We start from the raw sequence: 72,089 nt of genomic DNA on the forward strand, positions 1-72,089 counted from the left end.
TTACTCAACTTTTTCTTCACTTTACCACCCTTCCATTTACTCAAAATGAACGGCACTGAGGGCAACAACTTCTACATCCCCATGTCCAACAAGACTGGGCTTGTAAGGAGTCCTTTTCTATACCCTCAGTACTACTTGGCAGATCCATGGCAATTCTATCTGCTTGCTGTCTACATGTTCTTCCTGATCTGCTTTGGATTCCCCATCAATGGTCTGACCCTGTACGTCACAGCCACAAACAAGAAGCTCCAGCAACCTCTGAACTTCATTCTGGTCAACTTGGCTCTGGCTGGATTGATCATGGTCCTCTTTGGATTCACCATCACCATTACATCTGCTGTCAATGGCTACTTCATCTGGGGACCATTGGGCTGTGCTATTGAGGGATTCATGGCTACACTTGGAGGTGAGAAATCTTTTGTGCAGGTTGTTGACTTTGGCTAGCATGGGTGCCAGTCTGTTTCTTATTGAATTGGCATTACAATGACAGCAATGAAGTTGGCGAGAGCATAAACACATCTGGAACCAGGCTAGAATTATCATTTGTCTGGAAAAGTCATTTATTAAAGCTCAAACTCAATTAAATTCAACTTGGAGACACAGGAGAGGAACGCTTATTAGGTTTATAGTTAATCCATTAGGTGCTCTTTGATGATGGGATAAAAAACATTAGAACAAAAAGTTGATGCTGGATAGTAAACAATGCCAGTCAAGCCTTTGTGCAAACAAACTTCCAGAAGTAATTAAGGCCTTCTCATGTACTCTACTACTATCCAGTATCAACTTATTTTTGTTCTATAAATTCAATTTGGGACTAAATGTTTACAAGTTTTGAATTAGCACCACATGGGCACATTTGGCCTTTCGTAAGCTTTGTTGCCAGAAAACTGGAATAAATATTTATAGAATGTAAAGGTTCACTCTCCTGCTGTCCATTCTTCTCCCCATATGGTACATTATTTAATTAGTGTTCACAGCATGTTTAACATTTTAAGAAGTAGTTTCAGTAAAGTTCACGGATTGGGTATGCAATCAGATTTTTGTAAAATATACTTGGATAGTGTAACGATCGTCTGAAAGAGGGGACCAAGATGCAGCGTGGTAAGTGCTCATATTAACTTTAATGAATCACTTTAAATAACACAAGACACCGAAAGCCAATAGTTCTGCCAGGTGAACCCCGCTCCACCACTGGCTCAACCCACTTTGGTGGCGCCTCTAGAGCGGGGTCCCTCGCCGCGGGCCCCGGACTGGAGGGCGACTCTGGCAGCGCCGGACAGGCGGGCGACTCTGGCAGCGCCGGACAGGCGGGCGACTCTGGCAGCGCCGGACAGGCGGGCCTTGCAGTAGGCCTGGCTCTGGGTGCAGGCACAGGATTCACCAGGCTGGGGAGACATGCAGGAGGCCTGGCTCTGGGAGCAGGCACAGGACGCACCAGGCTGGCGAGCATTGCAGGAGGCCTAGCTCTGGGAGCAGGCATAGGACTCACCAGGCTGGGGAGACTTGCAGGAGGCCTGGCTCTGGGTACAGGCACAGGATCCACCAGGCTGAAGAGACATGCAGGAGGCCTGGCTCTGGGAGCAGACACAGGACGCACCAGGCTGGGGAGCATTGCAGGAGGCCTAGCTCTGGGAGCAGGCATAGGACTCACCAGGCTGGGGAGACATGCAGGAGGCCTGGCTCTGGGAGCAGGCACAGGACTCAACAGGCTGGGGAGACCTACTGGAGGTCTGGTCCGTGGAGGAGGCACAGGATAGACCGGGCTGTGGGGGAGCACTGGAGGCTCCAGGCTGAGGAGCGTCGCTGGAGGCTCTGGACTGTAGGCCGCCTCGGGACTGTAGGCCGCCTCTGCAGGCTCCGGACTGTAGGCCGCCTCTGCAGGCTCCGGACTGTAAAACGTCGCCGGAAGCTCTGGACGGGGAACTGTCGCCGGAAGCTCTGGACGGGGAACTGTCACCGGAAGGTCTGGACGGGGAACTGTCGCCGGAAGCTCTGGACGGGGAACTGTCGCCGGAAGCTCTGGACGGGGAACTGTCGCCGGAGGCTCTGGACGGGGAACTGTCGCCGGATGCTCTGGACGGGGAACTGTCGCCGGAGGCACTGGACTGGGAGTGCGCACTACAAGGCTAGTGCGAGGAGCAGGAACAGGACGTACTGGGCTGGGCAGGCACACTGGAGAGAGAGTGCGAGAGGCAGGCACATGCTTACCACAAAAAGCACGGGTAGTTGACTCAGGCCTCACCCCTGGTCCAGCCAAACTACCCGTGTGCCCCCCAAAACATTTTTTTGGGGCTGCCTCTCGTTCTTCCCGGGTAGGCTCCGATATCTGTCGATCACCTGGCCCCAAGTCCAGTCTCTCCTCCCAATCCACTCCTGATGAGACCAGGTGTCCATCTCCTCCCAAGCACGCTTCTTGATCCAGTTGTAGTGGGTAGTTCTGTAACGATCGTCTGAAAGAGGGGACCAAGATGCAGCGCGGTAAGTGCTCATATTAACTTTGATGAATCACTTTAAATAACACAAGACACCGAAAGCCAACAGTTCTGCCAGGTGAACACACAAGACAGAAAACTACCCACAAAACCCCAAAGGAAAACAGGCTGCCTAAGTATGGCTCCCAATCAGCGACAACAATGTACATCTGTCCCTGATTGAGAGCCATACCAGGCCAAAACAAAGAAATACAAAAACATATTAAAAAGGACATAGAATGCCCACCCAAATCACACCCTGACCAAACCTAAAAGGAGACATAAAAAGGCTCTCTCAGGTCAGGGCGTGACAGATAGTCTCAATCAAGATTAAAGAATTTAGATTTAATTAAATAATAGTCTGGTCATTTAGAAATAACGTTGTATCGTAAAATCCATTAAGTTACGGTCCATATCATGCAGCAGTTAGATCCCCTTCTCTGTTGTTTGCATCGCCATGCTCCAACCTCTTTTACATAACAAATGCAGGACAAGCAAAAACAAATCTCTTTCCTTTCCTATACTCAATTCAAGGTCAGGTGGCTCTGTGGTCTCTGGTGGTGCTGGCAATTGAGAGATACATTGTGGTCTGCAAGCCCATGGGCAGCTTCAAGTTCAGTGTTGCCCATGCTGGTGCTGGTGTTGGATTCACCTGGGTGATGGCTGCCACCTGCGCTGTTCCCCCACTGGTTGGCTGGTCCAGGTACAGTGCATGTCATATGATATAAAAGTAAAACACAAAGATACTACATTTCTCTGACACAGATTAAGCTTAGTCCTGGACTAAAAAGCTATTTCAATAGAGACTCTTTATTGACTACGTGTTCTAATCCAGTAGAAGGCTTAAGAGAAACCATCCCCTTATGTTGCAAGTTGCAATTCATATAATTGTGATATTTTAATCACATCAATTACACACTCATTATAAATTCAGGTGTAATGTCTATGAGATGAGATCAAACAATGATGTAGACAATAATAGGTTAGGTTTAATACAATGCATCACACATATAATGCATTTGGTCAATCATGATATTCTCTAGCAAAAAGTGTTGACTTTTTTGTGTTGTTGCATTTTAGTGACATTAGCTAGGTTTCCATCCAATTGGCGACAGATTTCCATGCGAATTTTCTAAAATCTGCATTAAAACAATACACACATTTTCCCACCAGTGATGTGTTTCTATCAAATTGACTTGTTGCAGATAAAAGGTTCTGCGGGATGACGAAGTTTACATAAAATAACTTTTGCGGTTAAATTCCATGTTTCCCGAATAAAAAATGTCAAGTTAAATGGGTTTTCATCGCATTTTCAACTCTACTGATGGTTTTCTCATAAAAATGTTTTGTGTCATATAATGAGTGGTATTGGCACGCAGTTGGCTAGAGCACACATATAGCCTAAATGATGAGATTATTATTATTTGTCAAACGGCAGCCTTAGCATCAATTATCATGTCACCAGAATAAGACCGTTGCTATTTATTGGAAAGAAGCATCATGCTCATGACTTTTCACTTTCACCACCCTCTGAAGTTCATCATAATTTATTGAATCTGTAACCTAATAAAGTGTATGCTTTAGCGATGAGTCATGGTGGAGGGGACCACACAACATGTAATTGCGTGACTCCAAGTTTACTTTGATCGTTATTATATAAATATTTGCTTGTAAAAGCTTTTCCACTGACATTTCTTCGTGTAATTAATTTTTCAGACACAAAAAGATCCCACCTTGTCTCGTGTATTTTGTTTTGTCGACATACCGAAACCTTTTCTGTGGAGATTTTGGTTGTTAGTCAAGGTTAACACTGATGATCTTCTTATAATGTATAATCTAAAACTGTCTCATCAACTGACTTTCCCTCATAGATACATCCCTGAGGGCATGCAGTGTTCATGTGGACCTGACTACTATACTCTGAGTCCAGGCTACAACAATGACTCATATGTCATATACATGTTTGTCTGCCACTTCATGGTTCCAGTCTTCATCATTGCCTTCACTTATGGAAGCCTTGTCCTCACAGTCAAGGCGGTATGTGGTTCTTAGACACAGAAAATGTAACTAGCAGACCCACAAAGTCGTAGCATTTGGATTCTTGTGCTAAGGATATGACTTCTAATAAGTCACACAAGCATTTATCTTGCTTCTCTTCATTTTCAGGCGGCAGCTTCCCAGCAGGACTCAGCATCCACCCAGAAAGCTGAGAAGGAAGTGACACGTATGTGCCTCCTGATGGTTATGGGTTTTCTGATTGCCTGGACCCCCTATGCCTCTGTTGCTGCTTGGATCTTCTTCAACAAAGGAGCTGCTTTCACTGCCCAGTTCATGGCTGTCCCAGCCTTCTTCTCAAAGAGCTCAGCCATCTTCAACCCAGTCATCTATGTGCTGATGAACAAACAGGTTGGTAACATGGGATTTTGGTCTTTCCTTTTTAGTGTTCAACAAATAGGTTGGTGACAGGCCACCAACAACATAAGCCTACTTATATCATAAAAGTAAATTCTACTGTCTGTGCTAGTACTCTAGCATCTTGACTCTTCCATCTCTGACATTGTGGTCTTGCTCTCTCTCTACAGTTCCGTAACTGCATGCTGGCTGCTGTAGGCATAGCAGCCCCTGAGGATGAGACTTCTGTGTCAACAAGCAAGACAGAAGTGTCTTCTGTGGGCCCTGCATAGAGACTTCCCTCATGCTGCACTTCCTGCCCTATGATTTCTACCCTTGTCTGATGCTCTACAAAGACTGCTTTTGAAGACACACTTCTTTCACCAAATGGACATTAAACTGTATTGACCTGTAATGATAGGGCTCTGTTGTTCTCTCTATGCTCACAGACTGTGCCACTTAATGTAGTTGAGATTAGACTTGACATACATTTTATACTCCTCCAAAAGAAACAGCTGATTTGCCTCTTATAGGTGTTAACAAATGGATGAGCCTCAGACTTGCAGAACAGCTCTAATGTTTGTCTTGATGGATCATGAAATTGTATTTTTATCTTATGGTGAGGTCAGCAATTATTTTGTTGTCATAATTTCCTGTATATACAGTATTTTATAAAGAAATCTAGTACTAGATAAATACATGCATGCATGAAACTACAACTTTTTGTTTATATTTGTTTCTTGATTTCTAGTCCAGATCATTAGCACTAATGTTGCAAATTCTACACATTCCTAATATAGGCTAGCCAATTTTGACTTTGTGGCTGTGTTAACTAGTTCACACGCTGGAAAATGGCGCCGGAAGGAATGGCAGCAGTTTTACGGGCGCCCAACCAATTGTGTTATTATGTGGGGGTTTTTCGCGATATTTGAAAATGATTTTGTACATAACGTTTCTGCAACCATATCTTACGGCAGAAAAGAGCTTCGGGATATCAGGACAGCGATCACTCACCTTTTTTTCAACAACAAGCAGGACTCACACGATATGCTCCAAACACCCAGCAGGGCTGACATCCCAGTTATTCGCAAGAAGAAGCGACGCAGGTACAGAGGACGAAGAGCCGGATGCCTCGTCCGGACCCGCAGAAGGCGAGTAGGAAAGCTGCCGTTATGTCAATATTACTCGCCAACGTGCAATCATTGAAAAATAAATTAGACGAGGTACGATCACGAATATCCTACCAACGGGACATCAAAAACTGTAATATCCTATGTTTCACGGAATCGAGGCTGAATGACGACATGGATATTCAGCTAGCGGGATATACGCTGCACCGGCAGGATAGAACAGCACGCTCCAGTAAGACGAGGGGGGGGGGTCTGTGCATATTTGTAAACAACAGCTGGTGCACGAAATCTAAGGAAGTCTCTAGATTTTGCTCGCCTGAAGTAGAGTATATTGTGATAAATTGCAGGTCACACTACTTGCCTAGAGAGTTCTCAGCTATACTTTTCGTGGCTGTTTATTTACCACCACAAACAGATGCTGGCACTAAGACCGCACTCAGTCAGCTGTATAAGGAAATAAGCAAACAGGAAACCGCTCACCCAGAGGCGGCGCTCCTACTGGCCGGAGACTTTAATGCAGGGAAACTTAAATCAGTTCTACCAAATCTCTATCAACATGTTAAATGTGCAACCAGAGGGAAAACAATTCTAGATCCCCTTTACTCCACACACAGAGACGCGTACAAAGCTCTCCCTCGCCCTCCATTTGGTAAATCTGACCACAACTCTATCCTCCTGATTCCTGCTTACAAGCAAAAATTAAAAGCAGGACTCGGTCTTTAAAAAAGTGGTCAGATGAAGCAGATGCTAAACTACAGGACTGTTTTGCTATCACAGACTGGAACATGTTCCGGGATTCTTCCGATGACATTGAGGAATACACCACATCAGTCACTGGCTTTGTCAATAAGTGCATTGAGGACGTCGTCCCCACAGTGACTGTATGTACATACCCCAACCAGAAGCCATAGATTACAGGCAACATTCGCACTGAGCTAAAGGGTAGAGCTGCCACTTTCAAGGTGTGGGACTATAACCCGGAAGCTTACAAGAAATCCCGCTATGCCCTGCGACGGACCATCAAACTGGCAAAGCGTCAATACAGGGCTAAGATTAAATCATACTACACCGGCTCCGACGCTCGTCGGATGTGACAGGGCTTGCAAACTATTACAGACTACAAAGGGAATCACAGCTGCGAGGTGCCCAATGACACGAGCCTACCACATGAGCTAAATCACTTCTATGCTCGCTTCGCGGCAAGCAACACTGAGGCATGCATGAGAGCATCAGCTGTTCCGGACGACTGTGTGATCACGCTCTCCGTAGCCGACGTGAGTAAGACCTTTAAACAGGTCAACATACACAAGGCTGCGGGGCCAGATGGATTACCAGGACGTGTGCTCCGGGCATGTGCTGACCAACTGGCAGGTGTCTTCACTGACATTTTCAACATGTCCCTGATTGAGCAGACCACCATAGTATCTGTGCCCAAGAACACAAAGGCAACCTGCCTAAATGACTACAGACCCGTAGCACTCACGTCCGTAGCCATGAAGTGCTTTGAAAGGTTGGTCATGGCTCACATCAACACCATTATCCCAGAAACCCAAGACCCACTCCAATTTGCATACCGCCAAAACAGATCCACAGATGATGCAATCTCTATTGCACTCCACACTGCCCTTTCCCACCTGGACAAAAAGAACACCTATGTGAGAATGCTATTCATTGACTACAGCTCTGCATTCAACACCATAGTACCCTCAAAGCTCATCACTAAGCTAAGGAACCTGGGACTTAACACCTCCCTCTGCAACTAGATCCTGGACTTCCTGATGGGCCGCCCCCAGGTGGTGAGGGTAGGTAGCAACACATCTGCCACGCTGATCCTCAACACTGGAGCTCCCCAGGGGTGCGTGCTCAGTCCCCTCCTGTACTCCCTGTTCACCCATGACTGCATGGCCAGGCATGACTCCAACACCATCATTAAGTTTGCAGACGACACAACAGTGGTAGGCCTGATCACTGACAACGACGAGACAGCCTATAGGGAGGAGGTCAGAGACCTGGCCGGGTGGTGCCAGAATAACAACCTATCCCTCAACGTAACCAAGACTAAGGAGATGATTGTGGACTACAGGAAAAAGAGCACCGAGCACGCCCCCATTCTCATTGACGGGGCTGTAGTGGAGCAGGTTTAGAGCTTCAAGTTCCTTGGTGTCCATATCACCAACAAACTAACATGGTCCAAACACACCAAGACAGTCGTGAAGAGGGCACGACAAAACCTATTCCCCCTCAGGAAACTAAAAAGATTTGGCATGGGTCCTGAGATCCTCAAAAGGTTCTACAGCTGCAACATCGAGAGCATCCTGACCGGTTGCATCACTGCCTGGTACGGCAATTGCTCAGCCTCCGAACGCAAGGCACTTCAGAGGGTAGTGCGTACGGCCCAGTACATCACTGGGGCAAAGCTGCCTGCCATCCAGGACGTCTATACCAGGCGGTGTCAGAGGAAGGCCCTAAAAATTGTCAAAGACCCCAGCCACCCCAGTCATAGACTGTTCTCTCTATTACCGCATGGCAAGCGGTACCGGAGTGCCAAGTCTAGGACAAAAGTCTTCTCAACAGTTTTTATCCCCAAGCCATAAGACTCCTGGACTATTTTCATTGTGTGCCCCCCCCCCCCAACCCCTCTTTTACGCTGCTGCTACTCTCTGTTAATCTTATATGCATAGTCACTTTAACTATACATTCATGTACATAGTACCTCAATTGGCCCGACCAACCAGTGCTCCCGCACATTGGCTAACCAGGCTATCTGCATTGTGTCCGACCACCCGCCAACCCCTCTTTTTACGCTACTGCTACTCTCTGTTCATCATATATGCATAGTCACTTTAACCATACCTACATGTACCATACCTACATGTACATGTATTTTCAAATGTCTTTTTACTGTTGTTTTATTTCTTTACTTACCCACACACACACACACATGCATGCACGCACGCACGCAAGCATACACACACACACCTTTTTTTCGCACTATTGGTTAGAGCCTGTAAGTAAGCATTTCACTGTAAGGTCTACTACACCTGTTATATTCGGCGCACGTGACAAATAAACTTTGATTTGATATCTGCTTTCTCATTGTTTAGAATGATCCCACCTGATCTTGCCTCCCAACTGCCTTCCTTTTTAAAATACATGTATTTTCATTGTTAGAGCATCCCTTAGAGTATCAAGTCAATATACACTTAGTGTACCAAACATTAGGAACCTTCCTAATATTCTCAGTCTGTTATGGAAAGAGCAGGTGTTCTTTTTACTCAGTGTACATTTCCAGCAAACACTTTTATCCAGAGCATCTCACAGTAGTGAGTGCATACATTTTCATACTGTTCCCCCATGGGGGATCATAACCACAACCCTGGCATGGCAAGCACCATGCTGTACTAAGAGAGCCACATGGGACTAATCAACTCACGCTTCATGATTTGAATTCCACCCACTGTCGCTGATGTCTTTCCTTCAGAGATCCATGCTGACCCACTGTTGATCCAGTCTGAACTCATTTTGAACTTGCTAATGTTGCTTAAGCAATAATTAAAAATATTTTCAAATACATTCCAATACTAAACTATTTGTATGTTCAAAGAAACTTTGTCAAATACTTGTTTCGAAATGTATTTGATATTAAAATACAGTAAATAGCATTTGAACCCAGGTCTGATGGATTTGAGGTTAAAACGCAGTGAATTGCCCCTTTAACTACATTCCCACTACCTTGGTTATAGAGATCTACACATTTATCACACTATAACTCATAGAGCTGAACTATCACTTTAAATACCATTCTATTACTACCTTGCCATAGTTCTAGTGTGCCACTCCATAATAAAGGCCTTTAGTGGCATAGTATTATCCCTATCCTTTTCCACTATTTATGCAAGATTAGTGTAATCTAGACACATTGGCTTGCAGAGCAGATGTAAAAATATCCCATGTGATTACACAAGGCAAGCTTAACCTCATCAATTGAGTTCACAATGTTTATTTCTGCATGGACAACCTTTTGTTAGAAATAACTTAAAAGTCATGTAAGAAATCACAGCATATACACTCATTAGCCTCTGAGATTTTCAGACATATTTTCAGACACATTTCAAATAATGAAATAAAGGCCTACACCTTGAAGTATATGGTGACTTGTAAACAGCTTAAGGAGATAGTTCAACTAGATTGACCTTAAAGTGACCAAAACAAAAACATACTCCATTGCTAATATTTTTATTGTCACAAGCAGACTTTGTGAACAAATGGTGTAAAGTACAACAATCAAATATTGGTCTCATGTAAATGTCCTAATGTTTTTGTTAAACCAGATTTTCTGTTAAAACAGTTTTCTGACTAGAGAGTAGCTAGTAATGTAGCAGTGGTGTTTTATGAGTAATGGAAGGGCTTATGTAGCAAAACAAATAAGAGAGACAATGAACTTAGTGTTCATTGTGTCAGCCTTAAACACATATGTTTAGCTTTAAAAGTGTAACAGCTTTTTAGAACAGAAAAAGAGGGTGTATAAGAATAACATGCCTAATAATGAGTATGCAATAGAACATCAGGAGAGTTCCATTCTTATCAGATAAAAGGTATAAAATGACTTTTCTTGGATGTGAATATCTTCATGGTTCCTTCATGGTCTGCAAAACCTTTGTGGATCCAACTTTGTCCATCTATCCACCTGAAATAGTCAAAACAAAACATAAGGATAACAAATAGTCAATTTAAAGTCACAATATGGAGTTTCAGCAAAATGGCAGCTGGAGTAATGCTATCTTAAAGTCATTGCTATGGATGTAAAGAATGACAGACAGTTCATGAGTTTGAGATGATCGCTTTAATGCCGCAATCCTGAATTAGTTCAGTACTTTTTTCAGCCAAAATTATGTCCTGCACCAATTTGCTATACACATGAGGGATGAGGCTGGAGAAATGTTGGGTTACGAGTGTGAGCACTCACAGTCCATGAGATCATCATAATAATTTTAACCACATTTTGTAGTTATACGTTTGTTTACGAATACATTTTTTCACAGTTGTATTAAGATCATTGGTTATTTACAAGCCTATATCCTAGAATCACAGAAGCACTAGATATTGCATACTATAGCCTACCTTTAGCTTTATGCACTTGTGGCACACCGTATGGATGTGTGTTTGGGAAAAAATGCTCATCATTTTCAGATGATCTGCGAGGCCCCAGAGACTATATATATTATTCAGTATCGACCCGGAATAAACTTAACTACTGCTGTGCCGCCAAAATCCAGTGTAGTATCGCGTATCCATGTGCAGTGATATCTTTCTCAACGTTTCCATGACTTGTGTTTCTACAAAGTCAACATGGTCTTCCGACCAGAGTATGTGAGCGGAGCGAGAAGCGTGCCCAATTTGACTGGAGCGCAGAGCGAGTTTCCCAAAGGCTGCAGCGCCGGCATTCTCGCCCTCTCCAATTTCGCTCCAGTAGAGCTCACTTCACTTCAGGAGCTCAGGGCATGCTTGGCCCAGTACGCACTTGTCAATTAGCTCGTAGTCTCGAGTCAGAATTAGACGTTCATCCATTTCTGTCAAACTTCGAAATTGTTACAAATGTCAAATGTCTAAGTATTTAAGGTGAAGTTTAGGCATTAACTTTTTGAGGTCAGGGTTAAATTTATACATTATCTCCAAAATCTTAAGGTTAAGCATTAACTACGAATAGTTAAGGTAAGAGTGCCAAAAAAAGCCCCCGAAACATTATATCGCTGGATTTGAACTTGCAATCTTTGGAAACAGAGGCAGATGTTTAAAAACCTCTAAAGGATCCGCCCCTTTTTTTCAATCTTCGATTAAAATGACAGACCCAAATCAAATTGCCTGTATCAAATCAAATTGTATTGGTCACATACGCATGGTTAGCAGATGTTAATGCGAGTGCAGCGAAATGCTGGTGCTTCTAGTTCTGACAATGCAGCAATATCTAACAAGTAATCTAACAAATTCACACAAATGTAAAGGATGAATAAGAATATGTACATATAAATATATGGATGTGCGATGGCTGTGCAGCATAGGCAAGATACAGTAGGTGGTATAGAGCATTATATTGGGGTGGCAGGTAGCCTAGTGGTTGGTGCGTTGGACTTGTAACCGAAAGGTTGCAAGATTGAATCCCCGAGCTGACAAGGTAAAAATCTGTTGTTTTGCTCCTGAACAAGGCAGTTAACCCACTGTTTCTAGGCCGTCATTGAAAATAACAATTTGTTCTTAACTGACTTGCCTAGTTAAATAAAGGTAAAAACAAAAACAACAAAAAAATATATATTTATATACATATGAGATGAGTAATGTAGGATTTGTAAGCATTATTAATGTGCCGTTATTTAAAGTGACTAGTGATACATTTTAAGTCAATTTATTAAAGTGGCGAGAGATTTGAGTCTGTAAGTTGGCAGCAGCCTCTTTATGTTAGTGATGGCTGTTTAACAGTCTGAGGGCCTTGAGATTGAAAAACAGCTTCTGTCTCTCGGTCCCAGCTTTGATGCACCTGTACTGACCTCGCCTTCTGGATGATATCGGGGTGAACAAGCAGTGGCTCGGTTGGTTGTTGTCCTTGATGATCTTATTGGCCTTCCTGTGACAGCGGGTGCTGTAGGTGTCCTGGAGGGAAGGTAGTTTGCCCTTGGTGATGCGTTGTGCAGACTGCACTACCCTCTGGAGAGCCTTGCGGTTGAGGGCGGTGCAGTTGCCGTGATACAGCCCGACAGGATGCTCTCGATTGTGCATCTGTAAAAGTTTGTGAGTGTTTTAGGTGACAAGCCAAATTTCTTCAGCCTCCTGAGGTTGAAGAGGCGCTGTTGCGCCTTCTTCACCACGCTGTCTGTGTCGGTGGACCATTTCAGTTTGTCCGTTATGTGTATGCCAAGGAACTTAAAACTTTCCAACTTCTCCACTACTGTCCCATCGATGTGGATGGGGGGGTGCTCCCTCAAGTCCTCAGTCATCTCCTTTGTTTTGTTGATATTGAGTGAGAGGTGTTTTTCCTGGCACCACACTCCGAGTGCCCTCACCTCCTGTAGCTCAGGCCCTGAAGCAAGGATATGCATATTCTTGGTACCATTTGAAAGGAAACACTTTGAAGTTTGTGGAAATGTGAAAGGAATGTAGGAGAATATAACACAATAGATCTGGTCAAAGATAATACAAAGAAAAAAACCGTTCTTTTGTATTTTCTTTGTACCATCATCTTTGAAATGCAAGAGAAAGGCCATAATGTATTATTCCAGCCCAGGTGGCATTGAGATTTTGGCCACTAGATGGCAGCAGTGTATGTGCAAAGTTTTATACTGATCCAATGACCCATTGTATTTCTGTTCAAAATGTTATATCAAGACTGCCCAAATGTGCCTAATTTGTTTATTAATAACTTTTGATGTTCAAAATTGTGCAATCTCCTCATAAAGTATCATGGTATTCTTTCACTGTAAAAGCTACTGTAAATTGGACAGTGCAGTTAGATTAACAAGAATTTAAGCTTTCTGCCAATATCAGTTATGTCTATGTCCTGGGAAATGTTCTTGTTACTTACAACCTCATGCTAATCGCATTAGCCTACGTTAGCTTAAACGTCCCGTGGAAGGAACACCGATCCCGAAGGAGTTTTAAACACTTCTAATTTTAACATTTGCAACAACTTTGAAACAACTTTCGTAAGCATCTGCCACTGATTCCAAAGTTTGCAACCTTAACCCTAACCTTAACCATTCAGAGTTAATACCTAACCTTAAGGTTAAGTTAAGGCATTAACTCCAAATGTTTAAGGTTTAGCCATTAACTCAAAATCTTAAGGTTAGGCATTAACTTCGAATGGTTAAGGTATGGGTTAAGTTTTGGGATAGGCTTAAAACAAAAATCTCAAAAACAACTTTCTATTGTTGGATTTAAACTTGCAACCTTTGGCAGTTGATTTCTTTTTTTCACTGGATTCAAAATTGCATCCTTTGCAATGTCCACAACTCATTGTGAAATCTGAAAATACATTTATCCCGAAAGCATGATGGTGTACTACATGCACTTGCTAACAGAAAGGAAGGAGGTGGTTAGCTTGCTAAGTGTATCATTGTAGCAAAGTAATTATAAACTAAAAATCAGATCTCTTAAATGTTTTGTTCATTTTCGTTCTATTTTCTATACAATAGGTTATCATTGATTTTGGACCAAAAGGCCTGACAAATTACCTCTTTCAAGGAGTTTTCGGTTTTGATTGGGTTATATTGCCAAATCTTTTAAAAACCACTGACCAGCCTGGCAAGAGTGGCCCAAAGGGTGTTTTGCATCCCCAGTGGCTCTGCAAGTGCAGAAAGGGAATTCTCCGCTGCTTGCCTCATCTCCAGGCACCATCGTATGAGCCTGAAGCCACAGACTCCGTCCAAACTCTTGTTTCTAATAGTGAATTATAAGGCACTGTAGACTGAGCCTAATAAGGCATTTTTTCGTTTCATATTTAAATCTAAGTAAGTCACAGCCTATATGCGCAATTTATAAACTATAATGATTTAATATAACAAAATGTTGTTTAAATGCTGGGTAGTTCATGTTCCTGCCATCCTAGTGTGTTGCACTCACAAATGCTTCACAATTTATTTATTTTTAGGCTATAGCCATTGCCATTCAAATCGTATGGTTTGGTTTCAATACTTCAAAACCAAATGCTGGGTCCAGTTTGACACAAAAATAGATGGGTGTGATTTTGTTGATTTTAATTAATGGATCGAATTCGGAGTGGCAGTTTTATTTCCTGTGAGTGAGGAGTGGTTTTTAATGGAGTGGTTGGAAAAGACCAGGAGCGCTGGAGCTGTGCACAAGCACCGCTCCGTGAGCATTGAGTGGGATTTCCAACAGCTCAACTCCGCTCACATACTCTGCTTCTGACAGTTGCCAGGAGCCATTTCAGCCAGATAATTGCAGACAGTTGTTGTGCTTTCTAACCTAAGACAATAGGGTCGCCAGATGCTCATAAATGTCTCTCTTTCTCTGGAAATGTCACGTCCTGACCAGTAAGGAGTCATTTTGTTATTGTAGTATGGTCAGGACGTGGCAGGGGTGTGTTTGATTTATGTGTCTCGGGTTTTTGGGTAATGTTCTATGTTGTCTATTTCTATGTTTGAATGTCTATTTAGTCTATTTCTATGCTCAGGTTTTGGTTTGGCCTTCAATTGGAAGCAGCTGTTCTTTGTTGCTTCTAATTGGAGGCCATATTTAAGTAGGGGGTTTTTGTCACGGTGTTTGTGGGTAGTTATTTTCTGTATAGTTGGTAAGCCTTATAGAACTGTTCGTCGGCTGTTATTTTTGTTAAGTGTTCACGTTTATCCAAATAAAATACGGAAAATGAGCACGATACCCGCTGCGCCTTGGTCCACTTGTTTATGACGCACCTGACAGGGGAAAAAGGGCCTAGGTGGTGGGTGTGCCAAGGGGCATGGCAATAGGCACTGTAGTAGTAGAAAGATTTGAAAATGTAAGCCACTTTCCTGTAATTTCTGGATGGAGCTGAGAAAATGTTGCCATTTTTAAGCTAATTTCCTGCATTTCTATGCATTTTGTCATGGCTACTACTGTGTTCTTTTGCTCAAACATAACAACAAAATCAATACTGCTAAATTCATTGTTTTGGGAATTTTCATGTCTCTGACTGTCTAGTTTTTATTTTGGTGATTGCTAGTTCTCAAAGATGATATTCTAAAAAAATATTTTTACTACATACTCGATGTCTGGTTTTAGTCATTTAGCCCCAAAAAAGAATTATAATAATATTACATTATATAATATTTTTTACACTTTCGAACATACGCATCCTGAAAAAAACGGTAACTGGGTGCAAGCAGAAGCTATAGACTACCTGTCCATACTTATCTTCATCATCCTACAGAGGTATAGTAATAAAAAACAAACAATAATAAAACCTGTTTTACATTAAAAACAAATGTTTAAACAAGGTCAGTGTGATAATCTTTATTCCCTGATGAGTTAGACAAAATCCACAGTGATTACGTGTTATAATCCCTTCCCTAATATCTGAGGATAAGATCAATTAACGAATTAGTTCGGAACAACCCTGCCTAAGCTAATTCAGCCAATTTTAGCCAATGACATATGGCACCAAAAGGGTATAAAACTCCCTGCCAGGTCACCCTAGCATAGGCAAAAGGTTCACAGCCAGATCAGATCTCATCTTGCCTTTCTCTTGCATTCATTGGACATCCACTGAGTAAAGATGCAGAACGGCACAGAAGGAAGCAACTTCTACATTCCCATGTCCAACCGGACTGGGCTTGTAAGGAGTCCTTTTCTATACCAACAGTACTACTTGGCACCTCCATGGCAATACTATGGTCTTGCTGTCTACATGTTCTTCCTGATCTGCTTTGGATTCCCCATCAACGGGCTGACCTTGTATGTCACAGCCACAAACAAGAAGCTTCGGCAACCCCTTAACTTCATCCTGGTCAACTTGGCTGCAGCTGGAATGATAATGGTCCTCTTTGGATTCACCATCACCATCACATCTGCTGTCAATGGCTACTTCATCTGGGGACCATTGGGCTGTGCTATTGAGGGCTTCATGGCTACACTTGGAGGTAAGAAATCTTAAAAAATACAGAACCTACAGAATCCACTTTAGATTAAACTGATTTAAATGAATGATAAGCTGTATCCAAAGCAATTGTTAATCAATTTGGAACTAAAAGGACTGTACTCAGCGTTATTTAAATCCATTTAGAACTGAAGTAACTGACTTTGGATTGTGGTTTCATTTTCCAGGTGAGGTTGCCCTGTGGTCTCTGGTAGTGCTGGCTGTCGAGAGATACATTGTGGTCTGCAAGCCCATGGGAAGCTTCACGTTCACTTCCACCCATGCTGGTGCTGGTGTTGCATTCACCTGGATAGCTGCTATGGCTTGTGCTGCTCCCCCACTGCTTGGATGGTCCAGGTAAGCTGTAACCAGTGTAGGAAATTTGAAGTAACATCAAATGTTATTCACATGCTTTTCAAGTCATGCTCCATCCACCACCAATCCTACTCACTCACTCACAATGATCATATTGTGCAATTCTATTTCTCTTAGGTACATCCCAGAGGGCATGCAGTGCTCATGTGGACCTGACTACTACACCTTGGCCGAAGGCTTCAACAATGAATCATATGTGATTTACATGTTCAGCTGCCACTTCATCATCCCAGTCTGTTTGATCGCCTTCACTTATGGAAGTCTTGTCCTCACAGTCAAGGCGGTAAGTGACTTCTTACACAAACAACATTTATCATGCAGTTCCACATAGTGTGCATAGTACAAAATGATAGTTCTCCACTCTGATGTCTTGATTATCTTCATTTTCAGGCTGCAGCTTCCCAGCAGGACTCAGCATCTACCCAGAAAGCTGAGAAGGAAGTCACTCGTATGTGCGTCCTGATGGTTTGTGGTTTCATGATCGCCTGGACCCCCTATGCCACCCTCGCTGCCTACATCTTTTTCAACAAAGGAATTGCCTTCAGTGCCCAGTCCATGGCTATACCTGCCTTCTTCTCCAAGAGTTCAGCCTTGTTCAACCCCATTATCTATGTGTTGATGAACAAACAGGTTGTTAAAATTATACCTTTTTTTAACCTTTTTTACTTACTCTTTAAGTTTGACCTAGCAGCAATGTAATATATTGTTTGCTTAATGTGTCATGCTCAATGCTTTTCATTCGTTTCCCTTCCAGTTCCGTGGCTGCATGCTGGCCACTGTAGGGATGAAAGCAGAAGAAGATGAGACTTCTGTGTCAACAAGCAAGACAGAAGTGTCTTCTGTGGGCCCTGCATAGACTTTCCCTCATCCTGCACTTCCCAACCTCTGATTTATACCCTTGTCTGATGCTCTACATGGACTGCTTTTGAAGACACGCTACTTTCACCAAATGGACATTATACTGTTTTGAGCTGTAATGATTGGGCTCTGTCACTCCAGATAACACAGAAGTGACAAAAGCAGGGCAGTGTATTGACATTCATCTGAACCCATCTCTTGTTCTCTATGATCTCACCTGAGTCGACAGACAGTCCGTTGGATAGTTTGGAGGGCTATAATTGGCAATGATGAAATCTTAAGCCGAGCTCAACAATAAGACAAAATCTAGTCAACCCAGTTCACAAGGCAAATCTATACACTCACATACTGTGTCACTCAATGTAGTTGAAAATAGACTTGACATACATTTTATACTCATCCAAAACAAACAGCTGATTTGCCTCTCATAGGTGGTAACAAAAGGATGAAACTCAGACTTGCAGAACAGCTCTAATGTTTGTCTTGTTGGATCATGAGATTGTATTTTTATCTTATGGTGAGGCTAGCAATTATTTTGTCATTTCCTGTATATATTTTATAAATAACAAAAAATTATAGTACTAGATAAATAAATCCATGCATGAAACTACTTTTTTGCTGTTATTATTTTCATTTGACAACTGATTTCCAATCCACATCAAATATAACATCTCATTAGCACAAATTCAAGTATGTAGTATACATCTTATCAGCTACAACTATACACTACCTCCAATCAGTAGATCTTAAAGCTGAAAAAGATCATGAAATATCAGTGCATTGCTACTGGAAAACACTGTCACTGCAGTTTATTTAAAATCAAGCCATTTTACAGCATCAATGCCGTTCGAACAGATGTGAGGGACTTGTCAATGTAACAATACATGTGAGTCAACATCTGAATCTCTCCAACATTTCACTAACGCAAATATTCCAATGCAAATTAAAGAAACACTGTTACAAAAGCCTTTCACTTACACTCCATGACAAAACGCATGTGGACACCTGCTTGTCGAACATCTCATTCCAAAATCATGGGTATTAATATGGAGTTGGTGCCCTCTTTGCTGCTATAACAGTCTCCACTCTTCTGGGAAGGCTTTCTAGATGTTGGAATATTGCTGTGGGGACTTGCTCCCATTCAACCACAAGAGCATTAGTGAGGTCGGGCACTGATGTTAGACGATTAGGCCTGGCTTGCAGTTGGTGTTCCAATTCATCCCAAAGGTGTTTGATGTGGTTGAGGTCAGGGCTCTGTGCAGGCCAGTCAAGTTCTTCAATACCGATCTTGAAAAACCATTCCTCTATGGACGTCACTTTGTGCACGTGGGCATTGTCAAGCTGAAACAGGAAAGGGCCTTCCCCCAAAATGTTGCCACAAAGTTGGAAGCACAGAATCATCTAGAATGACATTGTATGTTGTAACGTTAAGAATTCCCTTCACTGGAACTAAGGGGCCTAGACTGAACTATGAAAAACAGCTCCAGAATATCATTCCTCCTCCACCAAACTTTACAGTTGGCACTATGCATCCAAGCAGGTAGCGTTCTCCTGGTATCTGCCAAACCCAGATTCATCCGTTGGACTGCCAGAGAATGCATTTCCACTGCTCCAAAGTCCAATGGCGGTGAGCTTTACACCACTCCAGCCAACGCTTGGCATTTCACATGGCGATCTTGTTTGCGGCTGCTCGGTCATGCAAACCCATTTCATGAAGCTCCCGACAAACAGTAATTGTGCTGACGTTGCTTCCAGAGGCAGTTTGGAACTCGGTAGTGAGTGTTGCAAACGAGGACAGACAATTTTCACGCGCAACTTACTTCAACACTCGGTGGTCCCGTTCTGCGCGCTTGTGTGGCCTACCACTTCGGCTGAGCCGTTGTTGCTCCTAGATGTTTACACTTCACAATAACAGCTGACCAGGGCAGCTCTAGCAGGACAGAAATTTGACGAACTGACTTGTTGGAAAAGTGGCATCCTCTGACGGTGCCACATTTAAAGTCACTGAGCACTTCAATAAGGCCAATCTATTGCCATTGTTTGTCTATGGAGATTGCATGACTGTACGCTCGATTTTGTACATCTGTCAGCAACAGGTGTGGCTGAAATAGCAGAATCCATTAATTTAAAGGGGTGTCCACATACTTTTGTAAATACTAGTGTATGTCTTCATCCCTATTTCATGGCTGTAGATTCACAGGTGGACTAAGGTATCCATTCAGAGTGGAATTATGCAGGAATATGGCGCCATGCTCTTCCATAACAAAGTCATTCAACACACGCTTCATGATTTTGATACTGGAGTATGCACTGGAGTCTACCACTCACTGTTACCCTTTGGGTACGCACCACCCACTGCTGCCCTTTGTGTATGCGCCTTCCACTGTTGTGATTCCACCCACAGTTGCCCTCTTCTGCTGATGTCTTTCCTTCTGAGATCCATGCTGGCACGCTGTTGATCTGGTCTGAACTCATCTTCACCCTGTATACAGAGCATTCGAAAAGTATTCAGACCCCTTGAGTCTTTTCACATTTTCTTACGTTACAGCCGTATTCTGTACTGTATTAAATATATTTTTTTCTCATCAATCTTCACACAATACTGACAAAGCGAAAACAGGTTTTTATAAATGTTTTTAAACGTTAAAAAAAATGTAAACAGAAATACCTTATTTACATAAGTATTCAGACCCTTTAATATGAGACTCGAAATTAATCACAGGGGCATCCTCTTTCCCTTGATCATGCTTGAGATGTTTTACAACTTGATTCGAGTCCACCTGTGGTAAATTTACCTGTGGTACATTTTGGAAAGGCACACACCTGTCTATATAAGGTCCCACAGTTGACAGTGCATGTCAGAGCAAAAACCAAGCCATGAGGTCGAAGAAATTGTCCATAGAGCTCCGAGACAGGATTGTGTCAAGGCACAGATATGGGGAAGGCTACCAAAGCATTTCTGCAGCATTGAAGGTCCCCAAGAACACAGTGGCCTCCATCATTCTTAAATGGAAGAAGTTTGGAAGCACCAAGACTCTTCAGGGGAGAAGGGCCTTGGTCAGGGAGGTGACCAAGAACCTGATGGTCACTGACAGCTCCAGTGTTCCTCTGTGGAGATAGGAGAACCTTCCAGAAGGACAACCATCTCTGCAGCACTCCACAAATCAGGCCTTTATAGAAGTGTGGCCAGACGGAAGCCATTCCTCAGTAAAAAGCACATGACAGCCAGCTTGTAGTTTGCCAATAGTAACCTACAGGACACAGACCATGAGAAACAAGATTATCTGGTCTGATGAAACCAAGATTGAACTCTTTGGCCTGAATGCCAAGCATCACGTCTGGAGGAAACCTGGCACCATCCTTACAGGGAAGCATGGTTGTGGCAGCATCATGCTGTGGGGATGTTTTTCAGCGGTAGGGACGAGGAGACTAGTCAGGATCGAGGCAAAGATGAACGGAGCAAAGTACAGAGAGAACCTTGATGAAAACCTGCTACAGAGCGCTCAGGACCTCAGACTGGAGCGAAGGTTCACCTCCAACAGGACAACGACTCTAAGCACACAGCCAAGACAATGCAGGAGTGGCTTCAGGACAAGTTTCTGAATGTCCTTGAGGGGCCCAGCCAGAGCTCAGACATGAACCCGACCGAACATCTATGGAGAGACCTGAAAATAGCTGTGCAGCTACGCTCCCCATCCAACCTGACAGAGCTTGAGAGGATCTGCAGAGAAGAATGTGAGAAACTCACCAAATACAGGTGTGCCAAGCTTGTAGCATCATACCCAAGAAGACTCGAGGCTGTAATCTCTGCCAAAGGTGCGCCAACAAATTACTGATTAAAGGGTCTGAATACTTATGTAAATTCGATAAAAACATTTAAAAAATGTATACATTTGCAAAAATTTCTAAAAACCTGTGTTGGTTTTGTCATTCAAATCAAATCAAATCAAATAGTATTGGTCACATACACATGGTTAGCAGATGTTAATGCAAGTGTAGCAAAATGCTTGTGCTTCTAGTTCCGATTATGCAGTAATATCTAACAATTAATCTAGCAAATTCACAACTATCTTATACACACAAATACAAAGGGATGAATAAGAATATGTACATATAAATATATGGATGAGCGATGGCGTACGGCATAGACAAGATGCAGCAGATGGTGTAGAATACAGTATATACATATGAGATGAGTAATGTAGGATATGTAAACATTATTAAAGTGGTATTATTTAAAATGACTAGTGATACCTTTATTAAGTCCATTTATTGTGGCCAGAGATTTGAGTCTGTATGTTGGCAGCAGCCTCTCTATGTTAGTGATGGCTGTTTAAGTCTGATGGCCTTGAGATAGAAGCTCTTTTTCAGTCTCTCTGTCCCAGCTTTGATGCAACTGTACTGGCTTCGCCCTCTGGATGGAAGCAGGGTGAACAGGCAGTGGCTCGGGTGGTTGTTGTCCTTGATGATCTTTTTGGCCTTCCTGTGACATCGGGTGCTGTAGGTGTCCTGGAGGGCAGGTAGTTTGACCCCGGTGATGCGTTGTGCAGACCGCACCACCCTCTGGAGAGCCTTGCGGTTGAGGGCGGTGCAATTGCCATACCAGGCGGTGATACAGCCCGATAGGATGCTCTCGATTGTGCATCTGTAAAAGTTTGTGAGTGTTTTAGATGCCATATTTCTTCAGCCTCCTGAGGTTGAAGAGGCGCTGTTGAGCCTTCTCACCACGTTGTCTGTGTCGGTGGACCATTTCAGTTTGTCCGGGATGTGTACGCCGAGTAACTTAAAACTTTCCACCTTCTCCACTACTGTCTCGTAGATTTGTATGGGGGGGTGCTCCCTCTGCTGTTTCCTGAAGTCCACGATCATCTCCTTTGTTTTGTTGACGTTGAGTGAGAGGTTATTTTCCTGACACCACACTCCGAGGGCCCTCACCTCCTCCCTGTAGGGTGTCTTCTCGTTGTTTTTGGTAATCAGGCCTACCACTTTAGTGTCGTCTGCAAACTTGATGATTGCGTTGGAAGCGTGCATGGCCACGCAGTCATGGGTGAAGAGGGAGTTCAGGAGAGGGCTGAGAACGCATCCTTGTGGTGCCCAAGTGTTGAGGATCCGCGGGGTGGAGATGTTGTCTCCTACCTTCACCACCTGGGGGCGGCCTGTCAGGAAGTCCAGGACCCAGTTGCACAGGGCGGGGTTGAGATCCAGGGTCTCGAGCATAATGATGAGTTTGGAGGGTACTATGGTGTTAAATGCTGATCTGTAGTCAACGAACAGCATTCTTACATAGATATTACTCTTGTCCAGATGGGATAGGGCAGTGTGATGGCGATTGCATTGTCAGTGGACCTATTGGGGCGGTAAGCAAATTGGTGTGGGTCTAGGGTATCAGGTAGGGTGGAGGTGATATGATCCTTGACTAGTCTCTCAAAGCACTTCATGATGACAGAAGTGAGTGCAATGGGGCGATAGTCATTTAGTTCAGTTACCTTAGCTTTCTTGGGAACAGGAACAACGGTGGCCATCTTGAAGCAAGAAAGGACAACAGACTGGGATAGGGATTGGCTGAATATGTCAGCCAGCTGGTCTGCACATGCTCTGAGGACACAACTAGGGATGCTGTCTGGGCTGGCAGCCTTGCGAGGGTAAACACGTTTAACCTCTTATGGCTAGGGGGCAGTATTTTCACGGCTGGATAAAAAACGTACCCGATTTAATCTGGTTACTAATCCTACCCAGTAACTAGAATATGCATATACTTATTATATATGGATAGAAAATACCCTAAAGTTTCTAAAACTGTTTGAATGGTGTCTGTGTATAACAGAACTCAAATGGCAGGTCAAAACCTGAGAGATTCCTTTACAGGAAGTGGCCTGTCTGACCATTTCTGGAACTTCTTTGCCATCTCTATCTTTTACTAAGGATCTCTGCTCTAACGTGACACTTCCTACGTCGTCCATAGGCGCTCAGAGCCCGGGAAAAACCTGAATGTCGTCATCCCTGCCCCAGGCTGAAACACATTATCGCCTTTCTCAAGTGGCCGATCAAGGGACTGTGGGCTTAGGCGCGTGACCTGGCCGCCCCCGTCTTTGTGATTTTTTTCCTCTGTTTGCCGAAAAGGAGATTCCCGGTCGGAATATTATCGCTTTTCTACGAGAAAAATGGCGTAAAAATTGATTTTAAACAGCGGTTGACATGCTTCGAAGTACGGTAATGGAATATTTAGAATTTTTTGGTCACGAATTGCACCATGCGCGCGACCCTTCTTTACCATTTCGGATAGTGTCTGGAACGCACGAACAAAACGGCGCTATTCGGATATAACGATGGATTATTTTGGACCAAACCAACATTTGTTATTGAAGTAGCAGTCCTGGGAGTGCATTCTGACGAAGACAATAAAGGTAATGAAACTTTTGTAATAGTAAATCGGAGTTTGATCAGGGCTAAACTTTGTCGGTGTCTAAATGGCTAGCCGTGATGGCTGGGCTATCTACTGAGAATATTGCAAAATGTGCTTTCACCAAAAAGCTATTTTAAAATCGGACATATCGAGTGCATAGAGGAGTTCTGTATCTATAATTCTTAAAATAATTGTTATGTTTTTTGTGAACGTTTATCGTGAGTAATTTAGTAAATTCACCGGATGTTTGCGGGGGGTATGCTAGTTCTGAACATCACATGCTAATGTAAAAAGCTGGTTTTTGATATAAATATGAACTTGATTGAACAAAACATGCATGCATTGTATAACATAATGTCCTAGGGTTGTCATCTGATGAAGATCATCAAAGGTTAGTGCTGCATTTAGCTGTGGTTTTGTTTTTTGTGACATTATATGCTAGCTTGAAAAATGGGTGTCTGATTATTTCTGGCTTGGTACTCTGCTGACATAATGTAATGTTTTGCTTTCGCTGTAAAGCCTTTTTGAAATCGGACAGTGTGGTTAGATAAAGGAGAGTCTTGTCTTTAAAATGCTGTGAAATAGTCATATGTTTGAAAAATTGAAGTTTTTGTATTTTTGAGGAATTTGTAATTCGCGCCACGCCTATCATTGGATATTGGAGCAGGTGTTCCGCTAGCGGAGCGTCTAGATGTAAGAGTTTAAAGACAAGACTCTCCTTTATCTAACCACACTGTCCGATTTCAAAAAGGCTTTACAGCGAAAGCAAAACATTAGATTATGTCAGCAGAGTACCAAGCCAGAAATAATCAGACACCCATTTTTCAAGCTAGCATATAATGTCACAAAAACCCAGAAGACAGCTAAATGCAGCACTAACCTTTGATGATCTTCATCAGATGACACACCTAGGACATTATGTTATACAATACATGCATGTTTTGTTCAATCAAGTTCATATTTATATCAAAAAACAGCTTTTTACAAACTTCCGGGGAATTTGCTAACAATTTACTAAATTACTCACGATAAACATTCACAAAAAGCATAACAATTATTTTAAGAATTATAGATAGAGAACTCCTCTATGCACTCGATATGTCCGATTTTAAAATAGCTTTTTGGTGAATACACATTTTGCAATATTCTAAGTACATAGCCCAGCCATCACGGGCTAGCTATTTAGACACCCGGCAAGTTTAGCACTCACCAATATCAGATTTACTATTATAAAAGTTTGATTACCTTTTGTTGTCTTCGTCAGAATGCACTCCCAGGACTGCTACTTCAATAACAAATGTTGGTTTGGTCCAAAATAATCCATCGTTATATCCGAATAGCGGCGTTTTGTTCGTGCGTCCCAGACACTATCCGAAATGGTAAATCAGGGTCGCGCGCATGGCGCAATTCGTGACAAAAAAAATCTAAGTATTCCATTACCGTACTTCGAAGCATGTCAACCGCTGTTTAAAATCAATTTTTATGCCATTTTTCTCGTAAAAAAGCGATAATATTCCGACCGGGAATGTCCATTTAGCTAAACAGAGGAAAGAAAACAAAGCTTTCGATCGACGCGGGCACGAGCCTGAGTCTCACAGTACTGTAACCAGCCACTACCCAAACGCGCTACTTTGTTTCAGCCAGAGCCTGCAAAGCCACGATTCAGCTTTTTGCCGCCTTCTGAGAGCCTATGGCAGCCGTAGGAAGTGTCACGGGACAGCTAAGATCCTCACTCTTCAATGAACAGAGACAAGAAGAACGACACCTTGTCAGACAGGCCACTTCCTGCATGAAATCTTCTCAGGTTTTTGCCTGCCATATGAGTTCTGTTATACTCACAGACACCATTCAAACAGTTTTAGAAACTTTAGGGTGTTTTCTATCCAAAGCCAATAATTATATGCATATTCTAGTTACTGGGCAGGAGTAGTAACCAGATTAAATCGGGTACGTTTTTTATCCAGCCGTGAAAATACTGCCCCCTAGCCATAACAGGTTAATCATAAGGCATACATCCCTGCCCTTCTTCTTACCAGAGAGATGTTTGTTTCTGTCGGAGCAATGCGTGAAGAAACCGGGTGGCTGTACCGACTCTGACAACATATCCCGAGTGAGCCATGTTTCCGTGAAACAGAGAATATTACAATCTCTGATGTCTCTCTGGAAGGCAACTCGTGCCCAAATTTCGTCCGCCTTGTTATCTAGAGATTGGACATTTGCGAGTAATATGCTCGAAAGCGGTGGATGGTGTGCTCGCCTTCTGAGTCTGACCAGTAGCCCGCTCCGTCTGCCTCCCCCACGGCGACCCCGTTGTTTTGGGTCGGCCTCTGGGATAAGATTACATGTCCAGGGTGGAGGCTAATAATGTAAGAAGTAATACATAAAAAAACAAATAACTGCATAGTTTTCTGTCGGTGCCATCTGGGGTATTGTGTGTAGACTGATGAGGGCAAAAAACTATTCAATCAATTACAGAATAAAGCTGTAAAGTTAAAAAAATTGGAAAAAGTCCAAGGGTCTGAATACTTTCCGAATGCACTATGTTGGTTAAGCAACGGTCTTGACTCATGTCCCACCATGATTACAATACGACAAGCAATTTCTGACCAAAGTCTTTCTCTCTTCCCTGTTCTTTCCAAGTACTGTATGCCTAATAATGAATATGCTATTGAATATGAGGAGAGTTCTATTCTAATCAGAAAAAGGTATGGAATGCTTTTTATTGGATGTGAATATATTCATAATTCATTTTTCAAGGTCTACAAGACCTTTCTTGTGGATACAACTTTGTCCATCTATCCACCTGAAATAGTAAAAAAAAAACATAAGGATAACAAATAGTCAATTCAATGTCACAACATAAAGTTTGAGTCTCAGCAAAGGGGCAGCTGGAATAATGCAACCAATCTTAAAGTCAAAGCTACGGATGTAAAGATTGACTGTTCATGAGTTTGACATGATTTAAAGCTTTTGAAAGTTTTAAAGCCACAATCCTAAACTTGTTTAATTCGTTTTCAGCCAAAAATCTGTCCTGTCACTGATTTGCTATAAAGCTGAGGGATGGGGCTGGAGAAACATAACCACCCTCAAATTCATACAGTGCCTTCAGAAAGTATTCACACCCCTTTTACTCACTGATCTACACACAATAACCAATAATGTCAAAGTGGAATTTTGTTTGTAGAACAGCTTCAGAATTAATAAACAATTCTAAGCTGAATGTGTTGAGTCAATAAATATTCAACCGCCTTCTTACGGCAAGCCTAAATAAGTTCAGGAGTAAAACTGTGCTTAATAACAAATCACATAAGAAGTGGACTCATTCTGTTCGATAATAGTAGTTATCATGATTTTTGAATCTCTCTACCCCACACATACAATTATCCGTAGTCCCTCAATCGAGTAGTGAATTTCAACCATAGATTCAATCACAAAGACCAGGGAAGTTTTTCAATGCCTCGCAAAGAAGGGCATCGATTGGTAGGTGTAAAAATATATATATATATTTTTTAAAGGCAGACGCTGAATATTCTTTTGAGCATGGTGAAGTTATTCATTTGGCTTTGGATGGTGTATCAATACATCCAGTCACTACAAAGATACAGGTGTCCTTCCTAACTCAGTTACCGGAGAGGAAGGAAACTGCTCAGGGATTTCACTATGAGGCCAAAGGTGATTTTAAAACAGTTATGGAGTTTAATGGTTTTGATATGAGAAAACTAAGGATGAATCAACAACATTGTACTTACTCCACAATATGACAGAGTGAAAAGAAGGAAGCCTGTACAGAATAAAAACATTCCAAAACATGTATCCTGTTTGCAATAAGGCACAAAACTAAAACTGATCCAAATCCAACACAGCACATCACTGAGTACCACTCGTCATATTTTCAAGCATGGTGGTGGCTGCATCAGCAAGGACTAGGGAGTTTTTTTTAGGATAAAAAGAAACGGAACAGAGCTAGGCACAGGCAAAATCTTACAGGAAAACCTAGTTCAGTCTGCTTTCCAACAGACACTGGGAGACAAATTCAACTTTCAGCAGGACAATACCCTCCAACAAAAGGCCAAATATACACTGGAGTTGCTTACCAAGATGACATTGAATGTTCCCGAGTGGCCTAGTTACAGTTTTGACTTCAATCGGCTTGAAAATCTATGGCTTCTCCAATTCTGTTAAGATGCAGTATTTGGAGAGATACGCTTCTCCACCTCCACAAAGTGTGCGTAAAAGCGCAGGTACTCGGGATGATATTCTGACACTGTTGATAGTTCACTGCCTGTAAATACACTGTATCAGCCAGAACAACTTTAAAGTCTTCACTCAGCTTTCCTACAAAATATGAGGACCATAATTGGTCTGGTGTGTCAGTGGATTCGCCTGTTATTATGGAGATGGTTTCCTTTTTTTGTGTGAATTTTGGGATTGTCAACTTTTTCACGAGGGATGTTGGTGCTTGCAAAATACATATATCCTCAACATCTACATTTTTACATGTTTTTTTATAGTGAATGAAAATGGCTACTTTGTTCAGAAATAACTCATACTTAAATATACCTTCATAGAAATTGACTCAAGTAAAAGTAAAAGTCACCCAGTAGCCTAAAATCTTACTTGAGTAAAATTAGATGATTTAAAATTTACTCAAGTATTGTGGTGGAAAAAGTACTTAATTGTCATACTTGAGTAAAGGTGAAAAGTAAAAAACAATACTATACATCAAATTCCGTATATTAAGCAAACTAGATGGCACAATATTTTTATGGACAAATGGGCACACTCCAACACTCCAACACTCAGACATCATTCACAAACACAGTATTAGGATTAGTATTTTGATTGACCTACAGTACCAGTCAAAGATTTGGACACACCTACTCACTCAAGGGTTTTTCTTTACTTTACTGTTTTCTACATTGTACAATAATAGTGAAGACATCAACACTATGAAATAACACATATGGAAACATGTAGTAACCAAAAAAGTGTTAAACAAATCAAAATATATTTTATATTGAGATTCTTCAAAGTAGCCACAATTTCCCTTTATGACAGGTTTGTAAAATTCCTGAAAACAAAAATGTGCTTTTTGGTTTACATTTAAGGTTAGGGTTCGCCACAAGGTTAGCAGTGTGGTTGAGGTTTAAAATACAATTTTAAGAAGATAAATTGTAAAAAATATGTGGGCTTTATGACTTTGTGGCTGTGGTAGTAAAGTGTTTTTTCTCAAAGTTGGTGGGATGTCACATGTCCTATCTACATCAGTACACTGGTAACAACCTAATCACTACGAAACTTCTATTCTATCAAAAAAGCTACTCCTTGAAAATAAGCCATAACATTTTTTGTTAACCAATTTCGACACTCTCTCACTGACCTCCATAGAAAATATCCTTGCTTGATGAGCGAAAAAAAAATCTAAATGCCACCTGATGAGGAAAACAGATTGTGTGCCTGGTTATCCCTCTCACTTCACCTCTTCCTCTCTGGATACGTTTTATAGCCTACCTTTTAAGAGTGGGATGGTTTTCAGACAGACAAATAAGGGCAATCAATATTTATTTGTAGGCAATGAGGTAAACTATAGCCTAATCCTATTTAGGAAGTACATTTTCTTGGAAAGATAACTGCCCCATGGTTCTCTGCCCATGCATACATAGGCTTTATTTAACCTACTCTATTTAATTGAGACCACACTCAAACCTGATCTCGCAAGTATGGCTACTGAACTTGAATTTCCATTTCCTGACTAAATAGATTGGATGCATTCTGTAGCCTCAGCCTGGTCTCATAGTCTAGACTTAACAAAGTAAATGTAAATCTGGGACACTCACATTAGTATGACACTGTGGTGTGGTTACATAAGACAGATGGTTATTTAAGGAAAAAATTAGGGTAGGGTGGTTGGTCCTGGTAGATGGGTGACACAAATGTCTAGCAAACCAAAGGTTTGCGAGTTTGAATCGCTTCACGGACAACTTTAGCATTTAAGCTAATTAGCAACTTTTCAACTACTTACAACTATTGAGTTACTTTGCAACTAGTTTGCATGTTAGCTAACCCTTCCCCTGACCCTAACCTTAACCCCTTTAGCTATCCCTTCCATTAACCGTAACCTTAACCTTAACCCGTAACATAGCATATGTTACGAATTTGTAACAGCATATGTTTAAAAAATGTGTAACATATTGTATGTTTTGCAAATGTGTTACTTACTGTGCGTTCTGCAAATTCACAACATATAATACGAATTGTAATTTCTAACATATTATAAGAAATGGGTGATGGACATCCACAAATTAATGCATACCATACAAAACATAACATTTCATACTATACTGAACAAAAATATAAACGCAACATGTACATTTTTGGTCCCATGTTTCATGAGCTGAAATAACAGATCTCAGAAATGTTCCATATGCACAAAAATCTTATTTATCTCAAATGTTGTGCTCAAATGTGTTTACATCACTGTTAGTGAGCATTTTTCCTTTGCCAAGATAATCTATCCACCTGACAGGGGTGTCATATCAAGAAGTTGATTTAAAAGCATGATCAAATCCAAAGGTGCACCTTGTGCTGGGGACAATAAAAGGCCACTCTAAAATGTGCAGTTTTGTCACACAACACAATGCCACAGGTGTCTCAAGGTTTGAGGGAGCGTGCAACTGGCATCCTGACTGCAGTAATGTACAACAGAGCTGTTGGCAGACCGTTCCATTGTTTTAACGTCGTCTTAGAGAATTTGGCAGTACGTCCAACTGACCTCACAACTGCAGACCACAGGCATGGCGTTGTGGGTGGGATCGAATAGCTGATGTCAATGTTGTGAACAGTATGCCCAATGGTGGCTGTAGTGTTATGGGATGGGCAGGGATAAGCAGTGGACAAAGAACCCGATTACATTTTATCGATAGCAATTTGAATGCACAGAGATACCGTGACGAGATCCTGAGGCCCATTAACATGCCATTCATCCGCCACCATCACCTGCACAATGCACGGCCCCATGTCGCAAGGATCTGTACACAGTTCCTGGAAGCTGAAAATGTCCCAGTTCTTCCATGGCCTCACCAGACATGTCCTTCATTGAGCATGTTTGGGATGATCTGGACTGACGTGTATGATGTTCCAGTTCCCGCCAATATCCAGAAACTTCGCACAACAATTGAAGAGCAGTGGGACAACATTTTACAGGCCACAATCAACAGCCTGATCAACTCTATGCGAAAGAACTGTGTCGCACTGCATGAGGCAAATGGTGGTCACACCAGATACTGGCTGCACTCCAAACACTTAACAGACAGCCTCTTCCCTCAGCCCTCAAATTAAGTGGACACTTCTGATGGCGTATCATGAAGTCTGATGAGTTTACACAAGCAGGGCAAGGGGCAAGGGAGGAAGGAATGATTTTTAAGTGGACGGCCCTTGCCCGGAAATTCGTCACTCGTTCGTCCCGCGACGATTGTCTTTTCAGCCACAGGTAGCTTGTGGGTGCTTTTATTTCTACATTTTCCAAAAGCTAACCAAACAAAAACATAATTACTTTTACGAGATGTGTTTGTGCATTAGTAGCACAATTTCAAACGTATTTATTTTCGTTTTTACTTATACTTGTATATTGACTTCTCCATATTGATGTTGAGGTTTTAAGTTTTGGCGGACCTTTCTTAGCGGATGTACAATTATCGCAAATTGAATTATGGGGCATTTCAGGCCACGAAGTGAACATAATTGTACACTCGCAAACTCCATTAAAAACGAGGGCTGAGGGGCTTACGTTGCAAACTTCCCTTGCTTGGCTAATCATTTGGACCAATGACAAATATGGCCGCGGGGATACCCCCAAAGGCATAGGGTGAGGGTAAGTGGATGAGGGTGTGTCTTTTATGAGTTTGAAATGCAACCAACGACTGGTTTTCTGATCCACGCCCCTACCTTTTTCTTTAAGGTATCTGTGACCAACAGATGCATATCTGTATTCCCAGTAATGTGAAATCCATAGATTAGGTCATAAAGACAGATTTCCTTATATGAACCGTAACTCAGTAAAATCTTTGAAATAGTTGTATCTTGTGTTTATATTTTTGTTCAGTATAAATATCTTAAAGCAAAAATATACGCAAACAGTACACGATCTGATGAAATTGCTTCAGAAAGGGGAAGAAGAGAGTCCAGGCTCTGTCACAGCCAGCCGCGACCGGGATACCCATGCGGCGGGAGACCCACAATTGGCCCAGCGTCGTCCGGGTTAGGGGAGGTTTTGGCCGGCAGGGATGTCCATGTCCCATCGCGCACTAGCAACTCCTGTGCAGTGCACGCTAACATGGTCGCCAGGTGCACGGTGTTTCCTCCGACACATTGGTGCAGCTGGCTTCCGGGTTAAGTGGGCATTGTGTCAAGAAGCAGTGCGATTTGGTAAGGTTGTGTTTCGGAGGACACATGGCTCTCAACCTTTGCCTCTGCCGAGTCCGAACGGGAGTTGCAGCGATGAGACAAGACTGTAACTACCAATTGGATACCACAAAATTGGGAAGAAAAAGGGGTAAAAGTAACAACAACAAAAAAAAGAAAAAGAAAAAAGGAAAAAGAAAGGGGAAGAAGACAGGGATGTCTTCTCTCCCCCCACCTGTTTGCTCTGGCAATTGAACCACTTGCAGAAATAATTATACTGGACCCAAACATAACAAGTGTCTGTATTGTAAACATGAATATTAACTACATTTCTTAGCAGATGACCCCCTGATATACCTGACCAACAGTGGAAGCTGCATAATAATGGCTAGATTGGAGTCAATAGAATGGAATCAACCACATGGTTTCCATGTGTTTTATACCATTCTGTTCCAGCCATTATTATGAGCCGTCCTCCGCTCAGCAGCCTCCACTGCTGACCAATATTGAATACTCAATGCCCCACTTGTTAACAATATTTTCAGAATCTCAGGATTTAAAATGAACATGGAAAAAAAACACAAAATGGCTCCCTAGTGGCGCAGCAGTCTAAGGCACTGCATCTCAGTGCAAGAGGTGTCACTACAGGTACCCTGGTTCGAATCCAGGTTGTATCACAACCGGCTGTGATTGGGAGTGCCATAGGGCGGTGCACAATTGGCCCAGCGTTGCCTGGGTTTGGCTGGTGAAGGCTGTCATTGTAAATAAGAATTTGTTCTTAACTTACTTATCTAGTTAAATAAAGGTTAAATACAAATTCATAAAAATAGGAAAAATAAAATGCATAACTCATGATCTATAGCAATCCTTTTAAGTGGACCACAAAAAATATCAAATACTTAGGATGCTTAATAATTGACAACAAAATACAAATATTTCAAGATAAAGTTATCCCATTACTCAACAATATGAAAGCAGATCTAATTAAATGGAACAATCTTCCAATGAATCTAAGTTTACTATAACAAATAACATGAACGATACAACGTAGGAGAAGCGTCTAGACATGAAAAACAGAAACAATACCCCCTGGGAGTGCCAGATAAAGGGGAGGTAATGGAGTCCAGGTGTGCTAAATGATGAAGCGCAGGTGTGCGTAATGATGAAAGCCAGGTGCTTGTAATGATGGTTCCCAGGACCGGTGGTTAGTAAACCGGCGACGTTGAACGCCGGAGTGGAGGAGCGGGAGTAGACGTGACAATTAAAAACTGGAAATCAACCAATCCTCCATCGTTAAAACAATGGAACGGTCCATTGATTTATTGTCTAAATATTGAAAGTGTGTGGATGATTGAGAGAAACAAAATGGTGCAGTTTGAGGCCATGTGTCTGAGAGTGATACAGGCGCTAGAGATGGGGGTGTGAGCAGGTGGGTCTTGGCAGGGATGTATGTGGATGTTTTGTATTGTTAAAAAAATCATAAATAAAATGGATTTAATCCAATTTGATTTCAGGCTGTAACAACATTTGGAATAACAATTACTTCACCACGCTCAAAGGGATATTCAATGTCGGCTTTTTTTTACCCATATACCAATAGGTGCCCTTCTTTGCAAGGCATTGGAAAATCTCTCTGGTCTTTGTGGTTGAATCTGTGTTTGAAATTCACTGCTCGACTTAGGGATCAGAGATGAGGTAGTCATTTAACATTATTATTGCACACAGAGTGAGTCCATGCAACTTATTATGTAACATGTTAAGCAAATTATTATTACTGAACTTATTTAGCATTGCTATAAATGGATTTGAATATACGTATTGACTTGATACATTTTCAGCTTTTCATTTTTTATTAATAAAAAAAATGTGTAAACACATAATTCCAGTTTGACATTATGGAGTATTGTGTGTAGGCCAGTAACACATCTACATTTAATCCATTTTAAATTCAAGCTGTAACACAACAAAATGTGGAAAAAGTCAAGGGGTGTGAATACTTTCTGAAGGCACTGTAAACTGCCTCTACCCTCTGTTCTATTGGCGAATTTGCAATCACTGTAAAACAAACTAGACAAGCTCCATTCAATGGGACCTGAAGAACTGTAATATCCTATGATTCACAGAGTCGTGGCTAAACGAGGACATAGTTAATATAAATCTATCTGTTTTTCGATACATCGGCAGGACAGAACAGCAGTGTTTCGTAAATGCAAGGGCGGGGCTGTGTCTCTTTGTTAACAACAGCTAATTGCATGGTTTGTCTACATAAGCTGGTTCAAGCATTCATGACATTACCCTGAAGAAGGCGCAGTGATGCCGAAACATTGGCGTTTTACCCAATAAATTACTGGGGGTTTATTATAGTGTGCGACTCTATTTTATAGCTAACAGCTGGTGCGCCATCTCTAATATTAAGGAAGTCTTGAGGTTCTGCTCACCTGAGTTAGAATACCTCATGATAAGCTGTAGACCATACCATTTACCAAGAGAGTTTTCATCTATATTTTTTGAAGCTGTCTATTTACCATCACAAACTGATGCTGACACTAAGACACTCTCAACAAGCTACATAGGGTCATAAGCCAACAAGAAAATGCTCATCCAGAGCCAGCGCTCCTAGTGATTTTAATGCAGGAAAACTGAAATCCTTCTGACAAATTTCTACCAGCATTTCACCTGTGCAACTAGAAGGGGAAAAAACCTTTAGATCACCTTTGCTCCACACACAGATGATGAACAAAGCTCTCCCTAGTCCTCCATTTTGTAAATCTTACCAAAACTCTAGTCTCCTGATTGTTATTTACAAGCAAACACTCAAAACAGGAAGTACCAGTGACACACTCAATTCGGAAGTGGTCAGATGTTGTGGATGCTAAACTACAGGACTGTTTTGCAAGCACAGACTGGAATATGTTCCGGGATTCATCCGATGGCATTGAGGAGTTTACCACATCAGTCACGGCTTCATTATTAATAAGTGCATCTACGACGTCATCCCCACAGTGACCGTATGTACATATTCCAAACTGAAGCCATGGATTACAGGAAACATCCATACTGAGCTAAAGGCTAGAGCTGCCACTTTGAAGGAGTGGGACACTAACCCTTACGCTTATAAGAAATCCCACTTCACCCTCCGACAACCATCAAACAGGCAAAGCATCAAAACAGGATGAAAATCGAATCCTACTAAAGCGTATCTGACACTCATTATTGAATATGGCAGGGCATGCGAACTATCATGGATTACAAATGGAAACCCAGCCATGAGCTGCCCAGTGACACGAGCCTACCAGACAAGCTTAATGCCTTCTATGCTCGATTTGAGGCAAGCAACACTGAACCATGGGTGAGACCACCAGCTGTTCCGGGACGACTGTTTGATCACGCTCCCTGTAGCCGATGTGAGTAAGACTTTTAAACAGGTTAACATTCACAAGGCCGCAGGGCCAGACAAATTATAAGAACACTTAATCAGAGTATGCACTGACCAGCTGGCAAGTGTCTTAGATTACATTTTCAACCTCTCCCTGACACAGTCTGTAATACCTACATGTTTCAAACATAATTCTTGTGCCCAACAATGCCAAGGTAACCTGTCTAAATGATTATCACCCTGTAGTACTCACATTTGTAGCCATGAAATACACCCTGGACACCCAGTGAAGAGGCGACTCCGGGATGCTGGCCTTGTAGGCAGAGTTGCAAAGAAAAAGCCATATCTAAGACTTGCCAATAAAAATAAAATATTAAGATGGGCAAAATAACACAGACACTGGACAGAGGAACTCTGCCTAGGCCAGCATCCCGGAGTTGCATCTTCACTGTTGACGTTGAGACTGGTGTTTTGCGGGTACTATTTAATGAAGCTGACAGTTGAGGACTTGTGAGGCATCTGTTTCTCAAACTAGACACTCTAATGTACTAGCCCTCCTGCTCAGTTGTGCACCAGGGCCTCCCACTCCTCTTTCTATTCTGGTTAGAGCCAGTTTGCGCTGTTCTGTGAAGGGAGTAGTACACAGCGCTGTACGAGATCTTTAGTTTCTTGGCAATTTCTCACATGGAATAGCTTTCATTTCTCAGCCATTTTGAGCCTGCAGTTCAAACCCACATATGCTAATGCTCCAGATACTCAACTAGTCTAAAGAAGGCCAGTTTTATTGCTTCTTTAATCAGGACAACACTTTTCAGCTGTGCTAACATAATTCCAAAAGGGTTTTCTAATGATCAATTAGCCTTTTAAAATGATAAACTTGGATTAGCTAACACAACGTGCCATTGGAACACAGGAGTGATGGTTGCTAGTGATGGGCCTCTGTATGCCTATGTTGATATTCCATAACAAATCTGGCGTTTCCAGCTACAATAGTCATTCACAACGTTAACAATGTCTACACAATATTTCTGATCAATTTGATGCTATTTTAATGGACAAAATGTGATTTTCTTTCAAAAACAAGGACATTTCTAAGTGACCCCAAAACTTTGAACGGTAATGTATGTAAATTCCATATTTCTGTATTTTATTTTCAATAAATTAGCAGACATTTTTTTTAAACTTGTTTTCTCTTTGTCATTATGGGTGATAAAATCATCTATGTAATCTATTTAGAATTCAGTCTGTTGTACAATATAATGTGGAATAAGTTATTGTGTATGGATGCTTTCTGAAGGCACTGTAGTTGCTAGCAGGTGTCAATAAAACTAGGTCAGTGTGATAATCTTTATTCTTTAATTAGTTTAATTAGATGATTTAGTCACAATAAGCCCTTTCCCTTATCTGAGGTTAAGATCAATTAACTAATTAGTTCCTAAGCCAATTTAGCCAATTTTAGACCCAATGACATAGGGACCCAAAATGGTATAAACCCCCCTACCTGGACAACCTAGCATAGGCAAAGGTTGACAGCCAGATCAGATCTCAGCTTGTCTTTCTCTTGCATTCGTTGGATATCCACTGAGCGAAGATGCAGAACGGCACGGAAGGAAGCAACTTCTACATCCCCATGTCCAACAGGACTGGGCTTGTAAGGAGTCCTTTTCTATACCAACAGTACTACTTGGCGCCTCCATGGCAATACTATTGTCTTGCCTTCTATATGTTCTTCCTGATCTGCTTTGGATTCCCCATCAACGGTCTGACCCTGTATGTCACAGCCACAAACAAGAAGCTCCGGCAACCCCTTAACTTCATCCTGGTCAACTTGGCTGCAGCTGGAATGATCATGGTCCTCTTTGGATTCACCATCACCATCACATCTGCTCTTAACGGCTATTTCGTCTTTGGGCCAATGGGCTGTGCTATTGAGGGCTTCATGGCTACACTTGGAGGTAAGAAATCTTAAAAAATACTATGGAATCTACTTCAGTTTAAACTCATTTAAAATAATGATACGCTGTACCCAAAGTAATTGAAAATCAATTTGGAATTGAAAGTACTGTACTCAAAGTTTAGAACATTTAGAACAGAAATAAATGACTTCAGATTGTGGTTTCATTCTCCAGGTGAGGTTGCCCTGTGGTCTCTGGTAGTGCTGGCTGTCGAGAGATACATTGTGGTCTGCAAGCCAATGGGAAGCTTCACGTTCACTTCCACCCATGCTGGTGCTGGTGTTGCATTCACCTGGATAGCTGCTATGGCTTGTGCTGCTCCCCCACTGGTTGGATGGTCCAGGTAAGCTGTAACCAGTGTAGAAAATTTGAAGTAACATCAAATGTTATTCACATGCTATTCAAGTCATGCTCCATCCACCACCAATCCTACTCACTCACACACAATGTAAATATTGTGCATTTCTATTCCTCTTAGGTACATCCCAGAGGGCATGCAGTGCTCATGTGGACCTGACTACTACACCTTGGCCGAAGGCTTCAACAATGAATCATATGTGATCTACATGTTTACCTGCCACTTCATATTACCAGTCTGTTTGATCGCCTTCACTTATGGAAGCCTGGTCCTCACAGTCAAAGCGGTAAGTGACTTATTACAAAAACAACATTTATCTAGCAGTTCCACATAGTGTGCAAAATGATAGTTCTCCGCTCTGATGTCTTGATTATCTTCATTTTCAGGCTGCAGCTTCCCAGCAGGACTCAGCATCTACCCAGAAAGCTGAGAAGGAAGTCACACGTATGTGCGTCCTGATGGTTTGTGGTTTCATGATCGCCTGGACCCCCTATGCCAGCCTTGCTGCCTGGATCTTCTTCAACAAAGGAATTGCTTTCACTGCCCAGTCCATGGCTATACCTGCCTTCTTCTCCAAGAGCTCAGCTTTGTTCAACCCCATTATCTATGTGCTGATGAACAAACAGGTTGGTAACAGCCATTTTTTTCTCTACTTGGAACACTGAGTATGACCTAGCAGCATTAGAATAGATTTTTTGTTAAATGTATTTTGACTTGTCATGCTCATTGCTTTTCATTCTTTATACATGTTTTACCTTTTCTACTTACTCTTTGAGTTTGACCGAGCAGCAACATATTATATTGTTTGTTTAATGTGTTATGCTCATTGCTTTTCATTATTTTCCCTTCCAGTTCCGTGGCTGCATGCTGGCCGCTGTAGGGATGAAAGCAGAAGAAGATGAGACGTCTGTATCAGCAAGCAAGACAGAAGTTTCTTCTGTGGGCCCTGCATAGAGACTTTCCCTCATCCTGCACTTCATGCCCTCTGATTTCTACCCTTGTCTAATGCTCTACAATTCATGGACTGTTTTTGAAGACTTCTACCAATTGGACATTATGTGCAGATTATTATATTTACTTGTAACAATTGGACTCCAAAACAAACTCAAGAACTGCATTTTGCTGCTTAGATTCCTAAAATGAACTGACGTAAACAGTTTTTGTAATAAGTTTACTGCAGGTTGTGACATCTAATAAAACACCTGTTTTTTGTTCTCTTTGCTCTCACCGCAGTCAAGAGACAACTCCCCAACTGGAGGGCTATAATTTACGATGGTAACATCTAAAGGCAAGCTCAACAATAAGACACAACCTAGTTTCTACAGTTCATAAGGAACACGAGATAATGACGCAAAACCTCTCTTCACTAACACTGCGTCATTCTGCACCGTGTCACTCAATGTAGTTGAGATTGGATCACGAGATTGTATTTTTATGTTATTGTGAGGCTAGCAATTATTTTGCTGGCATGTGTCATCATTTAATGTAAATATTTTATAAATAACAAAAAATTGTGGTACTAGATAAATAAATGCATGCATAACAAATACTTCTTTGTTGTTGTGATATTCATTTGACAACTGATTTCCAATCCTACCTACATTCATGTCCAGTGGGTAGTAGGGGAGAGTTGAGCCATTATTTTTACATTCAGCATCACTCCATTAAGAAAATCACAGTATTCTTTCTAACAAAGATATCTACATATATTTTCTAACGTTGTGTATCCCTGGAAATAATCAGGATTTATGTAAACATTTCTTAACTGACTTGCCTAGTAAAATAAAGGTTAAATAAAACATTTAAAACATCTGAGAGCAGCTCTCCCTTTCTTTCGATCCTATCAATATCAGGGGTGAAAATCTGATATCAACTTTGGAGGGGACAATTACATGAAATTTTCTCAAGAGCAATTCCTGAGGCGGACACCAAAAGTAGTGCTGTAACACATAGCCTACATTGTAATATGGTAAATGTAATATTGAGGAACCAAAGAAATAAGGTGTTTGCCGTACTCCTAACTACCGGTACCCAAAACTACACAACTAATCACAACCGCAATACCATTGCCTTTAACAAATCTTAGTTCAGTCACAAGTTTAAGTTGAGAGAGGGGGTATCCATGGCATTTTCCAATTATGTTCCTATTTTACAAGTAAAAAAAATTGAGAACCTTTCATAATGTTGCCAAACAAAGACTCAACAAACTTACCTGAGACTCCCTGTCTCTGCCAGTCTGTCCCTGCATATCTGTCCCCAACTCTGCTGTCTGTGTGCCATCTGTTGCCTGCTCTGCCTAATGACATCATTGTGAAACATTTCCATTAGAATTTCATTTCTTTCTTATGAACATTTTATCAACTAGTCTTTGAGATATTAGGCTACTAGGGTTCTTACTTTGCATTTTGGTGTACTGAAAAATACTCTGATGTCTGTCTTTTATTTTTCGACCTGGCTGGCTGGCTGGCTGGCTGGCTACACACACACACAGTGTGTAGGTTATTTACAGTAGGAGATGGGCTTCTATCATCTTATCTTTTATCATTCTATTTGGGCTTCGATCTAAAAGGTAGCTAGCAAATGTGAAACGGATTAAAATGACAAGAGTTGACAGCTGTATGAGTTCACCATTTACACAACATATGCTGCAACCTTTTGTAATTTTAATAGTTTGTTTCATATTGGCTGGCTTCCAACAATAGCTGAATTTACAAAGCTAGCGAGCACCAATTCCGTTTCAGTGGTGTTACCCGGGTTAAATAAAGGTGAAATAAAATAAATAAATAAAAGTTCCCTTGCGACAATTTAGCTTTTGCAACGAGACCATTAAATATATTTAAGACAATGGTAGAAGAGAGTGTAGTTCTGTTCAGTTTGGACTTCAGTTTATCGCTAACCTTATCACAGGGACTTTGAAGCACTAACTTACATCATTTGCATGCTGATCTTGGAATAAATTGACGATAGCAAAGATTCCATCTTTGACGAGGCCACATAAATGGAATAGGTACTAGCTAGCTTAATAGTTCATATTTGCGCGCTAGCTCTGCATATTCAGCTAGTGTGTGTGCGCGATTGACTGGATTAACCTCACGTCAGTTACATTCATTGAGTGCCTTTCAGACAGTGGATACAACCCCTCTGTTACCTTGCCAACTAAGGAACTGGCAGTGGATCAAACCATTGTGAGGCAAAGGGTGGGGGGGTCGCAATGTTTTGAAACTTAAAAACGCGCTATTAAGTGTCTATAATCAGCACAATTGCTTTCATTGCGTATTATTAATATTATTTAAATTACATAGTTATGTTTCAGTGATATATTGGGGGGGGACAAAATATCGATGCATGCCTCAATGACGCATTTAGCAAACGTTTTCTCTGCATGGTGTTTTGGGAAACACGTTACATCTTCGGCGTTGTAGAAAAGATGCATCGTTAAAACACTGGTAAACCTAAATTCCATCACCATCGGGAAACTGGGCCCAGGGTTGGCAGAAGGCATGATTGGTAAATATACCCCTATGAATTGTGACACCTTTTTTTTTTTTTTTTTTACCAAAGACTCAACAATTAGACATTAGTTAAATTTATTCCTGCTAATAAAAACGACCAAATAATCCATGCGCACCTCAGAATATTTTACTCCCGATAGCTTGAAGTATTTGAAATAGCCTAATCGGTTGCTGTCAGTTTGCAAAGAAAAGTAAGGTTAGTAATTATTTATTATTATTATGATATAACAAGTGAAACGTTTTAATTGAAGGTCTATCACAAACCTATTTTTGTAGCATTTCTGGCAGGCTAATAAAACCATGTTGTTTGCAGCAGAAACCAGCCTGATCGCTCAAATTCATTCATTTATTTGTGATGGATACGTCAACTGTACGTTTAGGCTACTGTTAAAGTGCTCATATAGGCTGCTTCTCTGCCAGAACATGTGAGATAATTAGTCCTACCGCTATGTGAGGTCTAATCAATTATCTTATGAGATCACTACTCCCTAGATTGATTCTATTCTCTGGAGAGACCTGAAAATTGACTGGCTTTCATCAAGCTGCCCACTCAAGAAAAAACTTCAAACTGTAAACAGTGCCTACAACCTGGTTCAGGTTGTCAGTCAACCTACCAGGGTAGTTACAAATATCACAGGAATTAAATAATCATGTATTGATCACATCTTTACTAATGCTGCAGAAATGTGCTTTAAAGAGGTATCCAAATTCATAGGATGTAGTGATCACAATTTAGTAGCCATATCTAGGAAAACCAAAGGCTAGGCCTAACATAGTCATACAATATGTTTTGTAGTGATTCTGATGTTATTTGTGGTGTGCAGTGATGAGCAACCAGACGCTGCACTTGACACATTTATGGAATTGCTTATTCCAGTTACTAATAAGCATGCACCCATTAAGATAATGACTGTAAAAACTGTTAAATTCCCTTGGATTGATGAGGAATTGAAAAATGGTATGGACCACCTTAAATGAAATTTTGGGATAAAAACAAAACTCGTCTTCCTCATTCATTGAATCAGATGGCTCATTCATTACAAAACCCACTGATATTGCAAACTATTTTAATTACTTTTTCATTGGCAAGATAATCAAACTTAGGCATGACATGCCAGCAACAAACACTGACACTACATATCCAAGTATATCTGACCAAATTATGAAAGACAAGCACTGGACTTTTAATTTCAGTAAAGTGAGCGTGGAAGAGGTAAACATTTTTTGGGGTCTATCAACAATGACAAGCCACTTCGGTCTGACAATCTGGATGGAAAATTACTGAGGATAATAGCAGACGATATTGCCACTCCTATTTGCCATATTTTCAATTTAAGCCTTACTAGAAAGTGTGTGCCCTCAGGCCTGGAGGGAAGCAAAAGTCATTCCGCTACCCAGGAATAGTAAAGCCCCCTTTACTGGCTCAAATAGCCAACCAATAAGCCTGTTGCCAACCCTTAAAAAACGTATTGAAAATATGATTTGACCAGATACAATGCTATTTTACAGTAAATAAATTGACAACACGCTTATAGGGAAAGACATTCAACAAGGACAACACTTGCACAAATGACTGATGATTGGCTGAGATAAATTGATGATAAAACGATTGTGGGGGCTGTTTTGTTAGACTTCAGTGCGGCTTTTGACATTATCGATCATAGTCTGCTGCTGGAAAAACATATGTGTTATGGCTTTACACCCACTGCTATATTGTGGATAAAGAGTTACTTGTCTAACAGAACACAGAGGGTGTTCTTTAATGTAACCCTCTCCAACATAATCCAGGTAAATATCAATTCTCCAGGGTAGCTGTTTAGAGCCCTTACTTTTGTCAATCTTTACTAATGACATGCAACTGGCTTTGAGTAAAGCCAGTTTGTCTATGTATGCGGATGACTCAACACTATACATGTCAGCAACCACAGCAACTGAAATTACTGCAACACTTAACAAAGAGCTGCCGTTACTTTTCGCACCAAAGTACGTTAATCTCTAGGAGACAGAACACATTTATGACGTCTTGGCTGATTTCTTTAGATTTTCCCATGATGTCAAGCAAAGAGGCACTGAGTTTGAAGGTATGCCTTGAAATACATCCACAGGTACACCTCCAATTGACTCAAATTATGTAAATTAGCCTATCAGAAGCTTCTAAAGCCATGACATAATTCTCTGGAATTTTCCAAGCTGTTTAAAGGCACAGTCAACTTAGTGTATGTAAACTTCTGACCCATTGGAATTGTGATACAGTAAATTACAAGTGAAATAATCTGTCTCTAAACAATTGTTGGAAAATGACTTGTGTCATGCACAAAGTAGATGTCTTAACCGACTTGCCAAAACTATAGTTTGTTAACAAGAAATTTGTGGAGTGGTTGAAAAACGAGTTTTAATGACTCCAACCTAAGTGTATGTAAACTTCCGACTTCAACTGTATATACAGGCGAGTGCCTTTCCAAATCATGTCCAATCAATAGAATTGACCACAGGTGAACTCCAATCAAGTTGTAGAAACATCTCTAGGGTGATCAATGGGAACAGGATGCACCTGAGGTTAATTTTGAGTCTCATAGCAAAGGGTCTGAATACTTATGTAAATAAGGTATGTTTTTTTATATTTAATAAATGTGCAAACATTTCTTTAAAAAACAGTTTTTGCTTTGTCATTATGGGGTATTGTGTGTAGATTGATGAGGATAATTTTTTATTTAATCCATTTTAGAATAAGGCTGTAATGTAACAATATGTGGAAAAAGTAAAGGGGTCTGAATACTTTCTGAATGCCTGTAACCTGTATAAAGTGACGCAGGTGTGCAGAAAAAGCATCTAATGACTCACTTACAGATGTAGGATCTTAATTTTAGCTAGTTTGCTACATCAGGAAAATATTCCTTCAGCAACAGGAAATTTGAATTATTTTGTGGATTATAATTAAAACCTCTTAGAGCGGAGATCTCGCTAGCGGGATCAAATTCGACAACATCTGGTGAAATCGGAGCGCGCTAAATTCAAAATACAAAATCGTAATATTAAACATTCATGAAAATACAAGTGTCATACATGATTTTTTAGCTTAGAATCTTGGTAATCGAACTGCATTGTCAGATTTCAAAAAGGCTTTACGTCGAAAGCATAGCATTCAAGTGTCTGAGGACTGCTCCTCACATTAGCATATTTTCCAAACCAGCACAGGCGTCATGAAATAACAAATAGCGATAAAATAAATCACTTACTTTTGAAGATCTTCCTCTGTTTGCAATCCCAAGGGTCCCAGCTACACAATGAATGGTCCTTTTGTTCGATAAAGTCCTTCTTTATATCCCAAAAACGCAGTTTAGTTGGCGCCATTGAATTCAATAATCCAGTCCTTCAACATGCATACAAAGGATTCCAAAAAGTTACCAGCAAAGTTGGTCCGAACGAGTCAAACGATGTTTTTTATTAATCCTCAGATTGTCTAATAGCTACATAAATGATAATATTTCAGATGGAGATTACTATGTTCAATAGCAAAGGAAAAGAACGAAGAGCGCGCACACATTCTGTAATGGTTTCTATTGAGAAGTAGAGGAGTCAAGCGCAGGACACAGGAATAAGTGTAAACAAAACGTGTTTACTCAAATTTATCAATAAACTTCTCACAGAAAATAACATGGTTTTAAAAAACCACCAACAACCACAAAACAGGAAACAATCACGGACAAGACAAACAGGAAAGGCAGAGGGTTAAATAATGAAAATATTTAGGGAAATCAAAAACAGGTGTAAACAATAAAGACAAAACCAAACGAACAGTGAAACATCGATCGGTGGTAACTAGTAAGCCGGTGACGTCGACCGCCGAACACCGCCCGAACAAGGAGAGGGGCCGACTTCGGCGGGAGTCGTGACACATTCATGCGCGCAAAAATACTACTTTTGCCCTGGCGCTCAACTTAGAACGACAACAAATACTTCTTAATTTTTCAAAAAAACAAGCCTGAAACCTTGTATAAAAACTGTTGACATCTACTGGAAGCCATAGGAACTGCAATCTGGGAGGCGTAAATTTGATCTTATAATAGCATTGCATTGGAAGAAATTCTGAGCTCAATTTTTTTTATTTCCGAATGGATTCTCCTCGGGTTTTCGCCTGCTATATCAGTTCTGTTATACTCACAGACATTATTTTAACAGTTTTAGAAACTTCAGAGTGTTTTCTATCCAATTCTATTATATGCATATCCTAGCTTCTGGGCCTGAGTAACAGGCAGTTTACTTTGGGCACGTCAGACAGGCGGAAATTCAGGAAACTAGCCTTACTCGCAGAGAGGTTAATGGAGATTTTTGCTTCGGTTGATACATTTTGTTTTGGATATACAAACTTCAGAAGCCTTTTTAAACCTCAAATACACTACAAATTTTACATGTCCTGCTTTGCAGGAAGGTTCTCCGAGTGGTCTGAGGCAGGCATTAGATTACGAAGGTGCAATGTTAATAACGATTGTTTTGCATTAAGCTCAGCGATTTAACAACGCTCCTACGAAGGTTCTAACAATGAACTTAGCCTTATTAAGATGCTTTTGGGCCTTTTTGGACCATGTCTGAATCACAAAGAAGATTCGTCCAGTCCCTTTGGAGATTTCAATAATTAAACAGTATTTTTGAGACTGCAGATTACCAACGTGGAGCTGTATTTACCACCAGGTATCTGTGTTATCTTTTGGCGATATCACCACTGTGCATGCCCTTGGTGAGTGTCTGATAGATTATAGCCAAAAGTGTTTTTTGGGGATTGTAGTGCGTGTCTCATAGATCGTGTAATCATTCAGTTGCCTGAGTACTTTTTATCGACAGCGTAGTCTTGTACAGTAACAGCGCCTCCCTTGTCCACTGGGCGGATGACTATATACTGTATGTGTCATTCTGGAGATTTAAGGGCTTGTCTCTCAGAGTGGGTCAAGTTATTTCTGACATTTCCTTTTGCCTTTAGCTTGGATATGTCTTTACGCACCAGTCTGTATTACGTATCCACAGCTGGATCAATAGGACCTGGTGGAATGAACATAGCTGGAGCTTGAAACACACTTTTTGTGGGGACAAAGGGGTTGCAAACTCTAAAGAACAGTTTCAGATGCAACGTGAGTATGAATTAGTTGTCACGCCCTGATCTGTTTCACCTGTCCTTGTGCTTGTCTCTACCCCCCTCCAGGTGTCACCCATCTTCCCTATTATCCCCTGTGTATTTATACCTGTGTTCTCTGTCTGTTTTCTGCCAGTTCCTCTTTTTTGTTCAAGCTTACCAGCCTTTTTCCTGTCAGCTCCTATCGTTTCCCAGCCTCTCTTTGCTAGTCCTCCCGGTTTTGACCTTTGCCTGTCCTGACCCTGTACCCTCCCGCCTGACCTCTCTGCTTGACCCTGAGCCTGCCTGCCATCCTGTACCTTTGCTCCACCTCTGGATTACTGAACCCTGCATGTCCCTGAGTCCGCCTGCCGTCCTGTACCTTTTCCTTACCCTGGTTTATCAACTTCTGCCTGTCTTGACCTGTCTTTGCCAGCCCCTGTTGCTACAATAAACAGTGTTACTTCGACAGTCTGCATCTGGGTCTTACCTTGATTCCTGATATTAGTAGTCGAAACGCGTTGCAGTTGTGTGTCCTGATATTCAGGCTGATTTGCTCCTATATTTATTATTTTGTATATATTTTCTGTAAATAGTTCACTAAAGTTTACTGCACCATACTGGCCGCCTACTTTTTTGCATTCTCCAATAAAAAAAATGGCACAATAGACTGTAAGAAATATCCACATTTTTGAGAATTAGCATCCCCACATGGGGGCAACTTCATCTCAATGTATTTTTCCATTTTAGATTTGTGTAATTTTGTCTTTCTAATAATTCTAATAGTATTTAGTTTGTCGTATGGATTTCCCACGCTAAATGCACATATGAAGCTTGTTGGTGCTTCCTTATGTACCCAAAACATTTTAAAATGATTTATTCCCCAATATTCATGACAATGAGCTGATACTGCCCTTTATTATTTACGATTTATTTCTGATATTTTAGCATAATTAAATAGATTTATATTAGGGTGTTTCTATTCCAAGAACAGTAGCCTATGTATTGCCTACCTAAAATATCCATTAATACATGTTAAGTCCTTCAAAGTAGAAACCACATATCCTAATGTTAAAATATAAACTAGAAATAGGCTACTGTGGGTGTGATAGGCTAAATAATTACAACTGAATAGGCCTAATTAAAATAATGTTGATAAAGGAAACAACATTTGAGGCAGAGCATGCCCAGAGCTTGTGGCTGAGTAGTACCAGAGTGAAATTGGAGCTGGAGAGAAGGCCAACAATTTTTTTTTAATGTGCTCAATTATGCTCTGCTTCTCTCTCCACACTCCCCCACTTACATGCTCTGACATTCAAAAGCAGCCCTGCTTTAGGCTATCAAAGAACTGGCAGTCATATCAATGGATGGAATCAGTGAATGAATGGCTGCAGCAAACATTACATTGTCTGACAAGGTGCATAACAAATTAGGCATTATTAGACAAAATAGCAATTATCTCGTTTGAACGACTTAGTATCTTGTTTGAACGACTTAGAAAAAACATTTCAGTAAATCATTCAAATTATATATTAAGTCAATCAAATGAGATACTAAGTCATTTGAACGAGATACTAAGTCGTTCAAACAAGATAATTCCAAGAGTCAACTTTTTTTTGTGGGGGAGGGGGAGTCTTGGGCTTCAGGGCGTTCCATATTTGACCCGTTTCAGGAAACTTGGTGTATGTTGCAAGTCACGACTTCACCGGAGAGTCAGTTGAACGTTTATTTTTTATTTTTTTTATTAAAATGCGTTGTTTGGGCAGAAATGCCTTCTGAAACATTTGAACTTTCATGTGCCTTAATAACAAACTTGTATGCCATCTGTAAATACGAATAAAGTTGTTAAATTACGAGCCTAGTTGGTTTAACCACAGAAAAAGTTGGGAACCTTCCCACTAGCCATGATTGGCTGATATAATGAGTGGGCTGGACATGCCGAGAGATGAGTTTCAGATTGTTCTGTCATGTAGCATCTTCTGTCTATGAAATGAGCTGCTCGGTATGCATAGATAATCCTTTCTACTGCAGTTTTTTTTAAAGATATAACGTTAGCCATGGAGAACTGCAAATGGGTTGCTACTGCTCTCAATTACATTGCTGCCCTGAATTTATCAAATGGACTACATTCTGGTGGACGATCATGTCATGGTGACTGAAAATGAATCAGACGATGAGGAAATCTCAGATTTAGGTAAAAACATTTTCATTGAAGAAGACATTGCAGTCTTCTGATGACAGTGATGGGGAAGAAACAACGATCAACAGTGTTGTTATCACGGAAGAAGTTGACCGAGTTTTGAAATCAGTGGAATGTCTGGTAGAAGCAGAGTATGATAAGGAGATTAATAGAATTCTGGTATTTGATTGAAATGCAGAGGGAGTGGAAAAGAGAACACAGAAGTCTGTTGTATAAAGCACCTGTCTCCGGATTACATCTTCAAACTAAAGGCAACCATGGCATCCGTGACAGAGAGGAGGAAAGATCTGATGATTCTTATGGCATTGCACATGGTCAGTGTGAACAAGAGTGACTTGACACAACGGGCCAAGCAAGCTGTACAAACTGCGTTAATTAGGCCTTCATGGTCGAGAATTGCTGCAAATAAACCACTACTTAAGGACACAAATAACAAGAAGTGACTTGCTTGGGCCAAGAAAGACGAACGATGGACATTAGAGCGGTGGAAATCTGTCCTTTGGTCTGATGAGTCCAAATTTTAGATTTTTGGTTCCAACCACCGTGTTTTTGTGAGATGCAGAGTAGATGAACGGATGATCTCCGCATGTGTGGTTTCCACGATGAAGCATGGAGGAGGAGGTGTGATGGTGTGGGGTTGCATTGCTGGTGACACTTAACCAGCATGCCTACCAAAGCATTCTGCAGCGATGAGCCATCCCATCTGGTTTGCGCTTAGTGGGACTATCATTTGTTTTTCAACAGGACAATGACCTAACAGGGCTACTTGACAAAGAAGGAGAGTTATGGAGCGCAGCATCAGATGACCTAGCCTCCACAATCACCCGACCTCAACCCAATTGAGATGGTTTGCGATGAGGTGAACCGCAGAATGAAGGAAAGCAGTGCTCAGCATATGTGGGTACTCCTTCAAGACTGTTGAAAAAGTATTCCAGATGAAGCTGGTTGAGAAAGAGTGGCTACTTTGAGGCAAAAGGCAAAGGGTGGCTACTTTAAAGAATCTCAAATAAAAAATATATTTTGATTTGTTTAAAAACCCCTAGAGTCAATTGACGCACCCATGCGTCACACGTGACATCATTTTGAATATAGAATAGCTCCCCTTTTTCCGCCTATATAAAGTTTTCGCCTATTCCATAACATGGTGTTTGTGAAAGGTGCCTTTTTCTACAAATGGACCAGAAAATCATCACGAAATCTTCTGTGAAACCCGAACCTTTGAGCTACAAACATTATTTTACCAATTTCAAAGGAGACTCTCGCGAACATGAGTGTCAGTTGTTTGGCTCTATGACATCCACAAGCTTTATAGCAGTCATCTGAATTCTCAACTGTCCAGACCAAACCGTTATAGCTACAAACTAATATGTCAACAATACCGAAAGGGGAGACTCTCACAAAGGTTTCAGTTGTTCTGCTGTATGACGAACAAAAACTTCAGGGGAGTGGGCTGAATGTAACCAAGTACCATGCTGTAAAAATTGCAAAAAGTGCATAGTGGGTAAAATCTGCCAAAAAACACTTCAAAACCTTATTTTTTATGATCATTTTTTTGACTTTCTATGTGTTTTGCCATTTATGAATGTGTTATTTAATGTGTTTCTATGGGCTATTGCAGTAAAGGCCAAATTCAATTTTTCAGCACCCCAACATTTTTTTTTACCAAAAGTTGGCCTTCAGGGGTCCTACATTTCAAAATCAAATGGCAAAAAGATATATTTTATGACCATCTTAAAACAATTCCACATGTCAGCTTAGTAGATATTGCGATCTAAGGGCTTAGACTGCCCTCTTCAATTCAAACCACAGGTTATTTTGATGTGTGCTCTGGGTTTTTGTCTTGCTGTAAGATCCACTTGCGGCAAAGTCTCAGCCTCCTTGCAAAGGCAACCATATTTTTGGTTAAAAGGTTCTGGCACTGGGTAAAATTCATGATGCCGTTGACATTAACAAGTGCCCCAGAACCAGTGGAAGCAAAATAGCCCGATAACATTTAATATTTACCCCTTACAGTAGGTATGGGGTTATTTTCTGCATATTCATCCTTAGTTCGACATCAAACCCACCACTGATGTGTGTGGCCAAAGAGCTCTATTTTCATGTCATCCAACAAATGTAAACGCCTGGAGATTGTTAAAATGGCTTGACTTCGTCCTATGTCTCCCTTATTCCTCTGCTATTGTTTGATTCCTTTGTTGGGGCAGACATATCTTTGCACAGGATTATGTCTTTATTGGCTGATAGCAGCAGTGACACTGCTAAGCGAATTCAGGAGGACTTACCTGACACACAATACGGCAGGCAGGCTCTAAAGCCAATTATCAGGATGGAGGCCAGAGTATGAGGTAAACCTGGTCCGTCACACTCTCTGCGGAAGTGAAGCTGTGTCACTTAACATGAAGTTCACGGTGGAATCTTTACCCATTTAGATCATTTAAATTAATTGAATGACTACAATTCAAGCTCTAATGAATTCCACTCATGTTGTCAGGATGGACGTTAGTTGTAATGGTCGTCGTAGTAAGTGGACCAAAGCGCAGCGGGTTGAGTGCTCATTATATATTTATTTAGAACACTTAAGAAAACAAAACAAGAAAACGCACAAATTGGATTACAGGCTAAACACAGCTGTGCAACCACATAAAACAAATATCCCCCTGCCACATCCTGACCAAACTACAATAACAAATAACCCCTTTACTGGTCAGAACGTGACAGTACCCCCCCCCCCCCCAAAGGTGCAGACCCCGGATGCACCTCACACAAAAAGAATAACGGTTCCCGTGCTACACCCCCCCTCCCCAATTCTCCTACTGTGGAGGTGGCTCAGGGTCTGGCCTTAGTTCCCCACGTAACCTGTCCACCGCCGCTGAATGCCTCTGGCAGAAGCACATCGCTGTAGACCTCGGGCTGAAGCACTTCGCTGTAGACCTCGGGCAGACGGACGATTCTGGGAGCTCCGGACTGTAGGGCGACTCTGGGAGCTCTGGACTGTAGGGCGACTGGCTGCGCCGATTCCGTCTCACTCGGTTCCGGACTGTAGGCCGTCTCACTCGGTTCCGGACTGTGGGCCGTCTCTCTCGGTTCCGGACTGTGGGCCGTCTCTCTTGGTTCCGGACTTTGGGCCATCTCTAGACGGGGCACAGTCGCCGGACACTCTGGACGAGGCACTGTTTCCGGACACTCTGGATGGGATACTGTTGCCGGAAGCTCTGGACGGGGTACTGTCGTCGGAAGCTCTGGACGGGGTACTGTCGTCAGAAGATCTGGACGGGGACTGCGCACTGAAAGCCTGATGCGCGGGGCTAGTAGTGGAGGTACCAGACTGGAGACACACACTCCAAGGCTAGTGCGAGGAGCAGGAACAGGACGAGTTGGACTGGGCTGACGCACTGGAGGCCTGGTGCGTGGAGCTGGTACTGGAGATGCCAGACTGGATACACGCACCTCAAGGCTAGTGCGAGGAGCGGGAACAGGACGAGTTGGACTGGGCTGACACACTGGAAGCCTGGTGCGTGGTGCTGGCTGTGGATGTGCCAGACTGGAAACACGCACCTCAGGACTAGTGCGTGGAGTGGGAACAGGATACACTGGACCATGGGTAAGCACTGGAGGTCTGGAGCGCACCTCCTGCACAACCCGTCCGGGCTGGATGGTCATAGTAGCCCTGTACGAGCAGAGTGCTGGCACAGGGCGATCTGGCCTGTGCAGAGGCCTGATGGTTGCCGCGCGTAGAGCAGGCGTAGGATAGCCTGGGCCTAGGAGGTACACTGGTGGCCAGATGCGCTGCGCAGGCATCCTCCTTCCAGGCTGGATGCCCACTCTAGCACGGCACTTGTGATGGGCTGGGATCAATTGCACCGGACAGTGCATGCGCATGGGCGAGATCGTGCGCACTTCCGCATACACCGGCGCTCTCTTCACCACACGCTCCCCATAATAAGCACGGGGAGTTGGCTTAGGGTTCACCCTTGGCCCAGCCAAACTACCCGTGTGCCCCCCCAATTTTTTTTATTGGGGCTGCCTCTCCGGCTTCCTTGCCAGCCGTGTTCCCCTGTAGCGTTCCCGGTCCTCTTCAGCCTCTCTCCATGGTCCCTCTCCGGCTAATATCTCCTCCCAAGTCCAAAACTCCCGATAGTCCACCTGCTGCTTCTTTCCCCGCTGCTTGGTCCGTTTGTGGTGGGAAGTTCTGCAACGGTCGTCGTATTAAGTGGACCAAAGCGCAGCGGGTTGAGTGCTCATTATATATTTATTTAGAACACTTAAGAAAACAAAACAAGAAAACGCACGAACAGGATTACAGGCTAAACACAGCTATGCAACCACATAAAACAAATACCCCCCTGCCACATCCTGACCAAACTACAATAACAAATAACCCCTTTACTGGTCAGAACGTGACATTAGTTATCATTTAGGTTTGACAATTTAAGGCTTTCAATTATTTTGTTGACTGAATATGTAATAATTTGCTGTATATGTTTTACATATTATTTGAGATGTCGCTCTAGAAAATAAATGTATGCATGAAAAATACAGTACCAGTCAAGTTTTTGGACACACCTACTAATTCAAGGGTTTTTCTTTATTTGTACCATTTTCTACATTGTAGAATATAGTGAAGACATCAAAACCAAGCTGAAGAAGCAAGAGCAGCATCTCCTGCTTGTTCAGAGTGAGTTGTCTGTCTACCAGAAGATGGTTGCTGACTGCAAGACCACCTGTCAAGACCTGCAGTTGTCTCTGGGGGCCCCTACTGAACCAGCAAGCAAAGACATCAGCATGCATTACAGCTTTGATTTTGCTCAACAAGTAAGCAACATTTTCTCCTTTATACTGATTAAGGACAGACGTGTAAATAGATTAGGGACATAAATAGCATAGATAATAAACAGAGAGTAGCAGCAACGTAGAAATGGGGAGGGATCAATGCAAATACTGTTGTCCGGGTAACCGTTTGGTTAGCTGTTCAGGAGTCTCATGGCTTGGGGGTAGAAGCTGTTAAGAAGCCATTTGGACCTATAATTGCCGCTCCGGTACCGCTTGCTGTGCGGTAGCAGAGAGAACAGTATAGAGGTCCTGGATGCCAGAAAGCTTGATCCCAGTGATGTATTGGAACGTATACACTACCCTCTGTAGTTCTTTGCGGTTGGAGGCCGAGCAGTTGCCATACCAGGCGGCGATGCAACCAGGCGGGATGCTCTCGACAAAGCTGTATAGGCTTTGTCATGCCCTCTTCACAACTGTCTTGGTGTGTTTTATGCAGTTTTATTCAATGACATCTACACTGAGTATACAAAACATTAAGTGACACCGGCTCTTACCATGACATAGACTGACCAGTTGTATCCAGGTGAAAGTGTTGTTGATTGTTCATGTCACTTGTTAAATCCACTTCAATTAGTGTAAAGGAAGGGGGAAGCATTGGAGTCAACATGGGCCAGCATTCTTATGTAACGCTTTTGACACCTTGTAGAGTCCATGCCCTGACAATTGAGGCTGTTGTAGTCTTTTGGCATGATTTTTACCTTTCATTCAACCAACACAACTCATATACATCTGTCTACCACATAACAAAAAACATACATAGTTACCCTCAGACCACTCTTCCTCTACTGCTACATCTAATGGAAACTTAATAAAGTCAACTTGCTCTATCAAGCAAGTGCCATGCTCTACCAATTAAGCCACACAGGAGACTAATCTCATTAATCTATTTACAAGTTACCATGTAATTTTTTTTATGAAGGGGTATGCATTATTTGAAATGGTCAGAATGAGTGGCTAATGTTCTGCATACACTGTATACCAAAATGTTTGCAAACTGTGCTCACTTAAATGCATGAACACACACGCACACGCTCACTACGGTAACATTTCACTTGATTATAGACAGGCATTCATTACAGTCATGACATCAGTGGAAGGAGTTTTGAAAAGTTCCAATTGAACACATCTTCACTTTAGCCATTGCACAAGTAAAAACGTGTATTTTTGCTATCACAGCCTCTGAGATACCATACACACAGCAGGCTGTGTATCATAATGAGTAACCTTGCTTGAGACTTTGTAGTGCACAGGAGACCGGGATAGACCTCGATCTGTGCCCAGATTGGTTTCTGCTAGGAGGGGACGGTCAAAAGGGTTGTGAAGTGTAACTGAGGAGGTTTGGTAGTTTGCACCAGCTATCAGAGCAGCTCCCAGATCACTGCACCTGTACATAGCCCATCTATAATTTAGCCCAAACTACTACCTCTTCCCCTACTGTATTTATTTATTTTATTTATTTTGCTCCTTTGCACCATATTATTTATATTTTAACTTTGAACTTTCTTCAAACTACAAATCTACCATTCCAGTGTTTTACTTGCTATACTGTATTTACTTTGCCACCATGGCCTTTTTTGCCTTTACCTCCCTTATCTCACATCATTTGCTCACATTGTATATAGTCTTATTTTTTTCTACTGCATCATTGATTGTATGTTGTTTTACTCCATGTGTAACTCTGTGTTTTTGTATGTTGTCGAACTGCTTTGCTTTATCTTGGCCAGGTCGCAATTGTAAATGAGAACTTGTTCTCAACTTGCCTACCTGGTTAAATAAAGGTGAAATATATATATATATTTTTTTGTTTTGTTTGAGACCTTAAGACTTCCGTTTGCCCTCCCAAGGTTTCACCTTGGAACTGTTTTTGTGGTTGTGCTTTGCTCATGGGCACAGTGACAGCAGATGATATCTAGAATTATGTACAGTACCAGAAACCCTTCAGTTGCTGGATCACATCCTCCTGATTTTTCCCATCAGACCCAGCAATCCAACGAGCAACCCTCTGTTTGCTGTCCTGCCCGTCTAACCTCTAGTCTTCATAACGCCCCTTAGTTCAGCAAGGTAACACTGTCTTGTGGCTCAGGTTTGAACACAGTCGATTACACCAGCAGATGTCTGGTTCAGACCCGCCAGCTTTTTTCAGCCCTTGGATTCAAACTGGCAACCTGGCAGTTACTGGACTGCCACTCTAATCTCTTAAATTGACACATTTTCATGGGCATTTTTTTATTATGCTAATTCCAGTAGATTTCCGCCGGGGAGCGGACATCGACTATAGGGGGTTAAGGTATAAAGAAAGGTTACTCAATACACTAGCATGGTTTACAGAACTACCTTCATTATACTCCACCACCCATTTCACCTCCTCCTCACATAGACCTATCTAGGTCACGGCATCAATGGGACAGACCAGTTTCTAACAAAGGTCTCCTGCAGGCCATATGACCGTGATACCCTGCTGAGCTTAAGCGTAGGCATTAGCTCAGGTCTTTAGGTTTCAGACAAGGTTACTCATCACCTACATATATTTTTCAGGTGCCATCCCCAACTGCCTTTGTGTCCATGAGCAAGTACTTTGCCCCTAAACTGCTACAAGGGCAATGCTAACACTGTGCTGCTCCCATCATGTTGTGTGTCTGGTTTCCCATGGGGTTTGGAACTGTAAAAAAAAAAAATCTGTTACCCGATTATGTGTGTGTGTGTAATTTTATCATGTGCCAATGTGTGCCTGTAAGTGCGTGTGCATGTGCGTGTTTGTACTACTTGAGTCTCTGTATATGTGGGTACATATATATCAGTAGGTGTGTTTCTGTGTGTGCATGTGTGTTTGTCTATGAGCATGCACGTGTGTAAATTTCAATGTGTGCTTGTGAGTGTGTCTCTGAGTATTTATTTATTTATTTTATTTATTTCACCTTTATTTAACCAGGTTGGCAAGTTGAGAACAAGTTCTCATTTACAATTGCGACCTGGCCAAAATAAAGCAAAGCAACAACACAGAGTTACACATGGAGTAAAACAAACATACAGTCAATAATACAGTAGAAAAATAAGTCTATATACAAGATGAGCAAATGAGGTGAGATAAGGGAGGTAAAAGCAAAAAAGGACATGGTGGCAAAGTAAATACAATATAGCAAGTAAAACACTGGAATGGTAGATTTGTAGTGGAAGAAAGTGCAAAGTAGAAATAATGGGGTGCAAAGGAGCAAAATAAATGAATAAATAAATACAGTAGGGGAAGAGGTAGTTGTTTGGGCTAAATTATAGATGGGCTATGTACAGGTGCAGTGATCTGTGAGCTGCTCTGACAGTTGGTGCTTAAAGCTAGTGAGGGAGATAAGTGTTTCCAGTTTCAGAGATTTTTGTAGTTCGTTCCAGTCATTGGCAGCAGAGAACTGGAAGGAGAGACGGCCAAAGGAGGAATTGGCTTTGGGGGTGACTAGAGAGATATACCTGCTGGAGCGCGTGCTTCCGGTGGGTGCTGCTACGGTGACCAGTGAGCTGAGATAAGGGGGGACTTTACCTAGCAGGGTCTTGTAGATGACCTGGAGCCAGTGGGTTTGGCGACGAGTATGAAGCAAGGGCCAGCCAACGAGAGCGTACAGGTCGCAGTGGTGGGTAGTATATGGGGCTTTGGTGACAAAACGGATGGCACTGTGATAGACTGCATCCAGTTTATTGAGTAGGTTATTGGAGGCTATTTTGTAAATGACATCGCCGAAGTCGAGGATCGGTAGGATGGTCAGTTTTACGAGGGTATGTTTGTCAGCATGAGTGAAGGATGCTTTGTTGCGAAATAGGAAGCCACTTCTAGATTTAACTTTGGATTGGAGATGTTTGATGTGAGTCTGGAAGGAGAGCTTACAGTCTAACCAGACACCTAGGTATTTGAGTATGAGTATCAATGTATGTGTATAGGTGTGTGTGTCACACCCGGAACTGTTTCACCTGTTTCACCTTCCAAGTTCACCAGTGTTTTTTCCCATGCTCCTGCCTTTGATGTTCTTCTTTTTCTAGTCCTCCCGGTTTTGACCCTTGCCTGTTCTGGACTCTGTACCCACCTGCCTGACCATTCTGCCTGTCTTGACACCTCGAGCCTGTTTGCCACTCTGTACCTCCTGGACTCTGAACTGGTTTTGACCTTTTGCCTTTCCATCACCATTCTTTTGCCTACTCCTTTTTGGATTATTAAACATCTTCAACTCCAAACATCTGCCTCCTGTGTCTGCATCTGTGTCTCGCCTTGTTTCAGGATGGTATGTGTGTTTGTAATTGTTGAAGGACGGTAGGTGCATCAAAATCAGGGAAATAATACTGAATAAAATGTTTAAAAAAGGCTGTTACTCACCTGATAATGTAATGGCCACCGAATAACATAAGAACTTATGCAGACAAATATATTACGTTATCTGTTCAACATGTTGATGACATTATCCTGCATGTTATTACTTTCACCAGTTTTATTAAATATTGAATAAAAAAGTTATTACTTTTAGAGAAGTTGTTACGTTAAAAAGTGTTATTACATACATTAACAGATGTTAAAGCCTCCGAGGCCCATGTTGTGCAAACAAGGGGTAAGTGTGGCAGGTGAGAATGCACAACCTTTCTCACAGTCTCCCACTGTGGAAGGCTTACCGTAACATTGTTAGGCTGAAGTCACCTCGTGTAATCCCTCTCATAGAGAGTGGCACCTGCAATGCTCTAACAAGTCTCTAATTTGCTCAAGCCCCTGCAAAACCTGTTGGGCCTTAATTCAATTTTCCATTACCAGGAATACCAAAGCCTGTTCAAGTAAGGTACGTGTACCCTACCGTACGTGCCACCACAAGCACTTACAGTACAGTGAGTGCAAGCATTGTTTTGGCATACGTGAAGCTCCCTGCAGGAATTGAAGCCAGGAAGTTTAACATTGTTAGCAACTTGTTCACTCAGGAAATGGTTTAACCAGTTTGAATTGAAAAATAAATAGTGCTTGTTTACAAATAATAAGCTTCTATCTGCAAACTATATGTGATTAGCGTCAGTTACAAGGTTGTAGGTTTTATTGATTCGCACCAAAGAAAATAAGTGAAAGACAAAACATTACAGATATAAAACTGGTAAAAATGGTATGTTACAAGGCATCAAATAAGTAAACAAAAAATGCTTGCAGCTAGTTGAAAATAATATTGTCTAAGTTTTTCTACAAACTGAATGTGGCAATTATCATCAATATCAAAAATGTATACAATAAATTGTTAAATCATGTAACTACTCAATGGCCTCAACTAAATGAAACCTGCCTGGCTGTCCAGACCATTTGGTTCAAAGTCAGATACTGAGACGTATGAATCTGGCAGTGGCCGGTGTCATGACGTTGGCCTCTTTGAGTACAGGGAGGACAGTTGACCCCCTCCCCCCTTGCACCATCCCCCAACCTACCTTCCCCCACCCAGGCCCTGTGTGAAAGGGTTGTAAAAACTCTAAGAGGAGAATCTCTTGCCACATGGCCCATAGAGAGACACAGGAAATTCTTCCAACACACAGAATTGGGGAGCCAAGCGACATTTGTGTTCTGGAGAAGGTATGAAAGATTGGTGAAGAATCCAGCTACGAACTGGTCCGCTTGGTACAATTTTGTGATACTCAGAAGAGACAATATAGCCATATTACCATAAAACGGTTTATATAATAGCCTCAGCCTTGAGACTTGCATTCACATGGTTCTATAGAATGTATTAATAAGGATAAAGCTATTTGTAATACATTGAGATGCTATGTACTGATGTTAATGTGATAGAATTATATTTCTGTACCAAGCTTAACTCAGTCATCGGCACGCCCCCAGGGACACAGACAGGACCAGGTGTCATGTGACATGTTTACTATAAAACCATAGCCTGATCTACTTTCTTCAGACCCGGCCTCCACTCCATTGCGAGTTGGCCAATAGGTTTGACCATCCAAGTACTCTACTGAAAGTGAACTATACCACGTGGTTAACTTTTAGACTATTGATACCGACAGAATAAGAACAAGTCTTTGATATTAATTATTAGTCTGCAGCTAAGTAAATTATATCATTGAACGCGAAGACTATCGAAACATCCATTCTATGACGACATTAATGAATGTCGCTTTGAAAGATCCATTCTAACCGAGAGAGAGAGAGAGAGAGAGAGAGAGAGAGAGAGAGAGAGACGCGGACAGAACTCTCCAACCGAACGACGCTCCAACAAGGATCCCGACGACACACTGAGCGTAAATATATATTGATTGCAATTGTTCTCAAATGAGTGAGCGTTCATGGGCAAAGGATTAGCATGTCAATTGTTAATATTAATGAACTGTAGGGTCTTCTCAGCTGCCCTTTATGACCCATTGTTAACAAGACACCAGCCATGCCTGTTTTAGCCCACTAGGGCACATTACTCTACCAATTCTTTGTGATGATAATTACTGTTTGTATACTTTCTGTGAATTAATTAGTTTAGTAAATAAATGATTTTAAGACAATTGATGTATGGATGACTCTTAGTAAAGACTGGGTTCGTGCAGATACAACAATATACGACGTTTGGAATGAGACTGGACGCGAGGTAAAATACACCATTTAAACCAGAAGATAATCGGCCTATACTATAATAGAATATAATATATAATGTTATAATATAGGAAAGTTATATTAGGAAAATTATAGCTTTGTAATCTGAATATTTTCCTTGGTGCCCCGATCTCCTAGTTAACTACAATTAACCTCTCTAGGCTAGGCGGGACGAATTCGTCCCACCTACGTAACAGCCACTGCTATCCTGTGGCGCGATTTTCAAAACCTTAAAAATCCTATTACTTCAATTTCTCAAACATATGACTATTTTACAGCCATTTAAAGACAAGACTCTCGTTAATCTAACCACACTGTCCGATTTCAAAAAGGCTTTACAACGAAAGCAAAACATTAGATTATGTCAGCAGAGTACCAAGCCAGAAATGATCAGACACCCATTTTTCAAGCCAACATATAATGTCACCAAAACCCAGAAGACAGCTAAATGCAGCACTCACCTTTGATGATCTTCATCAGATGACAACCCTAGGACATTATGTTATACAATACATGCATGTTTTGTTCAATCAAGTTCATATTTATATCAAAAACCAGCTTTTTACATTAGCATGTGACGTTCAGAACTAGCATACCCCCGCAAACTTCCGGGAATTCGCTAACATTTTACTAAATTACTCACGATAAACGTTCACAAAAAGCATAACAATTATTTTAAGAATTATAGATACAGACCTCCTCTATGCACTCGATATGTCCGATTTTAAAATAGCTTTTTGGTGAAAGCACATTTTGCAATATTCTATGTACATAGCCCAGGCATCACGGGCTCGCTATTTAGACACCCGGCAAGTTTAGCACTCACCATAATCATATTTACTATTATAAAAGTTTCATTACCTTTTGTTGTCTTCGTCAGAATACACACCCAGGACTGCTACTTCAATAACAAATGTTGGTTTGGTCCAAAATAATCCATCGTTATATCCGAATAGCGGCGTTTTGTTCGTGCGTTCCAGACACTATCCGAAATAGTAAAGAAGTGTCACGCGCATGGCGCAATTCGTGACAATAAAATTCTAAGTATTCCATTACCGTACTTCGAAGCATGTCAACCGCTGTTTAAAATCAATTTTTACGACATTTTTCTCGTAGAAAAGCGATAATATTCCGACAGGGAATCTCCTTTTCGGCAAACAGAGGAAAAAATCCCAAAGGCGGGGGCGGTCGGGGTCACGCGCATAAGCTAGTGTCTCTTGATCGGCCACTTGAGAAAGGCGATAATGTGTTTCAGCTTGGGGCTGGAATGACGACATTCTGTTTTTTCCCGGGCTCTGAGCGCCTATGGACGACGTGGGAAGTGGCACGTTAGAGCAGAGATCCTTAGTAAATGATTGAGATGGAAAAGAAGTTCAACAAATGGTCAGACAGGCCACTTCCTGTAAAGGAATCTCTCAGGTTTTGACCTGCCATTTGAGTTCTGTTATACTCACAGACACCATTCAAACAGTTTTAGAAAATTTAGGGTGTTTTCTATCCATATGTAATAAGTATATGCATATTCTAGTTACTGGGTAGGAGTGGTAACCAGATTAAATCGGGTATGTTTTTTATCCAGCCGTGTCAATGCTGCCCCCTAGCCCTAACAGGTTAAACGATTAATCAGTTTAATCTCGTGATAATAATTACAGGGAGTTAATTGATAAACATGTCTTCAGTTTAATGGTACCCCAAAGACACGACACCGGGCAGCCAGCCAACCTCTTCCCAGGCTGATGTACAACATGTACAGTGCCTTCAGACTTTTTCCACATTTTGTTGTGTTACAGCCTGAATTTAAAATAGATTAAATATACATTCCGTGTCACAGGCCTACATACAATACCCCATAATGTCAAAGTGGAATTAAGTTTTTAGACATTTTTTCAATGTAATTCAAAATGAAACGCTGAAATGTCTTGAGTCAATAAGTATTCAACCCCTTTGTTATGGCAACCTGTTGGGGCTACAGGTTAGCAATGAACCCCGAGCCGGGATTGCTAACAAGGCTGGAAATTCAAAACATCAAAAATCTAATAATTTCAATTTCTCAAACAATCAACTATTTTACACAATTTAAATGATAAACATCTCCTTAATCTAACCACATTGTTCGATTTTCAAAGAGGCTTTACGGCAAAAGCATAAAGTTAGATTATGTTAGGACAGTACATAGCCACAAAAGTACAAACATCCATTTTCAATTCAAGGTCAGGCGTCACCAAAAGCAGAAACCAGCTTGAATTATGCACTAACTTTTGTCAATCTCCATCAGATGACACTCCTAGGACATTATGTTATACAATACATGCATTTTTTGTTCCATCAAGTTCATATTTATATCCAAAAACAGCATTTTACAGTAGCGTGAAATTCAGATTTTTTCTTCTCTGAAATGCTTCCGGTGAACATAACAAAATTACTATTCGAAAACATTGGTAAATTATAATATTGTCATTCAAAGAATAATATATTATCATCTCGTAATTGCTACCGAATGGCCAGATCTCAAAATAACTTTACTGGGAAATCACATTTTGCAATAAACGGGGTGCTATGCTAAGAACAACAGGCTATGCTATACTGTTAGCATCATCTAAAATCGATAATAACATTGTAAATATCCCCTTACCTTTGATTATCTCCATCAGAAGACAGGCATCCCAGGTCCGGAAGGCATCCCAGGTCCGGAACAAATGTGGTTTCTTTTGACAAAGTTCATAATTTATGTCCAAATAACACCAAGTACTTAGCGTTCATTATGCTCCCACAAAACGTGGTGGGGGACTGTAAAATCACGCCCGAAAAGCTAAAAAAAACTAGTAAATAATCTATTTATGTTCGTTCAAACATGTCAAATGTTGTTTAGCATTAATCTTTTGGTCCATTTTTAACGTTAAACATCAGTAATATTTTCACACAACCTATCCTATGTCGAGATAAACAATGAAGACAAAACTCACGTTTCTCAGATTTATGCGCAGGCGCAAAAAAATGAAGTGATGACATGTCAACTTCCTTGGATTCTAATTTGCTCTCTGTTTATCATAGACGCTTCAAACAACTTTATAAAGATCGTTGACATCTAGTGGAAGCCGTAGGTGTTGCGAAATGAATCCTTTCTCACTATGGTATCTATAAAACAATGACACTAAATAGTACAGTCACAAAATTCACATTTTTTTGGATCTATTTTTCACAGGTTTTTGCCTGCAATATGAGTTTTGTTATACTTACAGACACCATTCAAACTGTTTTAGAAAATTCAGAGTGTTTTCTATCCGAATGTGTTAATAATATGCATATCCTAGCTTCTGAGTTGGTGTAGGAGGCAGTTAAAAATGGGCACATGTTTTTTTCAAAATGTCTCAATACTGCCCCCGAGCCCCAACAGGATATACACTGCTCAAAAAATAAAGGGAACACTAAAATAACACATCCTAGATCTGAATGAATGAAATAATCTTATTAAATACTTTTTTCTTTACATAGTTGAATGTGCTGACAACAAAATCACACAAAAATAATCAATGGAAATCCAATTTATCAACCCATGGAGGTCTGGATTTGGAGTCACACTCAAAATTAAAGTGGAAAACCACACTACAGGCTGATCCAACTTTGATGTAATGTCTTTAAAACAAATCAAAATGAGGCTCAGTAGTGTGTGTGGCCTCCACGTGCCTGTATGACCTCCCTTCAACGCCTGGGCATGCTCCTGATGAGGCGGCGGATGGTCTCCTGAGGGATCTCCTCCCAGACCTGGACTAAAGCACCCGCCAACTCCTGGACAGTCTGTGGTGCAACGTGGCGTTGGTGGATGGAGCGAGACATGATGTCCCAGATGTGCTCAATTGGATTCAGGTCTGGGGCACGGGTGGGCCAGTCCATAGCATCAATGCCTTCCTCTTGCAGGAACTGCTGACACACTCCAGCCACATGAGGTCTAGCATTGTCTTGCATTAGGAGGAACCCAGGGCCAACCGCACCAGCATATGGTCTCACAAGGGGTCTGAGGATCTCATCTCGGTACCTAATGGTAGTCAGGCTACCTCTGGCGAGCACATGGAAGGCTGTGCGGCCCCCCAAAGAAATGCCATCCCACACCATGACTCACCCACTGCCAAACCGGTCATGCTGGAGGATGTTGCAGGCAGCAGAATGTTCTCCACGGCGTCTCCAGACTCTGTCACATCTGTCACATGTGCTCAGTGTGAACCTCCTTTCATCTGTGAAGAGCACAGGGCGCCAGTGGCGAATTTGCCAATCTTGGTGTTCTCTGGCAAATGCCAAACGTCCTGCACGGTGTTGGGCTGTAAGCACAACCCCCACCTGTGGACGTCGGGCCCTCATACCACCCTCATGGAGTCTGTTTCTGACCGTTTGAGCAGGCACATGCACATTTGTGGCCTGCTGGAGGTCATTTTGCAGGGCTCTGGCAGTGCTCCTCCTGCTCCTCCTTGCACAAAGGCGGAGGTAGCGGTCCTGCTGCTGGGTTGTTGCCCTCCTACGGCCTCCTCCACGTCTCCTGATGTACTGGCCTGTCTCCTGATAGCGCCTCCATGCTCTGGACACTACGCTGACAGACACAGCAAACCTTCTTGCCACAGCTCGCATTGATGTGCCATCCTGGATGAGCTGCACTACCTGAGCCACTTGTGTGGGTTGTAGACTCCGTCTCATGCTACCACTAGAGTGAAAGCACCGCCAGCATTCAAAAGTGACCAAAACATCAGCCAGGAAGCATAGGAACTGAGAAGTGGTCTGTGCAGAACCACTCCTTTATTGGGGGTGTCTTGCTAATTGCCTATAATTTCCACCTGTTGTCTATTCCATTTGCACAACAGCATGTGAAATTTATTGTCAATCAATGTTGCTTCCTAAGTGGACAGTTTGATTTCCCAGAAGTGTGATTGACTTGGAGTTACATTGTGTTGTTTAAGTGTTCCCTTTATTTTTTTGAGCAGTATAAGTTCAGGCATACAAATTTGCTTAACAAGTCACATAATTAGTTGCATGGACTCACTCAATGTGCAATAATAGTGTTTAATATAATTTTTGAATGACTACCTCACGTCTGTACCCCACACAATTATCTGTAAGGTCCTTCAGTCGAGCAGTGATTTTAAACCACAGATTCAACCACAAAGACCAGATATGTTTTTCAATGCCTCGCAAAGATATGTAAAAAAAAAACTGTTACAGAATTTAATGGAGAACACTGAGGATAGTTACTCCACAATGCTAACCTAAATGACAGAGTGAAAAGAAGGAAGCCTGTACAGAAGAAAAACATTCCAAAACATGCATTCTGTTTGCAATAAGGCACTAAAATAAAATTGCAAAAAATGTGGCAAAGAAATTAACTTCATATCCTGAATACAAAAGTGTTCTGTTTGGGACATATCCAACACAGCACATCACTGAGTACCACACTTTAAATTTTCAAACATGGTGGTGGCTGCATCATGTTATGTATATGCTTGTCATCAGCAAAGACTAGGGAGTTTGTTCGGGTAGAAATAAATGGAATAGCGCTAAGCACAGGCAAAATCCTAGAGGAAAACCTAGTTCAGTCTGGTTTCCAACAGACACTGGAAGACAAATTCACCTTTCAGCAGGACAATACCCTACACACAAGGCCAAATATACACTGGAGTTGCTTACCAAGATGACATTGAATGTTCCCGAGTAGCCTAGTTACAGTTTTTACATAAATCGTCTTGAAAATCTATGGCAACTGTCACGCCCTGATCTGTTTTACCTGTCTTTGTGCTTGTCTCCACCCCCCTCCAGGTGTCACCCATCTTCCCCATTATCCCCTGCGTACTTATACCTGTGTTCTCTGTTTGTCTGTTGCCAGTTTGTCTTGTTTGTCAAGTCAACCAGCGTTTTGTCTCAGCTCCTGCTTTTCTCCAGTCTCTCTTTTTCTCGCCCTCCTGGTTTTGACCCTTGCCTGTCCTGACTCTGGGCCCGCCTGCCTGACCACTTTGCCTGCCCCTGACCCTGAGCCTGCCTGCCGTCCTGTACCTTTGCCCCACTACTCTGGATTATCGACCTCTGCCTGCCTTGACCTGTTGTTTGCCTGCCCCTGTTGCTGTAATAAACATTGTTACTTCAACACAGTCTGCATTTGGGTCTTACCTGAAACGTGATAGGCAACACTTGAATGTGTTGCCTATCACGTTTCAGGTAAGACCCAAATGCAGACTGTGTTGAAGTAACAATGTTAAAAATGATGTGCAAATATTGTACAATCCAGGTGTGCAAATCTCTTAGAGACTTACCCAGAAAGACTCACAGCTTTAATCACTGCCAAAGGTGTTGTAAATGAGAACTTGTTTTCAACTAGCCTACCTGGTTAAATAAAGGTGAAATAAAAAATAATAAAAATAATTCTAACATGCATTGAGCCAGGGGTGTGAATACTTATGTAAATTTCATATATCTGTATATCATTTCCAATAAATGTGTATCTTTATTTAACTAGGAAAGTCAGCTAAGAACTAATTCTTATTTACAATGATGGCCTACGCCAGCCAAACCCAGACGATGCTGGGCCAATTGTGCACCACATAATGGGACTCCAAATCACAGCCAGTAGTGATACAGCCTGGATTCAAACCAGGGTGTCTGTAGTGACACCTCTAGCACTGAGATGCAGTGCCTTAGACCACTGCGCCACTCGGGAGCCTGAGTCATTATAGGGTATTGTGTGTAGATGGGTGAGAAAAAATATATTTCATCAATTTTGAATTCAGGCTGTAACACAAAAAAAATGTGGAATAAGTCAAGGGGTATTAATACTTTCTGAAGGGTATTTATGTCTCTGAGAGGTGGTTAATACCCCTACAGGCTGCTACAGGTAAAACCAACCTGCCTATATACTGTTGTGGGTTGAAATGTTGTATGGCTCTTGAAAGCAGCACTTGTTTTTTAAATGTGGCTTGCACTCCCTGCTGGCTACTGATAGGAACCATCTATGTAGGTTGTGGGAAATGTGTGAGGGATGAGGGGTCTTGAAAACAGAAACATTTTTGTTTTTGCCCTAGCACTACACAGCTGATTCAAATGATCAACTCATCAAAAGGCTTTGATGATTTGAATCAGGTGTGTAGTGCTAGGGCAAAAACAAAAATGTGGACCCTTTTGGGTCCCCAGGACCAGGATTGAGAACCACTGGTGTAAGGGATGAGTGATATTTAAAGCAGCAAAACATTTTTAAAGACTGCTTGTACCCCCTGGTGGCTACTGATAGGAACCGTCTCTGTAGGTTGTGGGAAAGGTGTGAGGGATGAGGGATCTTGAAAGCAGCACACGTTTTTTAAAGGTGGCTTGTACCATCTACAGGCTACAGCATAACCCTGAATGTGCCACTAATAAGAACCCTCTACTGTATGTTGGTTGAGGGAACAGTTCTCAGGGATGAGGGATCTTGAAAGCCACTGAAGGAGTATAGTCATGGAAAGTCTTCTTAAGGTGTCTGGCTCTCCCTGTAGGCTGGAGTAACACTGTGGATTTGGGCTGTCTCAATACATTTTTTCTGGAACATTTAGGGCTCTATTTTCAGCTGGTGCTAAGTGCCCAATCCATTCGCCAAGTTTCCAAGCCAATCAATAAAGGGTTTTGCGCGTGAGAGAATGTTTTGAAATAAATCTTAATCGCCAAAGCTTTGTTTAAAAGATCAAGTTTGGGAGCGGCAATTCAGTGAGCGGACATCCTCTATTTGTCTATGTATTGTACATTGTTTTAACTAGCTCCTGTAATTATTTTGGGGTCATTAAAAAAACAGAACATGAAGGCTACATCATGTGTCCATTATGGAAGGAGAGATGAGAAGATGTCGGTGACCTTTGAATTTAGAAACATTTAATTAAGTTATTTTTGTAACAATTGCTTGTTTTCTGTTCCATTTCATTAAAAACCAAGCCCTCCGTAGGCTACTCTTACCCTTTTACAATGAAGGCTGGTGTTGGGTGTCTTTTTTATTAGTCAAGTAGCCTATGCGTAAAAGGTTTCTAAATGGTCCACTAGTGAGGGTTTTTTAGTCATGCATGATTCACAATTCACATAGGCTGACCTGCATACTTAATTTGACTTGTATCCATCCCCATTCATCCAGTTACCAAAGACGCGCTCCTCCAAACGTATTTAATTAATTCAGCCTTATAATGCCATATTGCAGCATATTCAGGGGGTGTCCCAGACTGGGACTCAAACCCGGGTCCAGTGACTGTCAAGCCAACACCTTAATCGTTCAGGCAAGAGGTTGTTAGGTGTTGCGTTAGGGTTGCTACATTATCAACAGTGGACAGGCCCAGGGCTGTGCACAGACCTTGCAAGGGGAAGGTGCTCAAAGTGATTGAATAAATTATGAAGTGCTGCTGCGCGTAGGATATGGGCCAACCAGACCAAATATTGACGCTATTGACGCTACACACACACGATTGTTGATCGCATTTCAAGCCATGCATGCATGAATACCGGGCATGCGCAATCTCCATACATGACAGAATGGGAAAAATGCACAACCAGGGGCACATGAGTTCCGTACAGGGCAGACCAACGGACGGGGTAAGGGTGGTGGTGGGGGGGGGGAGTTGGTAAACTTGACGACATCACCACGACTTGGGGGCAGTGGGTTCGGAACAACAACAACAAAAAAGTTATCTTGGCGAGTGGTAGGGCAAAGGGACAGGTGCTCGGGCAAAGGGACAGGTGCTCGGGCACAGGTAGACCCCTATCTGTGCACGTGCCTGGATAGGCCTATATCTTGCTTATTGGGAGTGAGCCTCACACATAGGCCGACAATACATTTTAAGGTGAGCCTAGTAGTTTTTATTTCAGGAGAAGTGCAATGTGTAAAGCTTATACAGTATGCTTGTGGAAGCCAATTACAATAATGTTGAATGCCAGCACTCCAAACATATTTAGCAAAAACTGGAGGTATTTTATCATTCTTATTATTTGTTACTGTAGTCTATGCTGTTTAATAAACGGTATTATTATACAATGGACTAGGACGAGAGTATTCCGTGCCGCCCAGCTGAATTGGAGTTGATGACAATGCAAAGACTGTCAATAACCTAGACAACTTGAGACAACTGCACGCAGTAGCCATGGAACACATTGATTGGCCAGTGAATTGTCAAGCCTTTGTCACACCTACAACTTCATCAAAAACCAGCCCTTTCACGCCACCGCCAGCTATTGTGCTCATAATTCCCACTGTGTAAATAGCAAATATATTTCTTACACAACCTCCAACCTATAGCGCTACCGCCAGCGCTAAGATTAACCATTGCGTTAGTTTGTTAAAATAGAGCCCTTCATTTAATGAAGTTCTAAGCTTTTACAATTGTGTTTGGAGGTGTTTTGTATATTTATGATGTGCTTAGAGATGTGTTTTAAATGCATAGTGAGATGAGACTATTAGTAAATTACTGCAAAAACAAGCACATTCCAAGTCCATGTTGAAATACATCGTTGCAAAATAAATAATGTGTTGTGATCAAGACGCTGACTGATCCTCCATCTCCATCTCTCCAACCCCCTCCCCATCTCCTGCCCTCCACACAGCCTTGGCATGTGCATACTCAATGTAACCCTTGATTTCCTGCTGATAACCTGATCTTCATTCTTATACTGTACCTACACTGCAATTTCCATCCTTGTGTCTTTCTGTGTCCTGGACTCCTGCTGCTAACGTTTAGCTAGCATCTCTGTGGAGGGTTGGCCAAACACACAGAGGATACATCCCAAATGGCACTCTATTTCCTATACGGCCGTGGTCAAAAGTAGTGCACTATATAGGGAATAGGGTGCCATTGGGACTCATCCAGAGAAACACTGCCTCTCTCTACTCTGTGTTTAATGGCTGATCACACACAGAAGAGGGCCATGCAACCCACAGAAACTTAATTACACCCCCTGTGCCTTGTTATTAAACAGGCTTTCCTTGAGCAATGTCTGTCCGTCCATCCACTCTCTTCTCTTTTCTTCTGTTCTTGTCTCTTCTCATGTCTTTTACACCCCAGCTATTCATCCGCGTTTGGCATTTTATCATGGTGTTGTCTTAGTTGTATTCCTCATTCTATTAGCTTGCTCCTATGGAGCCTGCTGAATTGAATTATGCTGAGGTAAAAAAATATAAAAGCTTGTTTCCCAATTGGTCTAAATTATAGGGACAGAACTGATGAAAACATTTTACAGAAGGTGTTAAATTCCAGCATTAGCACTTCATCTGGAAATGTTTTTAATTTGTTTGTCTTGTCATCATCTTTATGGCTTTTTGAAGAACATTTTATCACTGATATTACAGAGATATGATATTGCAGCACTAGCTGCAGCGCATTAGCTTCAGTAGGTGAATAGAAAAAAAACCTAGAACACTCAGCCAAGATGCTCTCATGTATTAGCATGGACCTCAGTGAGAGACAGAACGGAAGATGATCCATGTTTTGTGATGTGAGCAGGCTTCGATGCCATTAAAATACCTGCATTCAAAGAATTAGAATAGAGTCCCTGAGCCAGTGAGGTAGGCCCCATGGGCCCTTGTGTCTGTGCCTGTTTGAGCCATTACTCTGACAGCCTTTCTACACACTTGACTAGCCACAGAACTAAATGGGTTAAGCATGAATGTTATCTAGGGGACCTGGGCAGGTGCAGTTAGCATTCTGCTCAATACAAACTAGACATTCACACTTACTCACACACTTAATTTTTCTTATCAATGTTTTTTCTGCCATCTTCTCCCACTCCTTTTTCTGTTACTTCTATCTCAGTTCATATGCTCCCTCTCTCTTTCTATTTCTCTCTTTCTCTCTCTCTCCTTCCCCTGTTCCATCCCAAATTGCCCACATGAGTCTGCCATGGAAAAGAGGCATTGCTGAATCTTATTTGTCTTGTTACAGACTAGGGGGGCTAGTACAGTACCTCAACTCCCTCTGAAGCAGGAGAGGATAACAGCTCTCACCTACCATATCTGCATCACCATAGTAACAGCTCTCATGTAGATCTGATCTGATCACTGTGACAGGACTTAGCAGAATATCAGAGCACCTTTCACCTGTGTGATATAAAGTGTAGTCAGAGCACAGAGTTACATTTGAGCAGTAAGTGTTGATGTCTTTGGAATGTCAGATCTAAGCGTCCACCTTATTGGACCTGCTGCTCTTTCTCTGGGCATAGATGTGTTCATGCACTGTCCCGGGGTTGATATATAGAGACAGACAGACTGGTTTGACTTTAGTTTCATAAGGCTTCCATTTTAAGAACATACAGTACAGTATTCGCACAGAGGCAAACCACTTGGACAATGCGAATGTAAGGCTTTATTTGTGCATCTTCAAATGTCAGTATTATTTAGATCCCTGTGAAATATTACCATCACTTTAAAACCATTGAGAAATTACAACACGTATACAAAATGTGTGGAACGACTCACTGTGGAACATCAGTGCATGACACTATCAGCAGAGCACAGCCACCACCAATCAAACTCACTGCAACCATTTGAG

The 72,089-nt window shown here is 41.7% G+C and overlaps 4 protein-coding genes and 1 long non-coding RNA gene across 5 annotated transcripts in view; 3 read left to right on the top strand and 2 right to left on the bottom strand.

Annotated features, from left to right (window-relative positions):
- The window catches only part of LOC106583539 (green-sensitive opsin-3), a 6,045-nt gene extending 28 nt beyond the window's left edge, over positions 1 to 6,017 (top strand). The window contains exons 1-5 of the mRNA XM_014167842.2: positions 1 to 406; positions 3,006 to 3,174; positions 4,343 to 4,508; positions 4,638 to 4,877; positions 5,054 to 6,017. The exon at positions 1 to 406 is cut by the window's left edge and continues 28 nt beyond it. Coding sequence (XP_014023317.1) covers positions 46 to 406; positions 3,006 to 3,174; positions 4,343 to 4,508; positions 4,638 to 4,877; positions 5,054 to 5,155 — 1,038 coding nt within the window. The 5' untranslated portion in view covers positions 1 to 45 and the 3' untranslated portion in view covers positions 5,156 to 6,017. The remainder of the gene's footprint in view (positions 407 to 3,005; positions 3,175 to 4,342; positions 4,509 to 4,637; positions 4,878 to 5,053) is intronic.
- Positions 6,018 to 10,212: 4,195 nt separating this feature from the next.
- LOC106583393 (uncharacterized) lies at positions 10,213 to 11,724 on the bottom strand. Its single transcript, XR_001323501.2, has 2 exons — positions 11,114 to 11,724; positions 10,213 to 10,679 (listed from the first exon to the last, which is right to left on the bottom strand). It is a non-coding gene; the product is annotated as an uncharacterized lncRNA (long non-coding RNA).
- Positions 11,725 to 16,250: 4,526 nt separating this feature from the next.
- Positions 16,251 to 17,841, top strand: LOC100136942 (RH2 opsin). Its single transcript, NM_001123707.1, is given in 5 exon segments — positions 16,251 to 16,614; positions 16,799 to 16,967; positions 17,103 to 17,268; positions 17,376 to 17,615; positions 17,740 to 17,841. Coding segments are annotated over 5 exon segments (1,041 nt in total).
- A 19,697-nt stretch (positions 17,842 to 37,538) lies between these two features.
- Positions 37,539 to 39,884, top strand: LOC106583538 (green-sensitive opsin-2-like). The gene is made up of 5 exons (XM_014167841.1): positions 37,539 to 37,977; positions 38,152 to 38,320; positions 38,456 to 38,621; positions 38,722 to 38,961; positions 39,188 to 39,884. Exons 1-5 carry the CDS (start codon positions 37,614 to 37,616, stop codon positions 39,287 to 39,289), a joined length of 1,041 nt encoding a protein of 346 aa, XP_014023316.1. The 5' UTR covers positions 37,539 to 37,613; the 3' UTR covers positions 39,290 to 39,884.
- A 31,993-nt stretch (positions 39,885 to 71,877) lies between these two features.
- Positions 71,878 to 72,089, bottom strand: part of LOC106583392 (synaptoporin-like) — an 11,515-nt gene continuing 11,303 nt past the window's right edge. The window contains exon 5 of the mRNA XM_014167513.2: positions 71,878 to 72,089. This exon is cut by the window's right edge and continues 1,396 nt beyond it. The gene's annotated coding sequence lies outside the window, so the exon portion shown is untranslated.

Source organism: Salmo salar, chromosome ssa22 (genome assembly GCF_905237065.1).
Source record: "Salmo salar chromosome ssa22, Ssal_v3.1, whole genome shotgun sequence".
In the NCBI taxonomy this organism is placed as follows: Eukaryota; Metazoa; Chordata; class Actinopteri; order Salmoniformes; family Salmonidae; genus Salmo; species Salmo salar.

What these genes read in the sequence shown, in the direction of transcription:
- LOC106583538 (XM_014167841.1), top strand. Translation starts at nt 37,614, where the DNA reads ATGCAGAACGGCACGGAAGGAAGCAACTTCTACATCCCCATGTCCAAC. An exon ending in CCACTGGTTGGATGGTCCAG is followed by an intron (nt 38,321 to 38,455) that starts GTAAGCTGTAAC and finishes TATTCCTCTTAG; the next exon opens with GTACATCCCAGAGGGCATGC. An exon ending in TGGTCCTCACAGTCAAAGCG is followed by an intron (nt 38,622 to 38,721) that starts GTAAGTGACTTA and finishes CTTCATTTTCAG; the next exon opens with GCTGCAGCTTCCCAGCAGGA.